The sequence below is a fragment of the Rhinolophus hipposideros genome (genome assembly GCF_964194185.1).
Source record: "Rhinolophus hipposideros genome assembly, chromosome: 5".
Taxonomy (NCBI): Eukaryota; Metazoa; Chordata; class Mammalia; order Chiroptera; family Rhinolophidae; genus Rhinolophus; species Rhinolophus hipposideros.
Window position 1 is genome coordinate 30,377,522 of NC_138051.1, and position 70,199 is coordinate 30,447,720.

Sequence of the window (70,199 nt, forward strand, 5' to 3'; positions counted from 1 at the left end):
CTAGACATTCTTTCTCCCCCCGTTTCAGGAGGGCTGGTGAAATCTGTCTCCTCTCCTTTATGTATTAGATCTAATTCCAGCAGATTTTCCTTGTCCAGGAGAGAGTGTTAAACTGGCATCCAGAGGGGAGAAGGGACTAGGCGAGGAGCCAGAGTGTTCAGCTTCTGTGCCAGTTTCTGGGGGAATTGTTATGAAAGGAGTGGGGGAAAGAAGTAGAGGAAACCCTGGGTGCATCAAATTAGGGAATGTAGGGGGGTCCTTTAGATTTGGGTTATTGAAAGCTGGGTTTTATCCTGACCAGTTCTCTTACTCTGGGTTACCTCCTCTCTCTTAGCCCCTCCTTCTTTCCAATAGACCCTGCCAAGTGGGGATGAAAGGGGCATTGATGTTCCTTGGATGGGAGGGGGATTGTGGGCGGGGAGGGAGGTTGTGGGGGGTAGTTCCCAGGCAGGAGGGTAATTTGGGGGTCTTGGGGGGGCAGTCTGTACTGGTGTTGCAGTTGGCAGCTTCAGTTCCATTGGCCATTGTTTCCAACTGGCCTGGCGCCCAGCCCCCAAATGGCAACTCAGGAACCAGGCTGAAGGAGAATGGGGTGGGGACCATGGGGGGGAGGGGAGCTGGAACGGGCGCAGGTGGGGAGAAATTCAATCTGGTTTCCTTTTGCCTAAGACAACTTCGAATTCCCTTAGCCACATAACTATCCCATTCAAGGTGGCCCTCCACTTAGGAGCACAGGGAGGGTGCATCTAGGTAGGAGGATGGCAGAGCAAGCGAGTCCAGGGCAGCAAACCCACCCATACCCTCAGAGAGACGGAGCAGTCCCTGAGAAACCGTCGCCTGGGCACTGCGATTCAGCTGGGCCGAGCTGGTCTCACCCTCCTTCTTTGGGCCAGACTAGGAGGGGTTAGCGCTGAAGCCACAGGGTCTCTTGAGTCCCAGCCCGGGACACTGCGTCCTCCCCAAGCCCCCACTCCACCCCCGCAGAGTTAACTCCGCCTCCGGGCCTGTTTACCCCAGAGTCAGAGCCCCTGGGGGGGGTCCCCTGGCCCCTCCCCCACCCCCCTTGGGGCCTTGACCTGGGAGTCCCCGTTGGCCATCCTCTTCCCCCCTCTTGCGATCTCCCTCTATTTATAGCGGCCCCCCGCATTCCCCGCCCCCCCTTCCCCGCCTTGTTTTCCAACTTCTCTAGGAGCAGCCGGACAGCAGGCATCGGGACGCAGCACACAGAGGAGGTACCAGGACCCTGGGCGCCCCGGAATTGGAACTCCTGCTCCCTCGACGCCCCCCCCTCCCCACTCCGTGCTGGCACACCTGCCCCTCCCAGCTGGCGAGACCCCTTCCTCCTCAGCGACGATCCCCGCCCACCTTCTCCTTCCTGAACCAGGCTCTCTTTTTCCGGGCGGGTGGAGTCGAAATCGTGGGTGTCAGCACCCTGGGTTCGTCTCCCGCTACCCGTCCCCACAAATGAGTCTGGGGGCGAAGGAAGAAGCCACAGTGCGATAGGCAGACCTAGGTCACGGGTGGGGGTGGTGTTGAGGGCGGCCGTGGGGATTCCCCGTAGGACTAAGGGATCCCTGCACACCCCACAACCCGCTGGTTGCGAGGGGATGTGTGGGGAGCGCGAGCGGAGACCGGAAGCACCCACAGTTTGCTTTTCTTAGAGTTTCCCTCCACTGCCCCCGCCCCGCACAGTCCCCCTCCCGAGCGGCAGACAGCCCAGAGCGGGGTAAGGGGGGGGGCGTGTTTACTGGGGGTCTGGGGCGGATCCGCGGGGAGCTGTCGGCCGGTGGGCGGGCTGGGGCGGGCCGGGGGCGGGTCTGTGGGGAGCCCGAGTTCGGGCGGGCCGGAGAGTCAAAGGCAAGTGAAGGTGGAAGCGCCGCGGAGGCAGCAGGTAGGGGGAGGGGCAGGCGAGGGGCTGCAGGGCCTGGCTGGCGCCAGCCCGGCCGGTGGGCGGTTTGATCCTAATCTCTGGTAGCCGACCGCTGGGGGAAGGGGCCCTCAAGGAGGGGGCGCTGGGCTGCTGCGCACAAAGACAGAGCTTCGGCGGGCGGCAGGGCGTGTTTGGGGCGTGCGCGAGGTGGTGTCCAGGGTCCAGGGCGCTGGGTGCCCGCCGCGCGAGGATGTCGGTCCCCACGCGGGCGGGCAGCGTAGGGACCAGTCCTGGGTGCTGGGCCCAGTCAGTCCCATCCCTCCTATCCATCTTTCCTGGCTGGCGCTAGGCCCTTGCGGGTCGTCAGTCAGGGGAGACTGGGAGGAGATTGTGGGACCGCCCTCCTCGCTTTTCTCCACTCGCGGGACAGGCACCGAGACTGGGTGGAGGAGAGAAGAGAAGGCACGAGGCCTTTTAAATTTTTTTTTTTAATGGCGGAGGGAAGCAGCTATGCTCTGCTAAACTCATCTCACGAGAGAGCTGTCAAAAGTTGGGGATCTCCTAGTCCCCACTTCTAGTTTGCAAATAGGAAATTGAAGCCAAGAGTAGTACTGACTGGGCCAAGGTCACACCAGTAGTTGAAGAGCCCGCGACTAGAATCCAGAGGTTTTGACACCAGCCACGCACCTTTCTCTACATCAGCATTTCCTAATTTCCTGGCTCCAGCCTGGGCTTGATACCTGCTCTCCATGTTGCCCCGCAGGCCCTTCCAGCCTGTATTGGTTCTAGCCGAAGCCTAGAGAAGACGTCTTCACTGGAATCAGGGGTACAGATGGGGGAGGGTTAGTGACCTGGGGAGGGTTGGTGATTCAGGTAGTCCAGGTCTTGGCTGAGGCTTTCTGTCCCTAAAAGACCCAGAGTCTGTCTCCCAGGTCATTCACCTCATTGCCTTGTTTTCTCAGACCCCAGAGCCAGAAGCAGTGAGAACCCTGACCCCTAACCCCACTGCATCCAGCCAATAGGAGCCCAGTAAGTGACCCCACCCCCAGACTGCAGGCTCTTGACTGTGTGTGTCTGCAGGCATACTCTGCTCCTCACCGGCCCCACTAATATTGAATGTATGCTAATTTATTCACAGGGGGGAGGGACAGCCTTGGGAAGAAGGGAGACTTTGGGTCAGTTGGGCACAGATGTCCCTTGTCCCTCTTTTCTTGTTTCCCCCTCCCCCTCTTGGTCATGTTACTCAGGTCATTTTTAGCCCCTTTCCTTTTGAGCTGCTGACCTTGGGGCTTTAGTTGAAGGTTACAGTCAGTTGTGAACTTGCAGTACCCTCCCTTAGTATTTTTGGAGTACTCAGTCACTGAGCCACGATTTCACCCCCTACCTAACTGGGAGTGTGGGGCGGCCCTTTAATATAACTGGACCTGCAGGTGCTGCCCCACCCTGATATTTACATCCAGAATAGGGGAGGAGGGTCTGGAGGTGTGGGTGTTGAGGGAAACAGTGGGGATGGCCAGTGGGAGGAGAAGTGCTGTCCTTGTTCTTGTTCCACAACTCCTCCTCCTAGTGGCCTGGACATGGAGCTGGAGCAGGAAAGGCTTTCTGAGTCCTGGAGTCATCTTCAGCTCCTGGGGCCCCCTGCACCCTGCATTGTCCTGTCCTGAGAAAGGAAGCAGGTATTCAGGGAGATGTGGAAGTGTAGAGACAACCGCCCCGATCTCAGTGTTTCCTTACCCTGCCAGGCCACCATGGCGGAGCTGCAGGAGGTGCAAATCACGGAGGAGAAGCCGCTGTTGCCAGGGCAGACACCTGAGGTGGCCAAGGTTATTAGCTACCCTCTGATTCCCAGGCCCAAATTCCAGACCTCCAAGCATCCCCTTCATTGCCTACCTTTCCAAATCCATAATCTCATTCTAACCCACACCCCTACTTTCTCCACCTGTGCCCAAGTTTCTCTCCCCATGTACCACAATTTGGAGTCCAGGCCTTTGTCATGCCACTGTACTAATCTTCATCCTTTCCATGTCTTTTGTTGTCATCTCTTCCTGTCTTTGATCTCTTGGTCTCTTTACCTACCTCTCTTTATCTGTGTCTATCTCTCCATCTGTGACATTACATGGCTGTGTGTTTCTGTGTGGATCTGTCTGTGTGTGTCTCTCTCCAGGAGGCTGAGTTAGCTGCCCGAATCCTCCTGGACCAGGGACAGGTAACAGCTTGGGGCAGTCCCAGGGTGGGAGGAGGGGCTCTCCTCTCCCTCAGGAAAGAGAGACCCTCCCATTACCTGACTCTTCTGTCTGCTTTCTTCTATTCCTGTCCTTTCCTAGCCCCATCTCTCCCCTTTCCTTCCCTTTTCGCTTTTTAGAGTTCCTTGATGCTCTCCAATCTTTCATTATTCTTTTCCACGCTCAAAAATCATCTTCCACTTTCATATTTACCTAAACTAAATTCTTGCTGAACCTGTTTCTAATACAGTGGTACCTTGGTTTTTGAACGTCTCCGTTGATGAACATTTCGGTTTACAAACACTGTACGTTTTATGGATCTGTGGTATTATTAGATAGTAAAATTGATGCTAAATTCGCAGTTTTAGGGGTCTGGATTTTAAAGGTTTGGAACGGATTAATCCATTTTGCATTACTTTCTACGGGGAAACTATGCCTTGGTTTTCGAACGTTTCAGAACTTGAACGGTCTTCCAGAACGGGTTACGTTCGAAAACCTAGGTGGCACTGTATTTTGTTCTCTTTTCCTCTCTTTGCCCCTCCCCCCACACCAACTCCCCAACTTTTATGGAGGTCCCCCTTCTGCCTCTTTTCCTCTCAGTAACTCCTACCTGATGGTGACCTATTTTCCTGCAGACTCACTCTGTGGAGACACCTTATGGCTCTGTCACTTTTACTGTCTATGGCACCCCCAAACCAAAACGTCCAGCGATACTCACCTACCATGATGTGGGACTCAACTGTAAGGATCTTCACTTCCCCTCCCACCCCTTTTGGGAAGAGGCTGGGGGAAGGGTCCGCATGGGCAGGAAGGGAGCCATGTGGCATGTCAAGGAGAAGTTCTCTCCTAGTCTGATTATGGCATGAAAGAAAGAGGGTGGTTTCTGACTTGGGGAGACTTTCCCCTGTCTGATTCTACTGTTGGGGTGATGGGAATTCTCTTTAGATAAATCTTGCTTCCAGCCGCTGTTTCAATTCGGGGATATGCAGGAAATCATTCAGAACTTCGTGCGGGTTCATGTGGATGCTCCTGGGATGGAAGAGGGGGCTCCTGTATTCCCTGTGGGGTGAGAATTAGCTCCCTTCCTCCTCATCAGACTGTGAGGTACAGGGCAGATGTGGGGAAGATTGGACCAGGGGAGGAGGAAAGGGAAGGCAGTGGTGATTCTGCGACAGGACGAGTAGGACACCCTAAAGAGGGGACAGTGGGGGCAGGTTGGTATTTTCCTTAAGATTGCTCTCTTCCCCAGATATCAGTACCCGTCTCTGGACCAGCTTGCGGACATGATCCCTTGCGTCCTGCAGTACTTAAAGTAAGAAGCCTGGGGATCCCTTCAAACCAGAGTTCTGTTTTCAGCACAACGTGGCCCTTCAAACTCCTATGTCCACCAGGGTTCCTGCGCGAGTTTTGGTCTGTGGCTTAGATGTATCCTTCCTTCTCTATGCTGCCAACCTGCTTGTTGAGAGGAAGGAGAGTGGGTTTGGAAAACTGACTTGCGTCAGCCGAGTAGCCCTAATAGAAGACAGAAAAAGGAAGGGGCTATGTGAGGCCCTGCCTCAGGCTGAGGAGGGATCAGAAAGCTAGAGAGGAAGAGGGGGTGACATAATCCCTGAGGAACCAGACAGACCTGTCTCTGTTCTTCTGTTCCTCCCACTCCCCCTCCATACGCACACCTGGGAGCTGGGAGCCCTGTGTGCAAACGAGAGTGGGAGAAGGAAGGGAAAGCCGGGCAAGGCCTCCTTGGTATGTACGTGGGGCACTGATGACTCCTGGGCTCTGTCTTTGGCTTGGCTTTTCCTGGACGCCAGAGCCCCAGGCAGCTCTGGTTCACCTCTTTGGCTCTCTGGAACCCCACTCTTCCTGTTGTTCACTGAAGTTGTGTTTTGTTTGTTCTTTACATCTTGCTTAGAATTCCCTCCTTCTCAGTTCCTTCCTCTAGAGGAACCAGGAATTAAAACAGAACAAGTTGAACTAGCTGCAGAAAACAGAATGGACAAAGAGTTAGCTAGGAAGACAGTATCTGGTGTGTTGGTGGATGGGTGTTTCTTTTTAAGACGCTAACTCTCCGAGAGAGCTGGAGAAAGACTTTAGGGCCCTACACTAACTACCAGTGTCAGTTTTTGAGCTCCTTGGCAGGTCCCTTTCTGTCTTTGTGCCTGTGGCCTTAGGAAAGAGGGTGAGTAGTTTGGAAAGTCAAAGTTTTGGACATCGGGGCCCATTAGACATACTTTCCCTTTTACAGTTTCTCCACAATAATTGGAATTGGTGTTGGAGCCGGAGCCTACATCCTGTCACGATATGCTGTAAGATCTAAAAACCACCCGATGAGGGAAAGTCAGGTCTAAGGCCGATGGCAGGCTGATTAAGAGAATACTGTTTGCTAGTGTGTGTTTGGCGGGAGGACGTAGGTGCCAGGGTGGAGAGGGAAGCCCCGTGGCAGCCTAAGAGTGGGTGGAACTCAGTGGGGAGGGGAGATGGCCATGCACCGCCTCTGATTTCCCTTCCTTCTGCTGCCCTTCAGCTTAACCACCAGGATTCAGTCGAGGGACTTGTCCTCATCAACATTGATCCCAATGCCAAGGGTTGGATGGACTGGGCAGCCCACAAGGTTTGGAGGGGCTTGTGTGCTGAGATCTAGGGTAGGGGTTCTCTTATATAGGTCCAGTTAGGCTCTACCAGTATAACTGGTAGATAGGCCTGTGAACTTCAAAGAGGGCGGCATAGAGCAGGAAAGAAGCTGTGTCACTTTGCCTGGGTCTCTTCTCCCCATAATGTCCTGAGCTTTCTCACCTGCCCTTTCCTTATAGCTTACAGGCCTTACCTCTTCCATTTCGGAGATGATCCTTGGACATCTTTTCAGCCAGGTAAGTGTTTGTGGAAGATGGAGGAAGAAGAGGGGACCAGCAGGGACTTGAATGTTTGGGGTGAATTCCTTAGCTGGGACAGGATATGCGGAGGGAAGAAGGCTTGTCTCTTCACATCCAGTAACTGTTGGCTTCTCTTCCCAACCCTGATTTTTCTTTCCTTTCTTTGTTTCAGGAAGAGCTGTCTGGAAATTCTGAGTTGATACAAAAGTATAGAAATATCATTACACATGCTCCCAATCTGGAGAACATTGAACTGTACTGGAACAGCTATAACAAGTGAGTGGGCAGTGTGTGTGTGCGTGTGCATGTGAAAGCAATGTAGAAGCAGTGGCTGGGGGTGATGGGGAGGCAGAGAGGAGGAGAGGAAAGTCCAGAAGGTACACGGTGTGCAAGGAGGGCGGGATTTGCTGTACACCTGGGGCAGCTGCAGGACAGGCCCAGAAAGAGGAATTGTGAGGAGCTGTCTGTCCCCCTTTCTCCTATTTCCTTCCCTTGCAGTTTTGGGTTCCCAGAAGTGAGATGATGGTCTGTCCTGTGCCCTTCCTACCATTCACCCCGCTCTGACCAGGGACCTGGGGCACAGTGTCTATAGGGATTATGGTTGAGGCCTGCCTGTTACCTTCCCCTTTGGTTCCCACTTTTAATCACCAATATTTGATTGTAGTTTCTGGCAGGAAGATAGCTTCCTCATGGGGGAGATACTTTATATCTGGATGGATAACATTGCTTGCCTAAAATTCCTACTCCTCTTTTAACCTTTCTCTAGCCGTCGAGACCTGAACTTTGAGCGTGGAGGTGATATCACTCTCAAGTAAGACTTTAAGAGCTAGAGCTTTGCCTCTCTCCCTGGATCTTCCCTAGGTGCTTATATCCTTTAGAAGGAGAGTCTTTTGCCAGGCAATTTTCTTGTCCCCTCCCGCTCCATCCCACTTAACAAATCACCACCCACTAGGTCTTCTGCCTTTGAATCCTCTTGGTGAGGTCAGAGGAGCCAGACATTTTTCCAGCTGCTCTTCGGGAAGGAGGTGGGTGAGAGAACGCCAGGGCTCACCACCTCCTCCTCGACCCTGTGCCTCTAGGTGCCCTGTGATGCTGGTGGTAGGAGACCAAGCACCCCATGAAGATGCAGTGGTCAGTAGGGAATTTGGGGGTGGGTGAGGGAGGTTTGGAGTCCTAGGGTGGTGGTAAGAGGGGTATCTTGCCAAGAGGCAAGCTCAGTTTGGGACAGGGAGAGTAACTTTGGTACGTGAGAGATTGATGCCTGGTAAAAAGGAAATGGGTAGGGGGTTGATAGGAAAGGAACTGGGGTCTGCGTTGGTAGGTCCTTTGGACGGGAGGGGCCACAGGGACTGTGACCTCATTCATTCAAATTCCTACTTACTCCAGGTGGAATGTAACTCCAAGCTGGACCCCATCCAGACCTCTTTCCTCAAGGTCAGTCACCCTACTCCATGCCCAGCCTGACTCCTGTCCAGAGCCATAGATCCTGAATCCTAGATTCAGCTTCCAGGCCTAGGCCTCTAGGGTCCTGCCTGGGAGCCAGTGCAATGCACGAAGTAAAAACAAAAACAAACAAACAAACAAAACCCAATAAAACGAAAATCCCCTCTGGGGAAGCAGGGAAGAGAGACCCTTTTCTGCCTCCCAGCCTGGCTCACTTTATTCATGTGTGTATCACTTTTTTGGGGCGGCTCTCTCCTGAACAGATGGCCGACTCTGGAGGTCAGCCCCAGCTGACTCAGGTGAGTACCCCTGCCATCCGTGGGATGGGATATTAGTGGCACTGGACTACACACCCTTTGCCATACACCCCGTCCCCAACCTGCCAGGGCCTGGGGCTCCAGCGCAGCTCCTAACCTCACCTGTCTCCCTCTTCTCTTCTTACTTCCACAGCCAGGCAAGCTGACCGAGGCCATCAAGTACTTCCTGCAAGGCATGGGCTACAGTGAGTATGGGGGTCAGAGGCTATCATGAGGACGAGGGATTGCTACATAGGAGGAAGGTTGGCCACTGAGGGGAGGAAGCATTTTAGGCTAATTCGTGGACTTAACCACCATCTGTCAAATCAAGCTCATTGACTCCTTGGTCCCGTTTGTAACGCTCGTCTCCACCCAAGCAGCCCACTCTGAGTTGCCTCCTCTCTGACTGCCTACTTATCCTTCTCTCTCCACAGTGGCCTCCTCCTGCATGACTCGCCTGTCCCGTTCTCGCACGGCCTCCCTGACCAGTGCGGCATCCTTTGATGGCAACCGGTCCCGCTCTCGCACCCTGTCCCAGAGCAGCGAGTCTGGGACGCTCCCTTCAGGGCCCCCAGGGCACACCATGGAGGTCTCCTGTTGAGTGGCCCTTGTTGCCCTCGTGTGGGACCCACCCTCACCTCCCCCAGCACTAACCTGGGAGGTGCATAGGGCACTGGGCCAGAGTGAGCAAGGGAAGATGGGCAGATCATGTGGGGACATGACCTTGATCTTTGATTGCTTCCCTAACCTTGACCTCTAACTTGTGATTCCTCTCAGCTGAGAGAGAGATCCTAATATCTCTTAGGGACCCAGACCCCTAAATGATCCCTTTCCCTCATTCTTGTGTTAAGGCGGAGAGGGCATGTGTCCTCTCTCCCTAATCTAGGTGTCTGTAGATGAGGGATAAGAGGTTGCTGTAGTTGCCCATGGTGACTCCCCCAGACTCTCCCTACTCATCCCATTGCAAGGATAGGGCTGGGTCTCCATTCACCAAAGCGGACATGGCTTCTCATTAACCCTCAGGTCTCTGAAGGGTATGGGCCTAAATGAATGTGTCAGGGGAGGCTTGCTGCTGGGTTAGTTGTCCTCAGGATGTGAGAGAAACATCCAGTGTGTGAATGGAAGTTGGACTGGGAGGTGGTGGGCCATGAACAAGTTTGAGGAAAGGACTGGAGCTGAGGCAATAGGAGGGGGCCTGGGGCCACTGGCTGCACTAACTTTGGTAGCTATTGAGACAGAGTGTGTCTAGAGTGGGAAGCGGGTAGGAACCAAGCTGGGGCAGGGCTGCTTAGGGCTTGGCATAGGAGTGGAAAGGGCTACCTTGGGGCTCTGACCACAGTGTGTTATGTGTGGAAGGTGCTCTCCTGTCTCCCACAACTTCTGCTGTAACAATAAACTGTAGAGGAATCTGATCACCATTATTTGTCTGAATATGCCTGCGTCGTGCCCCTTTCCCACCCTCTTCCTGACCAACTCTCACATTCTCTTCTCAAAGTGACATAAGCCATGGGAGGGGGCCCGGAGAGCATAGACACTTCACAAAATGTGACGACATAATACCTATTCAGTAGATTGGTGTTGTCCTTGATATTGGTAGTACCTTCACGTCTTGGGAGAGGAACTACTGAGATCTTAGAAGACTTCCATATCAGATACTGAGAAATGCATAGGATTTCAGAGACGTCACCAACATCATGATCTTAAAGCCGGAAGTACAGAAAGCTGAAGTGCCCAAGGACATCTCGTGACCCACCTTCCTGCAGGATCCTCCAGGGGGTCACCTGGATTCCATTTTAGGCGACCCCAGGGCGTTGGGAGTCAGTACAATCAGCAGACAAGGACTCATCCAGTTACTGGAAGGGGTGGGTTGTTCATAGTTCATCCCCATCTAAAGGCTCCTTCAGATGAGTCCCAGCAGCAAAGAGGGTTTCCTGTCAGGAATTCCTCCTCCCCAATGAATCCAAGATTTGGGGAGTTAGACTGTCGTTCTCTGAGAAGTTTTCAAGTATGAACAATAATCATCAAGAGGACTTGATATTTTGTGGCTGTTGCAGGCTGATTCTGGGGCTCTTGGCGCACAAGTAAAATGAAACGGTACTTTATAGCGTTATTGGCTGGAGGACTGTGGGTGGAGTATTACAAGGTCATTTGCCAGATTATAGAAATGCCACAGGCAATTATACATTTTCCTCAGTGAAACTGAGCTGACGACTAATGCAGCTCGATGTCCAGTGCTGACACACTGACATGGAAGTAGAGCCTGGAACGTGTTCGTGGTGCTTGAGCATTTCCTCACTCTCAGGGCCGAGTCTATTGTAAATGCAGTTGGCGAGGATCAGAGAGGGTGAGGCTGTCACTGCGTAATAGCTGCGCCTTCTGGAAGGGAAGGCGGGTCTTAGCACATCCACCTGCACAGATAACACTGTTAACAGGGGAATCTTCAGAAGAGGGAGAGAACCTCATTTTTGTGCACATACGTGAGTGCGTGATATGTACCTGTCATGGAGGTGGTGTGTGAAATGGGTGGTGATCATGTGTGTCTCTCCTGCAGACGTCCATAGGTAAGAAACCCAGAGTTAGGTGGAGGGAGAGATGCTCTCTACTGGCAGCGAGGGTGGGGTTTGCTGCCCTTGTCTGACCTCTACTTTGTTGGTCCTGGACAATTCAGAAGAGCCCATGGGGATGCAGTGCCCCCCTGTGGTAGCCCTGGTTCTTCCTAACTTTCCCCAGCTCCCAGTTCCCTCTCTAAATCTCCCATGTTCTTTGTGCTTCTACACAGTAGCTACATAGGGAGGGCCTGATTCCGTGGCCTGTGGCTCCTGCCCACCCTCAAGGTCAGAGCTCAGAGGCTCAGAGGAGAGGTGGGGTGACTTCACAGAAGCTGACCCACAAACCCCACTTTTTGTCTCTGCTTCAGGCTTAGGCCTCCTGGTTCTCTCTTCCTCTCGTTCTCAAGGAATGTGCTCCCCCGACTTTAGGGACAGAAGTCCAGGAGAGCTAAGAGAGGATTCCATGGGAAGGAGAATAAGAAGGAAGAATACAGTGACGCGAGCCTTGTGGTGTCAGCGTGAAAATTGTGGAACTCATGAAGAGATTTTCAAGGGTAGTTCTCTGAAGGTCCACAAACAGTGGAACTGTAGCAGGAGGGATGGATAAATACAAAGTAAAAGCAGAATGCATTGTATATTTGACATTCAATGAATGGAAAGATAGTAACTCAGAACAAAATTGAAATAAACAGGAAATAATCGAAACTGGAGTCTAAGCATTCTCACAGACTGGGGCCTGGGGCACCCCTGTGTGCACCCCTTTTGCTTCACCTTTGTGAGTGGCCAAGGGCTCCTCCCATAGTTCACTGGGGGAGTGTGAGGGTACCTGGTAGGTTGGCACACCCACACGTACCAACCCACTCCAATTCTGGCCACTTCCTTGTAATTTGTCAACCAGAGCCAGGAGCCAGGGACTAAGTCCTACGGTGAGGGAGGCAAGACCCTGGAAAACTGTCCTCCAGGGGAGGGGTAAAGCGGAACGAATTATCTCAGAAGAGTTCATTGGGAGCTCCTTGAGTTTTGTTCCTGGTTGTATCTTGTTCTCTGACTGCCCACCCTGCTCCGGAATAGTTGCTAATCTCTGGTTTCTCTCTGATGCTGTTCCCCATCTTCCTGTCTTCACAGATTGTCATCTTACAACTGCAGTACCCAAATCCAACCCTCGGGAGCAGAGGAAAGATGGGGAGTTCCAAAGGATTGCTTCAGAGAGCCATTTATTGGTGCAAAAATGGAAACCTGACTCTAGGCGGAAGGGCTCTTCTTCTGATGTCATTTTTTCCCCTATTTAAATATATTTAAAAAAATGTGTGGGGTGTAGAATGAGGGGTGAAGGGGCACAGGGTTTAAGGAGACTTGAAAACTGTTCCACATAAATTCACTTGTGACTATTCCAATGAGCTTCTCATCTCTTATGCTTTTTACCATCCTACATATCTTCTCTCCTATTTTTATTTTTCAACTCTCATGATTCTAATTGTTTTCAGTTACATCCTGTCTCTCAAGGCTAAATCAGGGTGTACTCCTGATTCTGGCTTCCAGTCACCACACCCCAGCTAACTCAGCTCTCCCTCCTGTCCTGTGGTTCTCGTGCCTGTGATTTCATCTTTCCTTGTTTCAATCTCATAGAAAACTACACTCATCTTCTGCTTTCTTATAGCCCTCTCTGCCTCTTTGCTGGGGAATCCTATTCTCTGAAAATGATTAAGATTGTTTCTTTTCCTGATACTGATTTCTCTCTATGGAGCCATTCTCTAGCTTTATTCCAGCTTTTGATATAATATGGTTCAAACTAAAGATGGTCCTGTCCTGGTTGGTAAGGATCTTGGGAAAGAGAAAGGAAATGGTCATGGGGAGGAAAGAAAGCATTGGTGGCTAAAAGCAGAGGTGGCTAAAGGAGAATCTAAGGGCTCCTGGTTTGGGAGGAGGCAAAAAGGATGACTCATCTGCGCTTGAAATCTCCTGACCTCTGCTCGTTTACCTCAACTGCTGATAGCATCAGTGACCCAGAAATAAATGAAGAGTCCCGATGTCTAATATACCTCTCAAGTCTCTTCTCCATAGTCATACATATCCTGTGTACCAGAAATAGCTCTCTAACCTCCATATAATTGTATCCCTTCCTATTTGCTCTTCCAAAGTCTGACCTGTACTTACTGAGGCAGGTCTACCTGCAGTGCACCAACACACATTTTTGTCCTTTGGCTTCTGTTTGGGTGTGGCCAACGAGAAACATGGCAGTAGATCCAAGAGTAGGAGGATGAAGGCATTCCTCTGGCTTCCTCCTTGTGGAGCCCCTGCAGGCTGGTTGTAGCCCACCACCAAATGGCACAGCTTTCAGTGCATGGCTCTCTCGAGTTTCCAGTAACTGCTCCTTCTCTTCAGCCCAGGTAATGTCACTGCTCTTACCCAGCTGCAGGGTGTTAGCTGCCTCGTCGTAACCCTGCCCACACCTTCTGTATGCTCCCTTTGTTAAACTTGTTCAATGATTCAATGTGCTCTCTGCCTTCTCCAGACACCCTAACAGCTGGGCTTCAAACCAATGGTCAGAAAATTAAGTTCGCGAACTCATCCTAGAAAAAGTGCTACATACCTCATTGCTGACTATCACTATGGTCACCTTCTAAGTACTCCCCTTGGGAAGCTATGCACCAATGCCAGTACCTAGTCCACCCTTCAAAGTAATTTTGGAACTCTTTTTCTGGAATGGCCACCTGAGCTGTCATCGTATTACCCTTGATGTCCTGAATGTCATCAAAATGTCTTCTTTTCAATATTTCCTTTATCTTCGGGTAAACAAAGACGTCATTGGGGACCAGATCAGGTGAGTAGGGAGGGTGTTCCAATACAGTTATTTGTTTATTGGCTATAAACTCCCTCATAGACAGTGCCGTGAGAGCTGGTGCATTGTCGTGATGCAAGAGCCATGAATCGTTGGCGAAAAGTTCAGGTTGTCTAACTTTTTTTTTTAACAGGACTTTATTGGGGAACAGTGTGTACTTCTAGGACTTTGTTGTCCTTTCAGTCTTAGTTGTGGAGGGCACAGCTCAGCTCCAGGTCCAGTTGCCATTGCTAGTTGCAGGGGGCGCTGCCCACCATCCCTTGCGGGAGTCGAACTGGCAACCTTGTGGTTGAGAAGACGGGCTCCAACCAACTGAGCCATCTAGGAGCTCAGCGGCAGCTCAGCTCAAGGTGCGTGTTCAATCTTAGTTGCAGGGGGTGCTGCCCACCATCCCTTGTGGGACTCAAGGAATTGAACTGGCAACCTTGTGGTTGAGAGCCCACTGGCCCATGTGGGAATCGAACTGGCAGCCTTCAGAGTTAGGAGCACGGAGCTCCAACCGCCTGAGCCACTAGGCTGGGCCCAGGTTGTCTAACTTTTTCATGCAGCCTTTTCAGCACTTCCAAATAGTAAACTTGATTAACTGTCCAGTTGGTACAAATTCATATTGAATAATCTCTCTGATATCAAAAAAGGTTAGCAACATCGTCACAACAAGTTTGTGAACTTATTTGTCAGACCACATATAAGATGGGATGTACAGGAAAGGGAAAGGTGGAGAAGGTAAAGGTCAGAAGAGAATCTGTATATTGAGCTTTCCTTAGTCACAGAAACATGGGTTTAAAGCCCAGCTAGCTATATGCTCAAGTTACTTGTTTCCTGCCTGCGTTTCCCTGGACCTACGATGGGGATGGTATCTTCCTGACGGGCTTGGGGAGGTGGGATAATGCACATGGAAGCAACAGCACAGTGCCCGACCCATAGCGGTGCTGTGTGGAAACTATTATTATTGTAACACAGGCCCTATTCTCAGGGTGCTGCGTGTGAGTGCGCTGAATACTGAAGGGAAGCAGGATAAGATGGTGCTTCAGGAAAATTATTTCCTGAGTCAGACATTTTTATTTAGTTTCGCCTTTAGCTTGGCTTCTTACTGATCCCTGGGTGTATAAGCTGGGCTTGTGAGAAGGTTTGCATATCTTAATTTGTGGGGAGGGGAATGGGATGGACAGAGACAGAAATGAAATGAGACGAGAATGAAACTCAGGAGACCTTGTCCATGTTAAGGCCAGTTGGGCTTCTACACTGACAATATCCAAAGGGGCAAAGTGGTGAGGGTGCCTGAGCTCACAGCGCACACCTTCTCTTTCCCTGTTTCTCCACCAAGTCTGAGATATTCCTCCACCTCTTGGGTCAGGGGGTGGGCAGCAGTCGTCCTGCTCCTCCTCAATTCCAGATAATCGGTTTCTCTATTGGTGCTGTTTTTAAGAGAAGCAACATTGTAGGGATTACTCAACTAAAAGACAAATGGTCCAGTGGGGTGGGGCACGGGGCATAGTGGCAGGTAGTATAGGCAGAAGGAAAGCCACCACATGGCTTTTTTTAATCACCCTCAGCATTCATCTGGCTGGCGCCTTTCTCCTGCTCCAAACACACTGCTTCTTAATCCCTCAGCACAAAGAAGCTGGAAGGAAACAGAGGCTCAAAGAGCAATCATGCCCTCGAGGCCACACAGGGCTCAGTGTGAAAAATAGGAACCAGTTGGAAATAGGCTCCATCTCGCCTGATCTCCAGAGTCTGTCATGCTGGGGACAGCTGACAACAGGTACTGAGAGTGGGGTGGGATTGGTTAGTGTAGGGAACAATCTAGATCCCCATGGTTTCTGTTCTTAAACCTCTTCTCTAAATGCTGGGAACTCTGGCTCAATATTTCAACACCTGTGAGTAAGGTTGGAATTTCAGCAATGCTCCCATATCTGGGGGGCATGGCTGCAATTGGCTAGGGCTAGGGGCTAGCATGGGGCAATCGGCTAGCATGGCTAGGGGCTCTGAATCCAAAAGAAAAGATTGTGTCTAACACTTACCCTTCCCACTCCCCACTCTACCTGGCAGCTCTTCTGCAACCCGGAGAGATGAAGCACAGCATGCTGAAGGGAAGGGTAAAATGGACATTTTATTATACAAGATAGCAAAAATGGGACAAGAGTCAAATCTAGAGTGATGGTCTTTAAATCAGTTCGCCAATGTATAGGCACTCAACCTAAAATAAACATCCTTTTCTCCGTCCTGGGTGAGCAATGGGATCTCACGTAGGAAAAGCTGGGGACCAGTTCACGGGGATGATGCCTAGTGAATTGCACTTAGTCTCCGGAGAGAAATGTCTGAGGGCCGAAGCCATTTGGGAGATCATTAGAGAGAGGTCCATCAGAAGTCAGAAATCTCAGGCCCACAATGCAATAAGGGCCATGAAGGCAAAACCAGCGGCCACACAGCCCCACTTGGCCAGAGGGGCCTCAGGGCCAACTAGCTCCCGGGGCAGAATTTCTAGGAAGGTGACATACAGGAAGGTACCAGCTGCCACACCCTCTAACACAGCCTGGGCTAAGCCTCGCCCCCCTTCGGAGTCTCCTGCAGCCACAGCCAGCCCTATGGCTACACCCAGGGGGGACATGAGAGCGAATGACAGAATGGAGAACGCGGCCCATCGTGTTCCAGTGCCTGCCTGCACCAGCCGCAGTCCTACACCAAACACCACGAGCCCCTTGTGAGCCAGGACAGCAACACAGAGCTGCACGGTAGCCACTACTGTCGTCTGCAGCCCCACAGCTAGACCTTCAAACACTGAGTGAAAGGAAAGTGAGAGCAGAAGGATGAGCGCGCGGAAGGGACTGCGTGAGGGTGAGGGGAGAGATCCATGGCTGTGGAGTCCAAGGACATGAGCCCCACCGCACTCCTCCTCCTGCACTTTTGATCCTCCAGCAGCTCCAGGACAGCACTGCAATGCCAGCGACTCCAAAAGGAAGACCAAGAAGAATCCCAGGGAGATGATGAGCTCTCCGTAGGGATAGTTCGTCTGGGAACAGAGAGAGGGGCTGTGAGATGGGAAAGGATGGAAGAAGAGCAGTGGATGGACATGGGATGGCAGACTGAAGAGAACGGGAAACATGGGACTAGAACGTAAAAAGCGTTGGGGAGCGAAGCCCAGAGGAGATATGGACATGCAACAAGATACCAGAGGACCCAGGCACACAGTATCAGTAGGGTTAGAAGTACGGAAAAATGATGTGAAGCAAGTCAGAGGGTGCAAAGAATGAGAGCAAAGCAGGAGCTCTGTCTGGGGTGTCATATACCCAGAAGGATCTGGTCAACTCCTTTCCCCAGGGTCTGAGCTGAGGAGCAGAGGGATTCCTGGAATTTCTCACATCCTCCCCTCAGAAGGGTCGGGGTATGACAGAAATCTCCAGTTTTCCTCGCCCTCCAGTAGGGGCTGGTGGGAGATACTCACCTGATCTGAACTAGCATCACCAGAAAAATTTCCCTCACTCTCTGTCCTGTTCTAGGGAGAAAAAACCAGAAATTAGATCAGGTATGGAGCAGCTCGCTTCCTGTCCTGTCCCTTCAGCTCCACTGATTTCCTTAAAGCCCAAGCTGAGCTGTTGTCATCATTCCACACGACACAAGCTGTCATCTTCCCTGTCATTGCACCCTGGTCCTTGGCTCCATCACTTCCCCCTTCTTCTCTTGCTTCTGTTCATCATTCTGGTCTCCCAAGCCTACGACTCACTGCTCACCTGCATCATGAACTTCTGGATCTCGAATTCAATTCCCTCCAGGGCTTCAGCGGTCATGTGCATGAACCCTGCTCCCAGGAAAACACCAGCAGAAACGCAGCCCAGGAGGCTGAGGACCCGGCGGTGACGACCTGATGAGAAGCAGGAGTTACAATCCAGTTGATGAGGAGATGGACAGAGGCGACTAAAGAGCAACAGGCAGCACCCAACATCCCAAGCCTGGGGATGGCGAGAATCAGAGCAAGGAGTCAGAATAGCAGAATAGGGAAGTCAGACTTAGGTTATGGGGCAAGGATGAGAGAGGGCTATACCTGTGGCTCCCTCAATCTGGAACCATTTGAAGCAGATGGGAATGAGGCCACAGACCAGGGTGAGAGCCAGCAGAGCAAACAGGCAGCCAATTTTTACTCCTAGTATTGGTTCCATCCTTGGGGTACAGGATAAGCAGAGGCCTCCGAGTGACAAATGGAGTTCCAAGCTTTGGAGCAGGAGTGGTGCCTTAGGTGGTCCGAGCTGCAGTGTCCACTCCCGAGATTCTGGAGACTGTTGTGATCCTCTCTGTTCTGGGCTGCCTCTGCTTATGCAGCCTTGCATAGCTGACTGGGGCCCTGCCCAGCTTCCCGCCCTCTCCCTACAGGGAGGCCCCTCCCCTGGCTCACGCCTCCTGAACTTGGAAACCAGAAAGTCCAGACTCCCTGTCAGGCACAGCCCTGTGCTGTGTCTTCTCTCCTTCAGTTCCATGACTAATCCAAGGGCTGTGGATTTAGTTCATGCCTGGGGCTGGTCTAATCCAGTCTATGGTAGCTACTTCCCAGCTGTTTTGCGTTGGGGACAACCTGGTCCTGCATCACTCAGGACATTTGATCTAAGCCTTCCACTCCAACCCAAGTCTTAGATTGCTATGCTGACACCTGAACCGTACCCTTTCAGAGGGGATTTGGGGCCACCTGGGGGTAAGTAGGAGGTGGGGCTGAGAGGTGGCACTGCCACCACTCTGAGAACTACATGAGGGGACTCCTCTTTCCTGTAACCCCGGAAAAATAGCTCCAGGTATGGAAATGTCTAGTGGGGCGTTGAAGTTTCCAGTATTACAACATTGATATTGTTACAACTTCTGACTGTGCCTGTTTCCTGAATGTATTGTGTTAGGACTGAGTTTTAATACAAAGAAAGTTGCTCTAGCTGTGAAACAGCAAGGCTTGGGGAAAACTGAGAAATGAACCAAGTACATGGAAGGCCTCTGCCTGGGCAAACACGTGGAGATGAAGATGCAGTCCTGATCGGGTCCCCTCTGGAGGGAAATGTATGAAACAAACTCTGGCGGAGCTGATGAACCCTGAGAAAGACGAAAGGGAAGGACAGAGGGAGAAAAAACCCGAGGCTCGGCAGCTGCTGGTCCCCTATTCAGGTGGCTTACCAGCCCTGAGACCTGCTGAGCCAGTTCTCAGAATGCTGGGCCGGCTTTCCTCACTCCTGCAGTTACTTCCCTGGGAAGTCCTGGTCTCTGGGAGAAGCTGTAGTATTCTTATTCTTACAGGAGTGGGTGAGCTTGAGAGCTGGGTGGGAAGACAGGCACTGGAAATCTGAGGATTCACTTCGTTGCAGGGCAGACCCCCATACCTTTTAAGAATCACAAGATCCATTTCCATTCTTAGAAAACTTTTAATTGTTATTATTAACACGTCAAACAAACAGATATGTAGGGTACCAGCACTCCCATCCTGGATACCAGGTAGCGCTAGCTTTGGCAGGCATGATAGAAGAAAACTCGGGGTACACATCCTTGTCAGCTCTCAGGGGGATCTTCAGCAGCGGCCGGGGGAAGCGCAGACGGTGTGCTCACAGGTAAAAGATCTCCCCAGGAGCTGACACGGGCACAGCGATACAAATCCCTACGGAAGGAAAGGTCAGTGTGGGCTGCAGGTTCCTGCTACCTCCCACTAACTCTGGTCACAGTCTCTATACCTGCCGTATCGGCGGGCTGTGATCACAACATGCTGCCTGTGCCCATCTGGACAGCACAGGTGACAATGCACATGGCGTGGCCGTTTAAGGACAGGCTGAGTGATCCGGGGCCAGCGATTAGCCTCCTCTGGAGACCCTCGGGCAAGGATCACCATCGAGAACTTTTCCTCCTTTGGCTGCTTGTTCTAAAATAAGGACAGAGAGACTGCTTGGAGGAAAAAGATACGGGGAAAAAATTTTTTTGACCCTCATTCCTGCAGCACTTTCATATTTTATGTCACGCACATTCAGGCCCTAAAATCTCCAGGCTATTCTCTGAATTTTCCAACTCCTCCCACCTCCGATTCTTTCTCATCCTTCGTTCCCAGTCTATTTTCTCCTTGCTACAATGCTCCCAGGGTACATACCCAGCTGAAGGGGATGGGATGGTAAGCCTGGGAAAAGCTACACGCGAGGGGCTCGGAGGCTGTCAACTGGGGACATGGAAGTTCATGAGGACACTGTAAACACACATAAAAGACATGCGGTGAGACAAAAGAACCATATAGCATAAAACTGAAAAACTAGGAGTTAAATCGTCAGGAAGGGATAAGAGAGCATAGGAACGGGGGTAGGGAGAGCAGTGGAACCACTAAGAAACCCGATAGGGACACAAATCAGTGGAGGGTGGCTTAGCTTTGCCCTCTCACTTGTCCTGCCACAGCTGAGCTCAAATCTTTGCGTGCTGGGAAAGGTGGAACTAATACTCACTGGGGCAAAGACAAAACCTGGTCGAGGGTCCAGAGGTGACTTCTCCTTTCCCTGAAATAAAAAAAAAAATTAAGCTGAGCTGGAGGGGTCTACTCTTATAAGTCAATCTGCGCACTCAGTCAGTTGAGGACTCCTTTAAATTCAATTCTGGTAATTATTAACTATGTTCTTTGAGTTAAGCTGGCTGCTTCTCTAATACTCCAAACAAAGAACTTTCTCTTTGCAGCAGGAGAAAGGCAGGAACTTGGCACATAGGATGGTGCTCTCCTTGTCAGCAACCGCCACTCTCAAACAAATCCCACTCCAGGACAATTAAATTTATGACCATACACTGGCTCATATAGTCCCAAAGAGATAAGGTTCTTGGCTCAGCAATGTCCTAGATCAGGGGTTGGCAAACTTTGTTTTAAAGGTCCAGAGAATAGGCAAAATCTGTTTCTGCCCCAACTATTCATCTCTACCGTTTGTAGTGTGAAAGCACCCATACACAAGAGACACTCAAATAAGCCTGGCTCATACGGAAACAGGTGACAGGCTGGATTTGATCCACAGGCCCTCATTTGCCAACCATTACCCTATAGCATAATGACTTCATAGGCCTACTAACCTGAGTCACCCTTACCATTGTATGACAGAGTCTCTTCAGTTTTCAAAAGAGTACCAGTAATTGGTGACAGATGATAGGTGCAAAGGAGGGGGGAGAAGGGAAAGAACCTCACCTTAAGGACGAGGTCCCTGGCTTCCATGAGCAGGCAGTGCCCAGCTTTTGTTCCATTCTCCACCAGTATCTGTTCACAAAAGGGGAAACTGAGCAAATGCCCTGAACTACATGAAAACATAAATGTAGCTCTGTAAGAACATTCACAGATGGAATAGTGGTCCTAAACGAAATGGTATTGCATACAAGATGGGGATGGAGACCGTAAAAGAGGGACAAAGGATTCTGGGCAGGAGAAAAGAACGAAGACAAGCTCCAATGGATGGAAGGAAAGGCATGGAAACCATGAAACTGCCTTAAAACTTGAAGGGAAAAGGGATTTCAGCTCACCAGAAAATTACTTGTCTTGCGCCACAGGGTTTGAACGACCTCAGCTCGCTCAGCCTTGCTGGGCAGTTCACTCAGGGAAAAGGCGGAGACCACCACATTGAACTGTCCCTGAGGAGCAAGACAGGGACACCACAGACTCGACATCTCCCCTGCCAAGAGCACGACAGTCTAGCTCCCTAGATTTCTTCTGCGGCCTTTTCTCTTCTGACACTCACTGCTGGGTTGCAAAGCCGAGGCCACACTTTTCCATCTGCCAAATTCCACACTTAGCTGGCACACTCTACACATTGCCACTTGCCTTGGGTGATACAGGTAGAAACTGTCTGAAAAAGACACTTGGAACATAAGGTTCTCCAGATTCTGAACCACCTGTGGAGGAAAGGAGAAGTGTGACAACTATGAGTGTATAGGTATAAACTGAGGGGATATCCTGAAGAGAAACATGGCGCCGACAATAAAGGAAAATGCTAGGCGAGAGTGAGATGCAATGGGGTAAACAAACATTAAAAAGGACAGGAAGAATATTAGGTCACCTGTCCTGTTAATCTTACCCAACCCATCCATAGTCCAGCAAAGGCCTCCACCACCCTCTGCTTGACCATAATATTGGAAGGAGACTACACTCATCTTTATCTTTTAGCCCACTCCTTTACTCCTGAATATAACATTCTTTCTAGTATTACTTTGCTTTCTTAAGTCCTTCAACTTTGGAAAGTCCTTCCTTGTATCTTGTCCTCACCTTTCAGTAGCTTTTCTGCCAGATCCAACATGGCAGCCGAACTGTCCACACACATATATTCACGAATGCTCTGGCCCCAAATACTATGAGCAGCCCTAAGATGGCAAAATATAAATCAGCCGTTCTCATGACAAAAAGTCATTCTTACAAGAAATCCCTCTATCACCAACCCCACCCTGGGGAAACAAAGCGTTATGTTAAAATAGTTGGAAAAACTAACAATGTTATTTTTTTATTTCATTTACAACTCCTTAAAGAAAAAAAAAAAAGGCAGACTCAAAAACTACTTGTAGACAAAAATTTTGATGATATACAAAACTTATGCCCTAAATTCCTTTCCTTTTTTATCTTTCTAAACATGGTCCTTTTTCACCTGACATTTAAGTTTTGGCCTTAATCCATAAACTTTCTCATGCCTTGCCTAACCTGAGGGAAGAAACATTTTAGTTCCCAACTTTCCTATTCTTGATTCCCCAGTCTCTTGATGTTGGAGTGGTGTAAGCAGGGCTCTCTAGAACTAGAATACATAAAGAGAGAGAAAGATACTCACCAGGTGACAGACCCAGTACCCGATCCAAAGTCCATCAAGGTTTGTGGTTGGAACTCTGGAATTTGAGTCTGGATCTGAAGAAATATACAACACCCCACAGTAGGGTAAACAGACACTTATTTAGGGCCGTGGTAAATATGATTAGGAGACCAGGACAGAAGGGACGTGAATGTCTTTTGAAATTCAATTTAAATACTTTATAGAATAGGAAGCTCCTAAAACAGTGACTCTAAACTTTTCTTGGGTTACAAAATCCACAAAATCTAGAGGATAAAGAGAGCCCCTTAAAAAAATGCACATGCAATGTCCCAAGAATCCTTCCCCAGAAGACTACTTTATACAGGAACTGATGGTAAAAGGGTTCAGGTTGGAAGCTGAGGGGCTTTCACCTCATGGAATGCCCTGGAGACTGCTGCAAAGCCACCATCCAGTCTTGCTGCCATATACACCAGGCTCAGTCCCTCATTGTAGCTGCCAGAAAAATCAGAGTCATGTCCACTGGGAATAATCTCTATTCCATGCTGCTTCTAGATTTTTAGGAAATGAAATCTCTGGAAAAGGTTCTTCCACGTTATCACTTTCACACTACAACACAGGAAAATCCTGGGGAGCCTTACAAACCAGGTAGCCTTTTCAAATAGAAAATTGTGTAATTGTACTTCTCCAATTCTCTTTGAAAAGTCAAACTTTTCTTTCCTCTGCAACCCTTCTAGTCCTTCTTACCTCAGTTTTTGCCAATGGTAGGTAGTTTTACGCAGCGCACGCAGCACTGCTCCACGAAATTTCTCCTCTGTCTGAGATGAGTCTGGGGTGAGAACAAGCACTGGAAGTGAGGACCTAGGATGAATAGGGCTCAGATCCAATATGTGAATTTATTGCCTGCCCATTCCACCCCAGGGAAAAGCCTCAAAGCTTAAGGAAGCCAAACCTGATGAGAATACCAATGACCTCCACCACTACCACTGGAGTGTATCAGACAGCAATTTGCCTCTAACAGCAGATTATTCAGCTCAACTCACCCCATCCTACGGGTTTTGTTCTATACTAAAGGGAAGTGTGGTTAAGATTTAGAAAATAGGATAAGGACAGCATTTTGTGCATTTCCTCACTTGCCCAAAACTTAAGATTGTGCATCTCTAATGTTCCTATAGGGAGGAAAGGGACTTTAAGTCTCATGATAGTGTTCAGTTCAGTACTATTCTATCTACTGAGTGCCTACTACGAGCCAGGTACGGTGGGTAATACAGGGACTACAAGATGAATAACAGGCCAGGTCTGTAATACGAAGGAGCTCACAATCATGAAAATAATAACTTGACAAATTATACTTATTCTCCTGTCCCTCAAGAGGGGTTTGGTAGTGGACAGGGAGCCATACAGGGGCTTTATTTCAGTTGAATAAAAACTGAGTCCTAATCCAGTGGATTCGTTAGAAAAAAACCCAAAGATCTAGATTTCAACAGGATATTAAAGCACTCACTGACCTTCACTAAAGCCGGGAGGGCAATATTTGAAATAATCTATCTCCTCTTAGTCAGGCATCATTGTAATAACTACTCTGCCCAGAAAGTCAAATAAGAAACTGCAGTATCTATTTGAGAGACTAAAATTATTTCTGGCTCTTCATTTCCCATTGTTATTTCAATGTGACCTACTTTTTAGTTATTCTTAAACCCTACCTAGGTTTTCCAGGATTTTTTTCTCAAGATGTACAGCCCGCCTTTGCAATTCCTCTGGCTCTACGGGTACATGCCGGCTCCAGAGATAATTGGTCAGTGCTTGCACCTGCTTCTCCACATTGGGTATTGAATTCTCTATGGGCCAAAGATGAAAAGCGGCGTCAGTTGCATGAAGGCCCAGGCTCCGCCTGCTCTCGAGCCTCCTTTTCCTACCGTTACTCACCGAGCAACAGTAACTGCGCGGTGTCAGCCAGTGCTTGAGGTAGCCGCACCCGCGGCAGCTGCCGGATGCCGGGGTGCCGGCGATGGGGCTTCTTCCCCAGAAAATCGGACTTGTTATCCACCTGGGATATGCCGGGCACAAGGGCAGCGAGAGCCTGCAAGCCGGGAAAGAAAAGCCGATTGCCGGGCAGGAAGAGAAGGTTGCGGGCGCTCGCTAAGGGAGGGGCTGCCGGGAGCGCTCCTCGGAGCGGACCTGGTTCAGAGATCCAGTCTCTCCCAAAGCAGGGACAGTAGGCACTCACCCGGGTCTGGGGAGCTACACCAAGACCACGACGCCATGTGCCTAATGTGAAAAGACACCTCGGGCCGCTCCTGGTCGCCATGGCGCCGGAGGCGAACCGGAAACGGAAATGTAGATGTCTGTGACCCTCAGTCTCACTCGCCCAGGCGGACATCCTCCCCGGAATGACGGCATGGGCAGTATCAGCCAATGAGGAGAGCGAATGCATGCTAGTGGCCAATAAACAATCGATATGTAAATCACCTTGAAGCGTAAGAGTGCGTAGGTGGGAGTTGGACGTCGGTGCTAAAGGAACCCGCCGGAAGCGAGGTGGCCTCAAGGCTTCTTTGGGACTGGTCTCCGCATCCGAAATTCAGGGGCGCGAGGTGGCCGGGGGTGGCGGCGTGCCCTACCCTGGGTCTTCAGGAACGCACTATAGACTGGCAGGCTATTTTCTGGATGTGTTAACTGCCTGCGTTCCCTTGATTTTCTTTCTTTCTGGAGAACTCTGAAGTCGTGGGTTCTTTTCCCCGTGTGAAAAGGGGGAAAATGCAGTAACGGAAAGATGAGATAAAATCCAGATTTAGGCGACGGAAAAGAACGGAAATTAATAGATTTAATGCTTTTTATATTTTAGTTTCTCTTCATATTAAACCGATCTTCTTAGATAAATAGCTAACACACTTTCAAGTAATATCAGTCCCCTCATTTAGTTCCGTCGTTTCGCCTCATTTAGTCCCCACAGTCTTCTGAGATAGATTGTTCTTAACTCCATTTTGCAGCTGAAGAAAGCTGAGTCTTCAAATGGTTAAATACCACGCCCAAGATCACAAAGCTTCTATGAAAACTAGACTCAAACCTAGGCAGTCTAAGTCAGCTTCACTTTTAAACATATGCCCTACCACATATTGTTGGCATTTTGAATGCAAGTTAGCAAATTAATATGCTAAATGTTATGAAGTGTTAAATTAACGTAGCATTAGAATGAACTCACTTGATTCCTATAGCAAACACGTTAGTCAGCTATGGTGTATTTTAATCTGGTGACTGGATGGGTAAACAAACCTATGGCCTTTGCTGTAACTGCAGGAGTCCAAGTATGTTAAGTATGGGATAAAATATGGGTAACTAGAGCGCGGGGCGGGCCGACCGGAGTGGGGCGGGGCTCGGAGAGCAGCCTACGCGGACAGAAGAGGAGGTGGAGGAGGACGCTAAAAGGGGCAAGAGTCCTGGCGGTACATTTCAGTCTCAAAGCCAGGAAAAATAAGGAGGAATGGCTGTGGAGGAACTTCAATCCGTAATAAAGAGATGTCAAATCCTAGAAGAGCAAGACTTCAAAGAAGAAGATTTTGGTCTATTTCAGTTAGCAGGACACATAGATGAAGGGCACATAGACCAGCTATTAGAAATTATTCAGAATGAAAAGAATAAGGTCATCATCAAGAATATGGGCTGGAATCTTGTTGGTCCTGTTGTTCGATGCCTTTTATGGAATAATATGGGAGATGATGAAAGAAAATATTTCCTGATGCTTGATTTATTGACAACGTTATGTAATCCAAAGGAATTATTGTTGGGTTTGCTTGAACTGATCGAAGAGCCCTCTGGAAAACAGATATCCCAAATTATTCTTTTACTTCAGCCATTACAAACAGTGATACAGAAACTTCATAGCAACAAGGCATATTCAGTTGGATTAGCATTGTCTACCATTTGGAGTCAGCTATCTCTCCTTCCTGTTCCATATTCAAAAGAACAGATACAAACATAACTACGGCCTTTGTCAGTGTTGCAAGGCCTTAATAGAGTTCATTAAGCCTTTTGTGGAAGAACTCATTGGTGACAAAGAGAACTCACTGGAAAATGAAAAGTTAAAGGATGAATTACTTAAATTTTGTTCCAAAAACTTGAAATGCCCTTTGCTGACAGCACAATTCCTTGAGCAGTCTGAAGAAGCTGGAAATGATCCTTTAAGGTGTTTTGCATTTGAAATAATAGGTATTTTATCAGCAATTGTACGCCCTTTCCCCAAAATGATTTTTAATCATGGAAGGAAAAAGAGGACTTGGGATTATCTTGAATTTGAGGAAGAAGAAGACAAACAATTAGCAGACTCTATGGCTTCTCTGGCATATCTAGTATTTGTACAGGGCATCAGTATTGATCAGCTTCCAATGGTCTTAAGCCCATCGTACCTTTTGCAATTTAATGTGGGGCATATTGAAGTCTTTTTGCAAAGAACATAAGAGTCTGTTTTCTCCAAAGGATTGGATCTGTTGGAAAATGGTTTATTGAGAATAGAAGATAACAGTCTACTTCACCACTACTTAGAAATCAAGAGTTTTCTTACCGTACCTCGGGACTTAGTCAAAATAATGACACTTTGCCCGGTTGAGACATTGAGGAAACAGAGTTTAGCTATGCTTCAGCTGTATATTAACAAGTTGCATTGTCAAGGCAAATATACGTTATTTAGGTGCTTATTGAATACAAGTAACTACTCAGGTGTGGAGGCCTTTATTATTCATAATATCAAACATCAAATTGACATATCATTAAAGAGAACATATAACAAGTGGTTTACAGGACCACAACTGATTTCCCTTCTAGATTTGGTACTCTTTCTCCCAGAGGGTGCTGAAACAGATCTACTGCAAAATTCAGATAGGATAGTGGCTTCATTAAATTTATTGAGGTATTTGGTTATCAAAGATAATGAAAATGACAATCAAATTGGATTATGGACAGAACTTGGAAAGATTGAGAATAATTTCTTAAAGCCACTCCATACAGGACTTAATATGTCAAAAGCATATTATGAAGCAGAAATTAAAAATAGCCAAGAAAATGGCCAAGAAGTCCAGAAGTCTAAAGATCTTTGTTCTATAACTGTAGGTGAAGAAGACCTTCCTAATATGCCTCCTGAAATGCAGCTTAAGGTCCTGCATTCAGCTCTTTTCACATTTGATTTGATTGAAAGTGTTCTGGCTCTGGTAGAAGAACTCATTGAAATGAAAAGATCTACCTCTGAAGAAAATACTGGGATAAAGTGAAAGCTCCGTCTTAAATAAAAAAAACTAGTAAAATACTGTAAAAAAAAAAAATGGGTAACTATATCACTTGCAGAGTTAAATGTCTGGTTTGTGTTTAGGTTATTAAGCTTGATTCTAAAAAAGGAGGCCTTTGCTGTATAATCCAAATGCTCTGGAAGGAGACTTGAGGGTTGCTTAGGACAGCTGTTGTAAATTCCCCATTCATTGCTCTCCCTTTCAAGTTCACCCTCTTCTTTCTCCCCCCACCCTGCCCCACTTTGATTCACACTGCCACACAGCCTCATCTCTGTGACACATTGCTTTTACTTTAAGTTACTGCCTCAAGTACAGTCATCCCACAGTATCTACCGGGAATTGATTCCAGGACTCTGTGTATCATGCAGGAGACCCTGCTTGCTGCGCCATGTGTCCTGCAGGGCGGTCTGCGGGGGTCTCTGCTCCCGCTCCCCACATAAGAACTCAGGATGTGGCTAGGCCAAAAAGGAACACCCACGGAGCCATAGGTAGGGGAGTCATACCACTATATTCTCTCTGGAGTCTGGGCGAGACACACTCAGTAGCAGCCACCAGATCCACAGTCTACCATTCACTACCCTGCCTGCCAACCAACCAGCCAATCAACGCAGCCTCGCAGTTACATCAGTAGCCAATTGGCTAACCAGTTACAGCTGATGGCCAACCAATCACAGTTGATGGTCATTCACTACCCGAGCCATCACCTCCCCACACGAGGCCGAGAGCCTGGAAACTGCTCTCTGGGACTCTGTCCCCACACCGTGGATAGCAAAATCCATGCTCAAATCCCTTATATAAAAATGGTATAGTATTTGCACATAACCTAGGCACATTCTCCCTTATACTTTAAATTATCTCTAGATTACTCATAATAGCTCATACAATGTAAATATTTACTATACCGTATTGTTTAGGGATTAAATTTCTGTGTTTTTTTTTTGTTGTTTTTTAAAATATTTTTGATTCCTGGTTTGTTGAATCCACAGATATGGAACCCAGGGATATGGAGGACTGCTAGTATTAGCAAAATAAAATATTCCTGTCATTGCAGGTTAGCTGGAACATAAGATTGGCTATGTTGTTTTTTTGTCATAGGGAGGTAGCAGAACATAGGGTTGAGATACTTGGCATCTGGAATCCAGCAGTCTGGATTTGAGTTCTAGAGCAGCAAGATAATAGTTGCTACCTCACAGGGTTGTTGGAGTGAGGACTTAATGAGACAGTGTTTGGCCCAAAGTAAACATTCAATGTTTATGATATTATCATACGTATTATCACATGTATTTTGGGAACTTGAAGGAACATAATCATATTTTAATTTTTATTATGAATTCATGTCTTATTTCCAAGACAGACTTGAAACTGGGGCTACTTGAGGCCAAGTAAGACTGAGCACTGGTGACTAAGAAGTAAGGAGCAGGAGGACTTGGTGGTGCCTCTAAATATCCCTCCTGGTGTTTTTTTTTGTTGTTGTTGTTATTTTTAATCTAATTGCCAACATAGATGAAAAATATGGCTTCCTTCATTCTGACACTGGTCTAATTGAAATTGTTCCCTTCCTTCAGTGATACATCTCAAAAGCTGACTTAGACCTAAATTTATGTCTTTGTTCTTAATCCAAACTATTGTTCATAAAAACAAAACAAAGCAAAACTTCCATAACTCTCTCCTCATGAATCGAGGATGTCCATAAGACATCTAAAACAGTGAACATGATTCTTTGTACATTGAAAGCACTTAATAAATATTTGTTGATGATGTTGATTAAGTGACCACTCTTTGTTTCCATGCTGGGAAAAGCCTAGGATGGACTAGGTTGAGGATCCAAGTCTAGTTATTTGACCAGATCACAATCCCCTACAGCACAGATGAACGCATTTCATACCTCATCCATGAATTCTGCATATCAACACTGGTCATACTTTGACCTGGGTAATATTTCCAATTATTGGCTTTGCATTAAAACAAAACAAAACAAACAAACAAACAAAAAAACAGCACAGATGTCAATGGGGAGAAACTTGACAGTATTAAAGAGAAATACCCAATCTCCAAGTTAAGCAAAGGAAAATAAAAAAGATTCTCTAAGGAAGGTTTGGATAATTTGGTTAGAGATGGATAATGATCAACTGGTCTTCTCCACTGGGTTTATGAAAAAGGGAAGTAGCTAATAATTAGATATAGAGAAACCCTTAACAATGAAGGTGTGAGGCAACTGGAATAAGTTTATTGGGAAATTAAGGAAATTCTGCCATAAAGGTCCTAAATAGTACCTTTTTCAAAAAATCTCTTTCTTTTTGCTGTTTTTAAAAATCTTCAATTCTCTTAAGCCATCATTTGTTGTGTTCAATTGCTTCTAGATTAGTCTTTATCTTTTAAATGATTTTTATTTGTAACTTTTTCTATGTCACATTTTTTTTCTGAATTTTTTCTAATTTTGGTGCATATTGTTCTTTCATGTCTTGGATTATTTTCTTAGCTTATTTTGAAATCGTGGCTTACAATTTTAATCTGTTTTGTGGACATGTCTGTGTTAGTGTAGGTTCTCAGTGAAGCAGACATTAAAGGTGGGATAAGATTTGTAAGAGATTTATTGGGAGAAATACCTGTGAGGGGATAAGGGAGAAGAAGCCAAAAGAGGCAGGAAGAGTCAGACTGTAATGAGGGAGGAAAAGCAAATGGATTGGTAGGAACAGTTCTAAAAAAGTTTCAGCCAGGCTTATGGAGAATCTTGGAGCCTAAGGTAGCCATCAGAAGAGTCTTGCATCTTGTAGAAATTGGCCTGACTTAGTAGTATCACTGCTGCACTAAGTCTTGTTTGAGAGTGGCCCATGGGAAGCATAGCAGATTCAGAGTGTGGCAGTTGGGGCCATTGGTCAATTATGATTCCCATGAGGTCTGAGTAGTGCATTTTCATAGCTTCTCTAGAACCACACAGATCCACTTCTCCAGCTCTACTTCTTCAGATAGGTTCAAAGGACAGTTCCTTCAAGTTTTGCACAGGCTTTCACAGATTCAGCATGCCAAGAACTACAAGAAGAAAGGATATGTGTTTTATTTTGAGTAAAAACACAAGGTTAAGTGTAAAACCCTTAGGTTCAGGATTTCAAACTGTAGGCAATATGGAGAGAAAATATAACACACACACACTTGATTAATGCAACATTTATTTCTGTTACTTAGCTGAGCAGGGAGCAAGTGAATGTGTGGAGTAGAGAAATAGGGACACACACACACACCAATTTGACAGGAACAGTCAGTGTGTCTGTGCCAGGCTGCTGCTGATGCCCAGAAGCTGATGCCCATCAGTGACCTCCACCTGCAGGATTTTCTTCCCCATTTCTGCACAAAGAAGTTGGAGTGCCCTCAAAGATTTAGGGTCATGGTCTGCAGAAAACTTGATTCAGCTTTCCCAGTAGAAGTGCAGGGAGACTGGTGCTCAATGCTCCAGGTTCGGTGATGGTGTGGATGTTCAGGCTTTTTATGCTAAAAGTCTTAGGGGGGTTGAGGATGACTGCAGCGAGGAGCCTGAGACTAGATCCTCATCAGTTCTTCCAGACTTCCTCCCCGAAACAAACAACATGTTCACATTACTCATTTTTCAGCTATAAACACAAATCTACTTTTAAAATGGTTTCTCAAAAACATGTTTAAAAACAAGGGTTAAATAAACATGTTTACGAGATTTTTTTTAAAGGAACAATATATTCATAATTTGACAAGGTGACGTGAAAACACTATGCCAAAACAAACTTACTTCAGGATGAGACATCCTTTAAAAATACTTAAATCACACAAATCACAGTATGTATCCAATGTTAGCTGCCTGGCATCTCTCTGATTTGTCTCCATGTGCCTTAGAGGTATAAGCAGTGTCCTATTATGTCTCAATCTTTTTTTATGAATAATTTTTAAAAATTTTATTGGGGAATATTGGGGAACAGTGAGTTTCTCCAGGGCCCATCATCAACAAGTCGTTGTCCTTCAATCTAGTTGTGGAGGGCGCAGCTCAGCTCCAAGTCCAGTTGCCGTTTTCAATCGTTAGTTGCAGGGGCACCGGTGCAGCCGGCAACCTTGTTGTTGAGAGCTCGCGCTTTAACCAACTGAGCCATCCAGCCACCCTTTGTGGAATCTCAGCAGCAGCTCGTCTTCAATCTAATTGTGGAGGGCACAGCTCACTGGCCCATGTGGGAATCGAACTGGCAACCCTGTTCAGAGCTCGCGCTCTGACTGACTGAGCCATCCAGCCGCCCCTCATGACTCAATCTTTGCATCAGCTGGGGACTACAACCTGGGCTAGTCAGATTCCTTTGAGGAAACTGAGTTTCCATTCCTGGTTCCCTATCACCAACCTAAAGGAAACTTGGGTGATGGAATGTGAGTGGCTTACAGCAGAGCTTCACCAATAGGAGAAAAAGAAGGCAATTTGTAGTCCCTTCTGATGGCACCTGCAACCTCATCTCTGCACCGGAGACCACTACTTACTGAGTCAACTGGGTTGTCATCTCTGAAATCTGGCAGAGAGTGAAAATGATGACTATTTTTATAAAATAGGTCAAGGAAACTCCTGGAACAGTACATCCATTTTGTTTTATGCTCACCATGAGAAGAGTTTTAGAAGAATGACACTGTTGGTAGGGGAAGTCAAGCAAACACATCATAAGTCTCATAAGTCTGGGGTTGTTCTTGCTCCATGCTGTCCTTTCAGTTTTGCATCTGTAAAGTCCCAGCAGCCATTTAGGCTGGCCCAGATACCCTTCAGTGGGTTGATAAATAAGGGTCTTTGGTTAGAAGAGCATGCATTTTTGTTTCACTAAGAGTGACATATGTTGTTAACATTCTAAATTAAAACAAAGAACAAGAATTTTTTTTTATTTTAATGGCCCACTGGAGGTAGACACAGGCTGCTCCTGGCTGGAGGCAACCAGCCTGGGAGCTTGGCCACCTTGGGCCCTGACCATCCTAGGAGGGCAGAGGGCATCAGAAACAAGGAACAAGAATTTTAGTGACAACAAATCACCACTGTGGCAATCACATGCACTTGAAACAGCTCGTTAGGAAAGGCTGCCTCCATTTAGGACAAAATTTCAAATACAGTTATCAGCTGTCAGTCTGTTAAGGGAAAATAATTGAAATACTTGGCAATAAGAGAAAGGTTAAATAATAGGTGATGGCATGTCTCTAAAATGGGAAACTGTGCTGCCACATATTACACACTGGAAAAAGTTTATGGGATTGGGAAAACATTCCTTTTATATTGTCAAGCAAAAAAAGCAGACCATAAGATGATGTTCATATCACATATTTTAGGTTTAAATATAACCAGAAAAAGTACCGGTAGGAAATTTGTAAATATGAAGAGACTTTATCTTTGGTTACTGAAATTACAAATATATTTTATTTGTGAGTTTTCTGGTTTTCTAAACTTTTTGTATTGAATATGTGTTACTTCTCTAATAAGAAAAAAATGAAAATATGATGTAAAATATTGACCCTTTAAATTAGACATTCTGAGGTCCTTTCCAGATGCACAAAACCCCTCTTCTTGGTACAGCAGGGACTGCACACTTGCTTAGAATTTTAGATTCCTTCTCTGGCTAGGTGATACTGATAGAGGAATGTTTGGAACCCTAGGGTTTGATCAGAGAATTCTTGACTGATATTTATGGGGTCAATCTACTTCTTTTCTCCAGGCACCCCTCAAGAAAAATGCTTCACCCTCTACATAATGGAAATTTTTTCTTTGTTGTCTTTCAGAAGGCAGATTAATAACACACGCCATCCAAGGAAGCTCTACTTTTGTACAAGAATATTTTTCTCAAGAGGAATCATCATTGACTTCTCCCTTGGTCTCCTGCCATCCTTTCTTATAAAGACAAACTTGGTGTCAGGAATAACAAATGAGCTTAGAGTAAGGACAGGTAGAGTATCAGTAAAAGCCCTGATGTTTTTAAGCTGTGACAAGCCATGAGGAAAAGGCAAAGAACTCCAACCAGCAGCGGCCTTGACTGTCAATCAGTCAAGGCGGGTCTTAGCACATCCACCTGCACAGATAACACTGTTAACAGGGGAATCTTCAGAAGAGGGAGAGAACCTCATTTTTGTGCACATACGTGAGTGCGTGATATGTACCTGTCATGGAGGTGGTGTGTGAAATGGGTGGTGACCATGTGTGTCTCTCCTGTAGATGTCCCTACATAAGAAACCCAGAGTTAGGTGGAGGGAGAGATGCTCTCTACCGGCAGCGAGGGTGGGGTTTGCTGCCCTTTTCTGACCTCTACTTTGTTGATCCTGGACAATTCAGGAGAGCCCATGGGGATGCAGTGCCCCCCTGTGGTAGCCCTGGTTCTTCCTAACTTTCCCCAGCTCCCGGTTCCCATGTTCTTTGTGCTTCTACACAGTAGCTACATAGGGAGGGCCTGATTCCGTGGCCTGTGGCTCCTGCCCACCCTCAAGGTCAGAGCTCAGAGGCTCAGAGGAGAGGTGGGGTGACTTCACGGAAGCTGACCCACAAACCCCACTTTTTGTCTCTGCTTCAGGCTTAGGCCTCCTGGTTCTCTCTTCCTCTAATTCTCAAGGAATGTGCTCCCCCGACTTTAGGGACAGAAGTCCAGGAGAGCTAAGAGAGGATTCAATGGGAAGGAGAATAAGAAGGAAGAATACAGTGACGCGAGCCTTGTGGTGTCAGCGTGAAAATTGTGGAACTCATGAAGAGATTTTCAAGGGTAGTTCTCTGAAGGTCCACAAACAGTGGAACTGTAGCAGGAGGGATGGATAAATACAAAGTAAAAGCAGAATGCATTCAATGAATGGAAAGATAGTAACTCAGAACAAAATTGAAATAAACAGGAAATAATCGAAACTGGAGTCTAAGCATACTCACAGACTGGGGCCTGGGGCACCCCTGTGTGCACCCCTTTTGCTTCACCTTTGTGAGTGGCCAAGGGCTCCTCCCATAGTTCACTGGGAGAGTGTGAGGGTACCTGGTAGGTTGGCACACCCACGCGTACCAACCCACTCCAATTCTGGCCACTTCCTTGTAATTTGTCAACCAGAGCCAGGAGCCAGGGACTGAGTCCTACGGTGAGGGAGGCAAGACCCTGGAAAAGTGTCCTCCAGGGGAGGGGTGAAGCGGAACGAATTATCTCAGAAGAGTTCATTGGGAGCTCCTTGAGTTTTGTTCCTGGTTGTATCTTGTTCTCTGACTGCCCACCCTGCTCCGGAATAGTTGCTAATCTCTGGTTTCTCTCTGATGCTGTTCCCCATCTTCCTGTCTTCACAGATTGTCATCTTACAACTGCAGTACCCAAATCCAACCCTCGGGAGCAGAGGAAAGATGGGGAGTTCCAAAGGATTGCTTCAGAGAGCCATTTATTGGTGCAAAAATGGAAACCTGACTCTAGGCCGAAGGGCTCTTCTTCTGATGTCATTTTTTTCCCTATTTAAATATATTTAAAAAAATGTGTGGGGTGTAGAATGAGGGGTGAAGGGGCACAGGGGTTAAGGAGACTTGAAAACTGTTCCACATAAATTCACTTGTGACTATTCCAATGAGCTTCTCATCTCTTATGCTTTTTACCATCCTACATATGTTCTCTCCTATTTTTATTTTTCAACTCGCACAATTCTAATTGTTTTCAGTTACATCCTGTCTTTCAAGGCTAAATCAGGGTGTACTCCTGATTCTGGCTTCTAGTCACCACACCCCAGCTAACTCAGCTCTCCCTCCTGTCCTGTGGTTCTTGTGCTTGTGATTCATCCTTCCTTGTTTCAATCTCACAGAAAACTACACTCATCTTCTGCTTTCTTATAGCCCTCTCTGGCTCTTTGCTGGGGAATCTATCTTCTGAAAATGATTAAAATTGTTCCTTTTCCTGATACTGATTTCTCTCTATGGAGCCATTTTCTACCTTTATTCCAGCTTTTGATATAATATGGTTCGAACTAAAGATGGTTCCTGTCCTGGTTGGTAAGGATCTTGGGAAAGAGAAAGGAAATGGTCATGGCGAGGAAAGAAAGCATTGGTGGCTGAAAGCAGAAGTGGCTAAAGGAGAATCTAAGGGCTCCTGGGTTGGGAGGAGGCAAAAAGCATGACTCATCTGCGCTTGAAATCTCCTGACAAATGTTCATTTACCTCAACTGCTGATAGCATCAGTGACCCAGAAATATATGAAGAGTCCCAGAGTCTAATGTACTTCTCCTCAAGTCTCTTCTCCATAGTCATACATATCCTCTGTACCAGAAATAGCTCTCTAACCTCCATATAATTGTGTCCCTTCCAATTTGCCCTTCCAAAATCCTGGCAAGATCACTGAAGTGAAAGTAGAAGAGAATTGATGGCATGCTGGACGTTTTCTGTTTGAAGGAAAGAAGGCAGATAAATTAGCCTTCTAAAGGCTTAAAATTTGTTTTTTTGCATTCATTTCAGCAAAATCACTGTGTTGTTACAATCTGTATTTTCACATAGTTCATGGTTTTCTGAAGTAATGAATGTCAAATTAGCCCATCTTTCTGGAATCATTGTAGTTATTAGATAGATTTTCTAAAAAATTAATATCAATTTGTAGATATTTTGCTCTGTTAAGGCCATAACAACTGGTATCGTCCATACAATTCTCAAAGAAATATTTAGACTTGGATATTAATTGTGAGAGTTATAATACCATGTTCTAACATTGTAATCAGGTTGCATATGTTAAATTAATATGATCACAAAACATTATTGATAATTTTAATTTTATCATATAAAATGTTATAAATTATGTCGTGATTTTTACCACTTCTTAAAGCAACATTGAGATACGTAGAGTATTGTAAGGAATTAGTATCAAATTTCATACATGCTGTCCAAACTTACATTTATACAAAATTAAGAGTAAATAAATTGTTGAATATTCAAAATGTGCCTCAGCTGCCACAAATCACTTTGGGAATATTGTGTTAATTTGTGAGTATTCATAATGGCATTGGAACATAAAGGGAAAGAAGAAAATAGATGCTTTTCACCATGATACATCCTATATAAAAATGCACTGCAGTCATGCTATCTGAGAGGAAGTCTTTGACAAGTTTGTCTTTTTTTAAAATCTATGTGCTTCTGCTGCCCAGATCCTTCCAATACATGGCAGTAGTGTCTGTCTCCTATCCTGGCAGAGCCACAGTCTTGTCACTCAAATGTAGTCACCTTTTAAGGATCTGGGCAAGAGAGATGGAGACATGTTTCCCTTGGATTAGAGCCATGTCAGTCATGAAAGCACACTAATATGGGTTGGAACCCAAGTGACGGGGCACCTGGGTATACATTTATTATTTTACATGTGTGTGTTAGTTGTGGGGCTTTCTTAAATGTGAGGCCCAGGGGAGGGTCCCTCTTTCCAGAGTCTGAGGGCAATTCTGGCTGTATCTTCAGCACTTAGGCAAAGTCAGGTAGTCATAATAGGTTACTGAGAGGTATAGGATCAAATGTAGTTTGCATGAATAGAATGAGTGCTCAAAAGAGATGTTTTTCTAGCTCTCTGGATGCCATGCAGTTGGTGAATTTTAAGAAGAGGTTCTCTAGAGTACAGATTGGGTGTGGGGAAGATTTCAGGGCAGGAGAAGTTTAGAATTGTTACTCATGAAGAGACCAATATTTAGAAATGTTCTCCAAGCAAAATACAGATAAAATCTTAAGTTGCCTTTGGGACATAAGGAGAATGTTTCTATTTGAGCCATGAAGGTGAGGCCCAGAGTTCAGATTAATAGCTCTGGCCTAAAATGGGGCTTGGCAGTACATGTGAGCTTTGAAATGAACTGGAGCAGGCTTCAAAGCCTGGCTAAGAGGTTCTCAGTGTGGACACGTCCTTGAACTCTGCTTTCTCAATACCACTGGCCTCCTATTCCTGCTTTCCCTCTTCATCTAGAATTTTAAGGGGAGAAATTCTAGAGAACAGACTTGATAAATTTCAAGAGATAGGAGCAAAGGATCATTTCTACAGACTTGTACTTTTCCAGAAATTTTAGGTATCTGCTGAAAACTGTCGAGATATTTCCTATCTGTAGCTCCTATCAAGAAAATAGCATCTGTAATATGGAACATCTTAACTGCCTTAGGCCTCGTAGCCAACTTAGATAGTAAACTGCCTTCTGGATCTACAAAACTTAGGGAAAACATCCTCCATTCAACCACTGGCTTCGGGGGAGAAAGAAATTTGGATGCAACCCTTGGCAAACTGTCAGAAAATGATTACTGGGATATAAAGAGACAATTCACAATAGTGGAATTTTATTAGTGACATGAACTTTAGGGAAACTATTGAACCTCACTAGTAAAGAAATACATGTTAAAATGGAGTCACAGGTGCAGGACAGGCAGTTCCTGCATGATCCCTCCCCTTTTCTGTGGCATCTTTATCTGGCAAGGGGCCCCTGGTGCCTTGGCAGAGGGGATAGTTAGGTCATAATATAGGAGAAAATGATGGTGACATAACCTAATTATCTCCAGAGAGGAATGGACTTGTTCCTGCTCATCAGCATTGCCAAGAGGGAGGTGGGAGGAACTCTTAGAAGAGCCAGAGAAGGTCAGCAGACATGACTGATAGCTTAGGAATTACAACCTAAAGGAAAAGTTAAAAGAAAGGCCTTGGGGAAGGAAAAGTTTTGCAACACTAAGAAGAGTCAACATATAGCTGGTTTTTATATTGCATCTCTTCCCAAAACAGAACAAGCTGAATGGGGTCCCAGTTGCAGTGACCCCATTAGTCCCAAAGGCATTCAGGTAAGCATTGCATGTGAGAAAGCATGCTCTAGTGGCGAACCGTGTAGACAGTAGAGCAGGGATCTGGGAGACTCCAGAGAGCTCTACAATTAGGAGAAGGCCTGTCATCACCCTGCCTTGTTTTGAAGGGCTAGATGGATGAGATGCCTGGTTTAGGGACTTTCCTTTCACCAGAGAGGCCCTATTTCATTCCGTAAGATTTACTTAGCATGTGCTATGGACCATGCATCATATATAAATATGTATCTTTTGACTTCAATTTTCCAGATGAGGGATAATGGGCTCATGGCAGATCAAAATAGGGTCAGAATCACAGGGGAAGCCCTGAACGGAGGAGGAAGGAGGACTTTATAGGCAGGGCTGAGTGGTCAGGCTGAAAGAACAAACCAACAGAAAAACAAAGACTGTGGCCTGCCCCAAGTGTGACTCAGGCTGCAGGAGGCTAATGAAGCATTTGGAGAGCTGTTCCAGAGTGTGGACTGTGGCAAAAAATCTTGAAACCAAAGCTCTGATTCTGGTGGTAGAAGAGTACTGGAGGTCAGGGTTTTTCTTCATGGAAGTTGGGAGGGCATGAGAAATGGGGGTGTCCATATAGGCAGCACCAATTCTTTTCCTCAGATCTCAGTTCCTGCTCTTCTGCCCCATCCCCTTCCCAAGGGCCCCTCAGACCCTCTTCCCTTTCTTCTAGCCAACTTTCAGCAACCCCTTCCTCACTGGGAAAACTATGAATAGTATTTCCCCCAGGTCCTTTGATTTCCTGGTTTCAATTTAGAGAGCCCGAGGGAGGGCTACGTAGGGAGAGCAGTCAGGGTGGAGGCTGGTGTAGGATTTATGCTTTCTACTTAGACTCTGTTCCTCCTTAGTCACTGCTCTCTTCGGATAGAGGGGAACAATAGGACACTTTCCCTATATGACCCATAGCAAGAGCACAAAGAATAGAGGTAACTATTTGGGGATTCCAGGAACTGGGGCTGCCTGCCATTTGCTTTTCTTCACCCTCCAGGCCATGCAGGAGTCTGATTTCCCCAAGGACCACTGGGCTCCTGCTGTGCAGTCTCCACACACATTACTTGAAGTCCTATTTGAGTGTCAAGAGTGAAAGTCTCAGCTTTCGTCCCTGAAAGATAATGGGGCAGTACCCATTACTCAGCGCCACCACACGCAGTCCCTCCCTACTGGGCACTATAACAAAGCACGTTGGGAGGAGGGACACTCAATACCTCACCACCAGCAAAATCCCTATCTTTAACTCTGGGAAAATCCTCAGCCCAGGACCTAGTAATGGGGGCCTCACCCTCGGGATCAAGACTGTGAATGTGAGAATGCTCAGTGGAATGGTCGAGGGAGCTGTGGTGAGCCCTTCTGTGGTCCTGGGGAGAAGAGTGGGAAGGCAAGAGTGGGTAAGATGAAAAAAAAAAAAAAGGGAATCAGATGAAAACAAAGTTTTGTAATTCCTGAAGCACTTTCCAAATGTAAGTTATGGCTATTAGGTGAGGATCAAAGGGCCTTCGGGATAAGATGGGATCTCCGTACTAGTTGTAGAAAGGGTGAAAGACGGGAGAAGAGCCACTCTGTCTCCTCCACGCGTGAGTGCCCATTCTGCCAGATGACTGCAGGGCCTCCTGCAACATCCTAGGCTGACTTGCCTTTTTTCCGGCTTTTCCTTTTACCTGGGGAAATCTTCGTTAGGTGCGCAGGCGTAGGATGGGAGTCGGGGGTGCATCTACTTCGGGAAGCCTTGATCCCACCCTACAGTAATGCTCCCTGAGTTATGCAGCCAATTTGTTCACAGCTGCTCTAATACAACTCCGGAATGCGTTGATCCTGGTCCTGGCAGGCAGCGACTTAGCGGCTCCTCCCTCTTCTCCTCAGAGGCGCCGCCGCCGCATTAGACAGCAGGGGGCGCTATGCTGCTTACTTCCTTGAGCCGAGAGGGCACCAGATCTTTCCCTCTTGCTTCTACTTAGCAAGGCTGAGACCAGCTTTATCTTTTAAAAGCCTTTTTGAGCCCGAGAACACACGAGAAATAGACACATAGGATTTATATTATATGTCTCAAAACATATAAGCTTCCAAAGCACAGGATTTTTACCTTTCAGCGTGAACTGGTCCCCAAACTCTGTCTCAAGCTCCCAGTTGCCTTAGGATAGTCACAGGTTTTTCCAAAGAGAGAAGGGCAGCAACAGACACTTGTCATGAGCACCCATTGTGTGCCCTGAGCTTCCAACAGTAGAGGATGAAGGAGGGTGAGGGGACAGATGAGTGAGAGAGTATCAGCAGAGCTCTTCAGCTTTTCTACTCCAAGGGCAAGTGTTCTCTGTGGCTGCATAGTACTATTGTATGGCTATTTCATCATTTCTTTACCCAGTCCCTCATTCAGGGGCATGTAGTTTGTTCCAATCTTTTACTACTATAAACAAGCTGGAATGTATATCCTGGACCAAAACAGCAACAATAAACCCTGTGCATTTAGTTGATGACAAGCTCACTCCCATGCACAATCAGTGTTCTTAGGACAGCTCCTGTAAATGTCGGGTGGGGGGAGCTGTGGGTTGGCAACACCAAATCTTCCAGATGCACATGTGTGTCACTGGCCCCCAGGTAGCCTGGGAGAGTATTTTTCAGAATATAATAACAAAACCAGTGGAATGTTTTCCTTGTAGTGAGAGCCCAGTAACATCTCTGCACATAGAAGTAAACATTATTGTTTCAAAGTTCTGGTCTTTTAATACTGGAGAGAATGAAAGAATCCATGTTTATATGTTAGATAAATTTAGATACATGCAAGGACAACTAATTTAGTTTAAAAAGTATAGAAAATTTTAGAGCAAATTGCAAGCTCTCATTTTCAAGCAACTTCTATGGGGTAGGCACTTTGCTTAAATTGACTCATTTAACCCTCACAACAACCCACAAGTCAGATACTATTATATTATCTTCATTTCAAAGACGAGCAAATGCAGGCCCATGTAGTTAACAGACAGTAGTAGCAGAACCAGGAATGTCTCCCTCAAAAGCTGGTGTTCCCATTTATTCCAGGCTGCCTCTTAGAAGGAGCTGGGGTGTACAGTATGTTTAGGGTAAATCCTTTTCTTTTTTTAAATTCTTTTTATTTTTTAAAAAATTTTATTGAGGAATATTGGGGAATAGTGTGTTTCTACAGGACCCATCAGCTCCATGTCAAGTCGTTGTCTTCAGTCTAGTTGTGGAGGGCACAGCTCACTGGCCCATGTGGGAATCAAACCGGTGACCTTGGTGTTATGAGCACTGCGCTCTAACCACTGAGTCAATTGGCTGCCCCCTTTTCTTCTTCTTGCCTCTGTTTCTTCGTTTCTAAAATAGGAATAATCATCCAGGATAGCATATTTATATTATCAGGTTTGTTTTCTAGGTAATAATTTTATTTCCATAATAAAATATGTATTCTAGAATGTGAGATGGAAGGGGGTCTCCAGTCTGGTAGTTCTTATCTGTTACATCTGCAAGGACCCCTAGTCATTATCACTGCCTGTGAAACACATGTTTTTAGAACATACTGAGTAAACTAGTATGTTTACTTTTGGCCATTTTAAGTGATCACTTTGCTTTGTCATCTTGTTTTGCGGACTTTCTTAATTTCTTTGGTTATTAAGCAAGTTTTTTCATATCTATCCTGTTGAAGCGTTTTTATAGGTATGAGGATGTAAAAATGAATTAAGTATAGTGTAGCCCCTCTGTGATGCCTATAGTCTCAATAAAGAGAGCTGTATTTAAGTGTTTATGAGGCAGAAACCACATACTGCAGTCATAGTGTGTATATCTGACCCGAGACCTGCTCTGATTGGATGATTCAGTGGGTTTTCAAATTTGTTTTAAAAATAATTTGTGGAGTTTGTGGTAACCTTTCCCAATAGGGATTTTCATATAGAAAAGTTGGATTCTGGGCTTGCTTTAAATAGCCAAAAATGCGGCCACATTAAGCCACAATTATTTCAATGTGACTATCAGCTAGAACTGAGCAGCAGCTGCTTCTACTCAAGGGGACATTAGCTCAGGGTGTCTTCACTGACTCCCTCCTTTCTTCTGACTCCCAGCCTGTCTGTCTGTTTACTCAGTGATGATACCTGCCTGGCTCCTGCAGACATTTCTGTTATGACCCATCAGACTTTTTAAGTGTCCTGAGAGAGGTCTAGACAATACTCTGCCCAATCCTTGACCATTCTCCTCCTGTAAATTGTGTTCAGAGCACATCCGCAAACACAATTTTTGATAGTATTTACTATAGGTTCCCTCTGCAAATTTTGAACTGCCCTCTAAATTAAATCCCAATCATCCAACTGACAGGAAAGATTTTGGGTTGAGGACCTGTTTATTTGAAACAGGAATCAGTACAAATCCATGTTACTGAATTCTCAGTACGATTTTATCTTTAGTATCAAAAAATTGCTAAATAGGAGTTTGTTCTGTTATTTCATTAGTTTAATCACCACATCAGTGTCCCAGCAGTCACTGAATTATGGGCTAATTTCATGATGCCATTATTTGTAATCAAGGGACATTGTAAGATATAGCCTGCAATGGAGAAGGTCTGCATTGTGGTAAAAACAACTGTTGAGGATGTTGGCCACAGGGTTGCTCAAAGCCATCTTGATGTCCAACACTTACAATGTCTTCAGTCCCAGGACACTCTTGAAATGTCTGCCTGTAACCTACTGATAAGGTGATACTTTAAAATAATTTTTTACAGTACTTTATTGGGGAACAGTGTGTATTTCCAGGACTTTTTATTGGGGAACAGTAGTGTGTTTTTCCCAGGACTCACCAGCTCCATTCAAATCAAGCATCCAAGTCCAGTTGTCCTTTCAGTCTTAGTTGTGGAGGGCGCAGCTCAGCTGCAGGTCCAGTTGCCATTGTTAGTTGCAGGGGGTACAGCCCACCATCCCTTGAAGGAGTCAAACTATCCACCTTGTGGTTGAGAGCTTACTCTCCAACCAACTGAGCCATCTGGCCATCCGGGAGCTGAGCGGCAGCTCGTTGACTTCATTCTAGTTGCGGAGGGCGCAGCTCGCTGGCCCATGTGGGAATCGAACCACCAGGCCCGATGCCCAGAGCTCGCGTTCTAACCAACTGAGCCACCCGTCCAGCTAAAGCAACGTTAACCGTCAATACATTTCCTTCACATGGCTTTCCTAATGCAGTGGCTATCTATGGGAACACACACTGCTTGTTGCTACCACTTAAAGGACTGTAGTAATAACATGGTGCAGGTTAATTTAGTTGTGTGAATGGAGGGAGCTAAGGAAGCTGAGCTCAAATGACAATTGGTGTACTGGTCTCTCCCTGGTCTCTTGGGCTCAACAGGATGGCCTTAGGCCTGCCTTCTTCTTATATGGGACCTCCTACATGTCTCCTCTGAAGGCCATTGGAAAAAAGCTGATCTTGATCCCTTTGATCAAGTATCTGGAATGAAATGGGAAAGTACAGGAAAGACTTTAGTGATGCATCTGAGGTTATCACTTCCTGAGGGATGCTCTGAATATATTGGCACAGACACGGAAGGTGGAGTGGGTCAGTGGCTGGGCCTCACTGAGGAGGCGAGGCTTTGTAGAGACTTCCTGGGGATTTCTCTTGCCAGGTTTTCATCATTCAAGAGGGAATGGAAAGGAACTCACTTAACTGTGTTACGGGGCTTTAGTGTTTGTGTTAGTCATTTTGGTCTCAAAAAATGCTATGATCCTGACTTATTGTGTATCATAATTGCCTGTGAACTTCCAGTCTTGTGACTGGAACTCTGGAGGACACAAATTCCTTATTCACATTTGCATCTTCAGTGCCTAGAGGAGGGGCAGGAACATCATAAAACTTGGAAGTGTATGTGGAATGAATGGTGATTTGAATATTGTGAGAGTCCCTTAGAAATAAAGACTTATGAAATCAATTACACACAGCTAGGATGTGAGTATGTGGCTAAAATGCATTCTGAGTTTTTCTTATTTAACCACACTAACGGCACAGGAAAAGTAATTTGACACAAATTTGCATCATACTTCTAGACCAGTAGTTTTCAGTGACTTTGTGGCTTCAAAATTTCTAGAGGTATTTTTGGTAACTGTAATGATTGAGGAGGGGGCCATTACTGGCATTTAATGGGTAGGGACCAGATGTGCTCAGTGTACAGCAATAACGTGTAGAAAAGTCCTGCAAAATGAAGAATTAATGCATGTCCTACAACTTATGACTCTCCTTTTGGATGAGGGTGAGAAAATAGTTTATAATTATCTTAGCCTTTAACCAACTCCTTTGTATTTTTCATAATTTTGAAACAAAAAAATTTGCTGGCAATATAATATAATATATAATATTGAGGGAAATTTTATTTCTTTCTAGATCTTTGCAAGCTCTTTGATAGACTGGAGATGGACAGTGAGCTGAAGTCGCCAAACAGGATTTTATCTCCTTTCTTTTCACCAAGTTGGGCTTTGGGGGATTTGAGATGGGTCAGTCATTAGCCACTATTTTTCAGGGACTCTTGCTAAAACTGAGACAGAAAGAATGAGATTTTTAACATACTACTTTACTCATGGAATCAGAACAAACAGGAACAAGTGGTCACAAGAATTACTTCTTTCATTAACTCCGTGAAAATACAAGGAACTCTCCTAGCAAGCAATTAGAAAGTTTCAGGATGATGAGAATATAGAGCCTGCTTGTTTAGCTTCTCTTTTTAACAGAATTGGATAAATATGACCAAATATTTGGTCTTGGACTTCATTTTTTCTACTGTTTTTGAGTCTTTTGTCTTTTATTTTTCTGTGAAAGTATTTTTCCAGGTAGAATTTTTCAAGTTAAAGCCTGAGATAAAACTATTTACAAAAGTATGAAATATGTACAACCAGTGAAAAGTGAGATGACTGATGTTAGGGAATACACAGATAAATATTGAAAGTGTTGTTATGTGTTAATTTTATTGTGACTAAATAGTCAATATCACATATCTGTGGTTTCAGTCTGAAGGCTAGTAGTCTTATGACCCATTAAGAGCTGACATTTCAGCTTGAGTCAAAAGCCAGGAAAAAGCTGATGTCCTAGTTTGAAGGCCATCAGGTGGGAGAATTCTCTCTTATTTGGGAATGGGCCAGACTTTTTGTGCTATTTAGGCTTTCAACTGATTGGATGAGGCCCACCCACTTTGGGAGAGCAACCTGCTTTACTCAGTCAACTGATTGAAATATTAATCTCATCCAAAAACATCCTCACAGAAACACCCAGCATAATGTTTGACCAAATATCTGGGCACCTCGTGGCCCAATCAAATTGACACACAAAATTAACTATCATACATACATATATATATATATATATATATATATATATATATATATATATACACACACACACACACACACACACACACACATATATGAATATATAATATAATAATTTTATTTCAGGTAATCAGGATTTAGGTGTAATCTTTTAAGAAAATCAGATTTATATAGTAGAAAAATTCAGAAATGTGGATTGCATTTTCTGTAGATATTCTTTTACACACACACACACACACACACACACACACACACCTACTCCTTAATTAGAGATTCAGAGAACTACAGACAGTCTGAGCTAGAAGGAGTATGTGAGGTCTTTTGTTCCAAGTCTCTCTTTTAACAGCTGAGGACCAGAGTGGTGGGGTGATTTGTCTAGCTGACACAGAGAATTAGTGATAGACCTGGGAATTAAATACATGGCTCGTTGATACAAGGATTTTATTAGTACTATGCGGCAACTTGAAAAATGAGGTGGGTCTTTGTGTAACTTGTAGAGATCTCCAGGAGAATGTATGGGATGTCAAGGTAGTGGGATGGAAGGAAGGAAGAAGGGAGGAGCTGGAATTGGATGTGTAAGTGGAAGGAAGAGCTCCTCAGGTGAGCACTTTGAGGAGTGAGGAGAGATGGAGAAAGGGAGAGAATGTGACTTACTGAGAGTTTGGGGTTTGAGGAAGGAAGGTAAATCAGGGGAAGTAACACACAAGATGCCTCTTTCTTTGTCTCTTCATTTCTTCTTCCAAGACAGAAAACATGACTCAGATATGAATCCTATTCACTCCTGGACAAGACTGTTATTTTCTAGGCCAAGAACTTCATAAATCTCCCAAATGACTCCCCAGCTCATCAGCGACATCAGTAGGGATTATGGGCGCCTCTTACATTTGAAATAAGATTACCCCACCCCAACAGGTTTGATTCTCCGTGCTCAGCAGCATTTGGCACAGTTGATCACTCCCCTGTCCAGGAGGAGGCTGACCTGGGAATGAGGCTTCTTCTGACCGAACAAGGATGAAAAGCTTCTCCCCGACTCCCTTAAAATTGCTTAGCATTCCCCACCACAGGTGACGGTAACATTATCCCTTCTGTTCTGAGGCCAACAACGTTGGTGTTCTTCTGGATTCCTTCCTTTTTCTTACGTCCCACTTTCAATTTCAGTAACGTCAGTTGTTTTCACTTTCAAAACACATCTAGCATCCAGCCATCTCTCACTGCCTCCATTGCTATCACCGAGTCTGAGAGAGCATTTCTTCCCACAAGGATTACTATATACAAGTCTTGGCACTCTGCTTCTACCCTTGCCCTCACACACAGCAGCCCAAGTCATCCTGTCAAAATGTATTCCAGATCAGGTAACTCTGCTCAGAATGTTCTAGTGCTTCTTCATTTCACTCTGAGTAAAAGCTAAAATTCTTACAAAAATCCTTATACTCTTAGGTGATTTGTCTTCCTACACCCTTACATTTTGGAACAAATCCCCTGCTTTTTACTCTCCCTTTCACTCATTCTTCTCTGGTATCTGGCCTCTTTGCTGTTCCTGAAAGACACAGAAGCAGCCTTGCTTTAACACATTTCTCCCTAGATATACGCAAAGCCAAGCACCATACCACTTTTAAGTCTTTGCTTACCACGTCTTTGTTTACCAAGGAGGCTTACTTTACCCTATTTAAAAATTCTACCTATAGCTTCCCCCCATTCTCCTTCCCGCTATATTTTCCCCATAGAGCTTATCACCTTATGGCCTATATAATTTGCATTTTTATCATGTCTATTGTCTGTGTGTGTGTGTGTTTTTTTTTTTTTTTGGTCTGTTGTAATCTCTGATGACACTCACATACCTCTAATAGTGCTTGGCACATAGGTACTCAAGGAATGTTTGTTGAGTAAGGCTCCCCAAATCAAGGGCCCAATTCCCACTACACAAGATTCCTGAGACATCAAGGTCACTGACAGATTTGGGATCTAGGTCATTTCTTACCAGCTGCTTTGCTGCTGAATCTACCGGAAGTGTAAATCTCCAGGCCTCATCCAAGAGGCCTAATGGGAGGTTGATGTAGACACCCTCCTTTTCCTGTGATCTAACCCCTCTTTATCTGTGAGGAACTTCAGTTCATTCTTCTAATACCACCTCTCCGGAATCCGCACCCCTCGCTGACTCCAAGTCCACTTCCTCTCTCACAGCCTCTCTAGTGGCTGAGGGTCCTTGATGGCAAAGCCCAGCAGGAGCTGGCCGCCCTTGGCGAACCTGTCACCACTATGTGTAAATGCTCTTTTCCGCCAGCAGAGGGCAGGAGCTGCCGCGAAATCCTGGGCTGGGCTCGCGCCGGGCATCTGCAAGCCCAGTTTTCTCTACGGGTTCCCGGCTCTCCCCTAAACTCCTGATTTCTTTCTGGGCGGGAATGAGGGAGGAGGAAAACACAGAAAGTCGGTGTGTGATTGCGCTGCTGATGGGCTGATGGGCACCTATTCCGTACTCTCCAGGCTCTGGGTTCGATGTGCTTACGGGACGCTCTCATAAAACTTGGACGGCACGCCGACCCTGATCCGGGCAAGTGACCGGACCCACAGTGGTATTCTTCAGTTCCCGTCACCCCTAGAGGCTCCGCAACCACGGGGACGGGTCACGGGCTCCTGGGGAGGGGTCTGGAAGGTCTCCCACTTTCTTCACAGCAACATCCCCTAGACTTCCGGTTACACCCCTGAACGAGGCGCTGTGGGGAGAGGAGGGGCGCGGAGCTGGGGCGATCACCTTCTTGCTCAGTCTTGGTCCTCTCAGGCCACATCCGGCCGCCCCTCCGGGAAACTCAGCTGCAGCTCCTTGTCTTCAATCTAGTTGTGGAAGGCTCAGCTCACTGGCCCCTGTGGGAATTGAACTGGCAACCCTGTTGTTCAGGGCTCCGGCACTAACCAACTGAGCCATCCGGCAGCCCATTGTGCTAGTTTTTAATCTCACCCAGATGCAAAGTTAGTTCTGAGGGTCAGACCAAAATAGCCTCCCTACTGTAAATACATTTAAATTTTATTGTGAGTAAACTATTCACATGCAGTTATTTAGTTTTAGTCATGCTATTTCTTTCAAATTCATGAATCTTATAGGAAAAAGCCAATTTAAATCATCAAACAATTTACAAATATGTACCCAAAATACCACATATACACCTCTGTAATAACATAGACAGCTACACACAAAAATTATCCCTCACAGAATCAAAGAATTCCAAAGTATCTGGGCTGGAAGGTCATTTAATACAAGCCCTTCATTTGTAGATGAACAGAATGTTGATCTTCCCAATTCCATAGCCAGATAGTGGAAAATCTGGATGAAATCTCACAGCTCCGTGACCTGAGAATTCCATTCCTTTAGTTGAGATCATGCCCAATACCGCAATTATAAATATAGACATACACTGTGTTTTCTGAAATAATGTCATGTTCTTTTATCATGGCTCATGGATCCAGCTACTTGTGTAGGGTCTTTCCATGATGTATGTGACCCAGCATAAGAGAGGGAAAGATGCTCAGATTCTACTTCTGCTGTGAATATCCATACCTAAGGGAACTCAAACGTGACCTGTCTGGGATTCTCTTTTTTTTAAAAGATTTTATTGGGAAAGGGGAACAGGACTTTATTGGGGAACAGTGTGTACTTCCAGGCCTTTTTTCCAAGTCAAGTTGTTGTCCTTTCAATCTTAGTTGTGGAGGGTGCCGTTCAGCTTCAAGTTGTTGTCCTTTCAGTCTTAGTTGTGGGGGGCACAGCTCAGCTCCAGGTCCAGTTGCCGTAGCTAGTTGCAGAGGGTGCAGCCCACCATCCCTTGTGGGACTCGAGGAATTGAACTGGCAACCTTGTGGTTGAGAGCCCACTGGCCCATGTGGGAATTGAACCGGTATCCTTTGGAGTTAGGAGCATGGAGCTTTAACCGCCTGAGCCACCGGGCGGGCCCAGGCATGTTCTTTAATCTCAAGTTTACATCATTACTTAAAGCTCGACAGTTAAAACTATGATTAGAGTTTAAATGAGTAAAATCTTAAATCTTACCTTTTATAACTCTGACCCAGAAAAATATTTCAAATTCCTCCATAAGAAGAGTCTGTCATTATACATATTATCTGGTGCACATGGTCCTAAATTGGATGGTTGGCCAACAAGTTTCTCATCTCTGCTTTGATCTGGTTTCTCATTAATCTCACTGGTGACCCAAATGAAGAAAGGGAGTGTATACTGAGACTCACAGACATCTATAGCTCAGACATGGTCATTTCAGTAAACATCAAGTTCCTATTACAACCTCAGAGCAGAGTGAGACTTTGGGAATGAGTCTCAGAGCAGCCAGATTATTGGGAACAGGTTTTCCTTCCCCAATAAAATCTTTGAGAAAAAAAAGAAGAACATGCCTACACAGAATAAGATATATGTATTAGTCAATTCACCTCTTCCTTCCAGCTAGGAAAAGGGAGAAAGTTCTATGTCAAGAAATGAAAGGAAATTTATGATAGAGTGGAGAAGCACTTACAGAGAACAAGGGGATCAGACAGGAGAATAGTCACTAAAGGAAGGTGAATAACTTTTTTTTTTTTAGGGAAATTTGACTGGCTCTTTTTTACCCCCTTTGATTTCCACTATTCTTTAGAAGATGTTGGGACTATTGATCGGTTAGGACTTTTCATGGCCATGTTTCAATTTCTCTTAGTCAAATACAATCTGATCAAAATGGAATGCAATAGGTATAGATAGAAAATTCATATTTTCAGGAATGTATATTTGTTATAAGGATCAAGTGAGGGTCAGGATCCTTTAGAGAAATCAGAAAGAGATAGTCTGGATCTGAACTCCATCACAAGCTACAGTAGTACCTCGGTTTTCGAATGTCTCCATTGACCAACATTTCAGTTTACGAATGCTGTAAACCCGGAAGTAAATGCTTGCGGTTTTCAAACATGCCTCAGGAAGCATGTCACGTGGCTTCCACTGAGTGTAAGATCCTGAGGCCTAGCTGTTGGCTGTTTTTGATCGTTTCAGAACTTGAACCGTCTTCAGGAATGGATTATGTTTGAAAACCGAGGTACCACTGTATATCCCAGGGAAGAGGTGAAGAAATATTTGTTTTTAGCACAGCAGCCAAATTAATCTGGTCACTTCAATCCACTATTTAGTACTCCATTTGATCCTCAGTTAGAAACCTCTCTTTATCCAGGTCTCCTCAGCCCTGAAGGGTCTGAATCTCATCACCTCCATCATTAATGCTCATGGATATTAATGTTCTAGTCCTACTAGACTAGACTTTGGTTTTTCCAACATGCCAAACCTGTGTCTATCTTAGGACTTTTTTTTTTCTTTTTTTTTTTTTTAATTAATTTTATTGGGGTGACAATTGTTAGTAAATTTACATAGATTTCAGGTGTACAATTCTGTATTACATCGTCTATAAATCCCATTGTGTGTTCACCACCCAGAGTCAGTTCTTCCATCACCATATATTTGATACCCTTTACCCTCATCACCCACCCCCCACCCCCTTACCCTCTGGTAACCACTAAATTATTGTCTGTGTCTATGAGTTTTTGTTTCTCATTTCTTTGTCTTGTTCTTTTTGGTTTATATACCACATATCAGTGAAATCATAGGGTTCTCTGCTTTTTCTGTCTGACTTGTTTCACTTAGCATTATTCTCTCGAGTTCCATCCATGTTGTCACAAATGTTCCTATATCATCTTTCCTTAACGCCGAATAGTATTCCATTGTGTATATGTACCACAACTTCTTTATCCATTCATCTATCGAAGGACATTTTGGTTGTTTCCATGTCTTGGCCACCGTAAACAAAGCTGCAATGAACATTGGAGTACACGTGTCTCTATAGAGAGATGCTTTTATATTTTTGGGGTAGATACCCAGGAGAGCGATTGCTGGGTCATATGGTAATTCTATTCGTAATTTCTTGAGGAACCTCCACACTGCCTTCCATAGCGGCTGCACCAGTCTGCATTCCCACCAACAGTGTATGAGAGTTCCTTTTTCTCCACAGCCTCTCCAACACTTGTTACTATTTGTTTTGTTGATGAAAGCCATTCTGACTGGGGTGAGGTGATATCTCATTGTGGTTTTCATTTGCATTTCTCTGATGATTAGCGATGTTGAGCATTTTTTCATATGTCTATTTGCCATTTGTATATCCTCTTTGGAGAAATGTCTCTTCAGGTCCTCTGTCCATTTTTCAATTGGGTTGTTTGTTTTTTTGTTGTTGAGTTTCATGAGTTCCTTGTATATTTTGGATATTAGCCCCTTATCAGAGGAACTGTTTGCAAAAATCTTCTCCCATTCAGTTGGTTGCCTCATTATTTTGTCAATAGTTTCTTTTGCTGTGCAGAAGCTTTTCAGTTTCATATAATCCCATTTGTTTATTTTAGTTTTTACTTCCATTGCCTTTGGAGTCAAATTCATAAAATGCTCTTTGAACCCAAGGTCCATAAGTTTAGTACCTATGTTTTCTTCAATGCAGTTTATTGTGTCAGGTCTTATGCTTAAGTCTTTGATCCATTTTGAATTAATTTTGGTACATGGTGACAGATAGCAGTCCAGTTTCATTCTTTTGCACGTAGCTATCCAATTCTGCCAGCACCATTTATTGAAGAGGCTGTCTTTCCTCCATTGTATGTTTTTAGCTTCTTTGTCAAAAATTATCTGTCCATATTTATGTGGTTTTATTTCTGGGTTCTCAATTCTATTCCATTGGTCTATGTGTCTGTTTTTCCGCCAATACCAAGCTGTTTTGATTATTGTAGCCCTGTAGTACAAGGAAAAATCAGGGAGTGTGATACCTCCAGTATTGTTCTTTTTTTTAAATATTGCTTTGGCTATTCGGGGTCTTTTTTGGTTCCAAACAAATCTGATGATTTTTTGTTCTATTTCTTTAAAAAATGCCATTGGGATTTTAATGGGGATTGCATTAAATCTGTATATGGCTTTGGGTAATATGGCCATTTTAACTATGTTGATTCTTCCAATCCATGAGCACGGAATGTCTTTCCATTTCTTTGTGTCTTCTTCAATTTCTTTCAAAAATGTCTTATAGTTTTCAGCATATAAATCCTTCACATCCTTGGTTAAGTTTATTCCTAGGTATTTTATTCTTTTTGCTGCAATTGCAAAAGGAATTGTTTTTTCTATCTCTTTTTCTGAGATTTCATTGTTGGTATATAGGAAAGCAATGGACTTTTGCACGTTGATTTTGTAGCCAGCAACTTTACTATATTCATTGATTGTTTCTAATAGCTTTTTGGTGGAGTCTTTAGGGTTTTCTATGTATAGCATCATGTCATCTGCAAAGAGTGACAATTTAACTTCTTCATTCCCAATTTGGATGCCTTTTATTTCTTTCTCTTGCCTGATAGCTCTGGCGAGGACTTCCAACACTATGTTGAAAAGCAGAGGTGATAGGGGACAACCTTGTCGTGTTCCTGAATGTAGAGCAAAGGGCTTCAGCTTTTCACCATTAATTATGAGGTTAGCTGAGGGCTTGTCGTATATGGCCTTTATTATGTTGAGGTATTTTCCTTCTATACCAATTTTAGTAAGTGTTTTAATCATAAATGGATGTTGTATCTTATCAAATGCTTTTTCTGCATCAATTGATAGAATCATATGATTTTTGTCCTTTATTTTGTTTATGTGATGTATCACATTGATGGATTTGCGAATGTTGAACCATCCTTGTGCCCCGGGGATGAACCCCACTTGGTCGTGATGAATAATCTTTTTAATGCATTGTTGTATTCGATTTGCTAGAATTTTGTTTAGGATTTTAGCATCTGTATTCATCAGAGATATAGGTCTGTAGTTTTCTTTTTTTGTGTTGTCCTTACCAGGTTTTGGTATCAGGGTAATGTTGGCCTCATAAAATGAGTTAGGGAGTACTGACTCTTCTTCAATTTTTTGGAAGAGTTTGAGCAGGATTGGTATTAGATCCTCTTTGAAGGTTCGGTAGAATTCACTGGTGAAGCCATCTGGTCCGGGACTTTTGATTTTGGGAAGGTTTTTGATGACTGATTCAATTTCCTTACTGGTGATCGGCCTGTTAAGATTTTCCAGTTCTTCATGATTCAGCCTTGGAAGGCTACATGTTTCTAAGAACTTGTCCATTTCTTCTAAGTTATTAAATTTGGTGGCATATAGTCCTTCATAGTATTCTTGGATAATCCTTTGTATTTCTGTGGTGTCCGTGATAACTTCCCCTTTTTCATTTCTGATTTTGTTAATTAGTGTCTTCTCTCTTTTTATCTTAGTGAGTCTAGCCAAGGGTTTGTCGATTTTGTTAATCTTTTCAAAGAACCAGCTTTTTGTCACATTAATTTTTTCTATTGTCTTTTTGTTCTCTATTTCATTTAGTTCTGCTCTGATTTTTGTTATTTCCTTTCTTCTGCTGACCTTGGGTTTCGCTTGTTCTTCTTTTTCTAGTTTTTTAAGGTGTAACATGAGGTTATTTATTTGGGATTTTTCTTGTTTCTTGAGATAGGCCTGTAATGATATAAATTTCCCTCTTAAAACTGCTTTTGCGGCATCCCAAAAATTTTGGTAGGATGTATTTTCATTGTCATTTGTTTCTATGTATCTTTTGAGCTCTCCTCTAATTTCTTCTTTGACCCAGTCGTTCTTTAAAAGTATGTTGTTTAATCTCCATGTATTTGTGTTTTTTCCTGCTTTCTTTTTGCAGTTGATATCCAATTTCAAAGCTTTGTGATCAGAGAATATGCTTGGTATGATTTCAATCTTCTTAAATTTGCTGAGGCTGATTTTGTGTCCCAGTATATGGTCTATCCTTGAGAATGTTCCATGTACACTAGAAAAGAATGTATAGTCTGATGTTTTAGGATGAAGTGCTCTATATATGTCAATTATGTCCAATTCATCTAATGTGTCATTTAGGGCTGCGATTTCGTTATTTATCTTCTGTTTGGATGATCTATCCATAGCTGTCAATGATGTATTTAAGTCCCCTAGTATAATTGTGTTTTGGTCAATTTCTCCCTTTAGTTCTGTTAGTAGTTGCTTGGTATATTTCGGTGCTCCCTGATTGGGGGCATAAATATTGATGACTGTTATGTCTTCTTGTTGTATAGTCCCCTTTACCATTATGAAATGTCCATCTTTGTCTCTTGTTATCTTTTTCACCCTGAAGTCTGTTTCATCGGAAATCATTATGGCTACACCTGATTTTTTCTGGGTACCATTTGCTTGAAGTGTCAATTTCCACCCTTTCACTTTGAGTCTATGCTTGTCCTTGTAGCTGAGATGTGTCTCTTGTAGGCAGCATATGGTTGGGTTTAGTTTTTTGATCCAATCTGCTACTCTGTGTCTCTTTATTGGTGAGTTCAGTCCATTTACATTCAGGGTGATTATTGATATGTGAGGATTTCCTGTCATTCTGTCTTTAGTTTTCTGGTAAGGCTGTGTCTCCATTGTTTCTTTGCCTTTTTGTTGTCTGTTATTTCTGTGTGGTAGTATTCTATGATGTTTCCCTCTGTTTCTTCTTTTATTACAGTATATATTTCAGATTTGGATGTTTTTTGAGTGGTTACCCTTGAGTTTATGTAAAAGAAAGTTTGATATTTAGAGTATTCCAGTTTCTTCAGTACGCTTACTTTCTCTATTCCCATATTCCAGTTCAGGCCTTTACACTCCCCCTTTTTATGTTTCAGTTGCCACAAGTTGTCCCTGTTGATGGTGGTCTAATAGCCTCCTTTAGTATTTCTTGTAGTGCAGGTCGTGTATTAGAAAATTCCCTCAGCTTCTGGATGTCTGGAAAGGTCTTTATTCCTCCTTCATATCTAAAGGAGATCTTTGCTGGATATATTATTCTTGGCTCATGATTTCTCTCTTTCAATAGTTTGAATATTTGGTTCCATTCCCTCCTAGCTTGTAGAGTTTCTGCTGAAAAATCTGATGATAATCTAATGGGCTTTCCTTTGTAAGTTACCGTCTTCTTTTCCCTGGCTGCCTTGAGGATTCTTTCTTTATCATTGATTTTAGACAGCTTCAATACAATGTGCCTTGGTGAAGGCCTGTTGGGATTGAGGTAATTAGGTGTTCTATTTGCTTCTTGGATTCGAGGATCCAGTTCTGTCCACAAGTTTGGGAAGTTCTCATCGACAATTTGTTTGAATATATTCTCTGTTCCCTTCCCTCTTTCTTCTCCTTCTGGTATACCCATTATCCTTATATTGCTCTTTCTGATGGAGTCAGAAAGTTCTTGTAGAGTTCTTTCATTTCTTTTAAGTCTCAAGTCTCTTTCTTCTTCCCTCTGTGTAAATTCCAGGTTCCTATCTTCGATGTCACTGATTCTTTCCTCCATCTGGTCAACTCTACTACCTAAGCTGGATATTTTATTGTTAATTTCTTCTATTGAGTTCTTAATCTCCAGAAATTCTATTTGGTTCTTTTTCAAGATTTCAATCTCTTTTGTAAAATGCTCATGGTGTTCTTTGATTGTGTTTCTGAGTTCATTAAACTGCCTTTCTGTGTTTTCTTGCATCTCGTTCAGTTTTTTCAGAATTGCGATCTTGAATTCTCTGTCATTTAAATCACAAAGGTCCATATCTCTAAGTTCCTTTTCTGGAGACTTTTCACTTTCTTTCTGAGCTATCTTGTTGCCTTGGTTATTCATGGCAATCACTGATTTACTATTTCTCTTCCTAGACATCTACAGGAGTGTCTTCTGCAACAGGTTGATAGGTATGCGAAGAGCTTTTGGAGTTCCAAAGCTCTTTCTGCACCAGATTCAGAGCCCGTTTGTTTCAGCAGTTCTGTTTACTCCTGCAGGGATCCGCCCAGATAGGTGGGGCCAGGGGCGGGGTGAGTTGTGAGAGGTGGCCCAGAGCAATGGCGGCGACCACCACCACAGCCAGTCCTGCTTCCACAGCTCCCTCCCCCCTGCCGGAACTAGTTGAGCTGCGAATCTGTGTCTGCGGTCCACAGTTCTCAGAGCAGCAAATATTCTGTCCTTTGATCCGACACTGCTACTTTATCGCTTCTAGCACGGGGCAGGTGGGGGCGGGGCGAGCTCTGGGAGGGTAGGGAGGGGGCGGCTAGTCTCCGTGCCTAAGGCTTCCGTTCTCCGCTCCGCAGTGAGGGCTTAAACCACGGATTTCAGCCCTCTTCCCTCAGTCTTTGCTCCGAGGTCTGCCGTGAGCGAGCGTTGGGTTCAGCAGTTTTATATGCTGCCCCCTCAGCCCTGTGGGCCGTAAGCGGAGCCCTAGCAGTCCAAGTCCTTCCCTCTCCCGCAGTTGCGGAAGATACGGGCGCAGCGGGCTCCAAGCACTGAGCTGGGTCTGTGTCCTGCGCCCGCGCGGCTCCGTCTCGCACTTCTCCTCTCCCTCCTCCCCTGCTCGCGCGATTCACCCACCTGGAGGTGAATTCAGTAGTCGGCCTCTTCGTCTTGCCTGTCTGCTGTGCAAGGAGTTTTTTGTGGAGTTATTGTTGTCCGATTCGTTGCAAATTCCAGGGGAGCGTTACAGAGCCTCACCTCATGCCGCCATTTTTTTTCTCACTGTCCATCTTAGGACTTTTGAACGTGCTCTTCTGTCTGCCAGGGTGATTCTCCTCCTGGTCATAGAGTGACCAGCTACATCTCATCTTGTTCAGATTTGTTCTCTTCTAGGAGTCTTGCCTCCCCACTCTCTGCTGTCACTTCCAGGACACATCCAAATTGTTTCCATCATATTACTCTCTTATTTTTTTCCTGACATTTATCACTAGAAAAAATAACCTTATATGTTTAGTACTTAGCCTCAGGAGTATGTGGCACGTGGGAGCAGAAACCTGTCTTTGTTCACTTTGCAACATTAAGTACCTAGAATAGTGTCTGGAACATGACACTTCCTCAATAGATACCTAACTGGATGAATGAAGAAATGACTGGGAGCAGGGATGAAAATACAAGCTGGAGGGAGATTGTACCGTGGGTAATTGATTACCCCTCTTGTGAGGTGTGCGAGATGCTGGTCCTAGACTAGGAGGAGTCATATGAACTGGTGACTGAAGTGACCATATTCTTCACAGGATGGTGATTCCATCTTTGCTGTGTCCAATCTCCTCCTTCTGCTGTACTGTGTCTATATGAAGAATGAACATACTTATGCCATGACTTATTTTACCTAAAATCAATGGCTTCTGTTGAGCATGGCAATTTTTGAAACCCAGAGTCCCTGTGCAATACCTTAAATCAACAGCACACCTGCAGGTGCAAAACCACCAATGGCTTCTCTAGAGTAGATGCTCAAATGCAGCTGCTATCTATAGCACTAATAAGAGCAAGACGTCAGTCATTGTGGAGCAGTGCTCGGAATGGATACACAATCTCTGAGGGCCTTGGAAAGAAAGGTCAGCACTCCCAGGGTCAAAGACAGAAGTGCTGATTCGATGACCTGCCACCTCTGCTCTAACCTGAGTCAGGCACTCCTGTCACCCAATCAATCACTTGAATGCTGGTCCTGACAACGTTAGCAAGGGGCTTTCACTCATGTCCGTCACTGATTCCTGGGTGCAGCCTTGTGGTGGAGGTGGGGTAGGGGATCTCATTAACCAGCCCTTCTTTCTGTGGCTCCACTATTCTCTAATATTGGAGCTCGTGCCCTTCCCTGACCTGAGTGTCAATGAGCCACTGACTCCCCCTTGGGGACAGCTGTGGAGGTCAGAATGGGCAAGAGTTGCCTCACCCTGATGAGATCCCAGTTTCATGCCTCCTCCCTGTCCTTCCAGCACCCCATGACCAGCTGCCCCCTTCTCCAGGACATAGAAACGGTCAGGAAAGATCACACGTTCTCCAGGCACTATTAGAACCTGCCCATACAAACCTGAACAACTGATCTCCGTTCACATTTGACAAAACCCTAGATCTAACCTTAGTGTAACCACTTATACCTGCAGACTTGATATACTCATTTACGGGAAAACATCTCTGAGGCCTCAATTTTCTTTGTCTGTTTTGGGCTCATCACATATGGCATATTTTTATTTTCCTTTCTTTTCTTTTTTTACAACAGAAATTCACATCTATAATAAAATTTGTAATTCATTAATTAGACAGAATCAAAGACATTTATTTCCCACTTATTCAACAGGGGCCATTGATGACTTGGGATGGAAAAACACAGGTAACTGTTGAAGCTGCAGGTTTATGACCTGAGGTAGAGAGAAAAGTCTGTGTCGCTTCATTTCACCAAGAGCCCCTTATCCTGTTGTCTATTTCCCTCAAATCTCATATTAGAGGAAGGAAAAATTCTCCAGACCAGACTGTGTGTACGTGACAGCACAGGGGCCCAAACAGACACACCGAGACTTGTAGGTGATTTTGCAAAGAAGTTTATTGCAGGAGCACAAGAGCTGCAGCTCAGCAAAGCTTAGAGGGGGTTGGGGGCTGGTGATGAGGACTGATGGTGACATCCAAGGTACACGGTAGTATGTGACCTTGGCTGTGACTGTGGGGCTTGGCACAAGAGCTTGGCACAAAGTGCTGACTCAGAGCTTAGATGAGCCGATCCAAGTGAACTGGAACCACCTGGTATATAGTATTGTCTCTTCGAGTTCTGTTGTTGCAGGCAACAATGTAGATCTTCGGTTTTACTGTCGTTCTGTATCCGCAACTCGTGTAAGTTTGTGAGGGATTTGTGAGATTGCAGTACGTTATAGTCACTGGAATTGAGCTATTATGACAATTTGTATGTTGACTACTAGGGCAGGTTACATTTGGGGTCATACAAACATTAGCTACAGTAGCGTACGTTGTATGGAGGAAAGTATTTATGGGTTTGCATGTGTTATGAACACCAAAATACAGAGAGTTAATTGGCTGCATTGCGACAGTACATTGAGCATTGGTCATATTTATGTGCTGAGCATAAAACCACTGAGTTGGAGTTAGATTACCCGGTGCTCCATAGAAGGAGACTGCCATCCCCAACAGCCCCAGCAGGAGAAGGAGGCAAAGCTGGGAATCACGCTGTGTTGGAACCATGTTTCCTGTAAAAAGAGAAGAATCTCCTGCATCCAGGCCCAGTAGTGACACACCACCTCATCTCTCACCCTGCAGACACTGAGGTTCTATTTCCTTTTCCCTCAGCTTCCCCAAGTCTGTCAAGTACTGGGCATTAACTTCAGCTCAGCCCTCCCTCAGTAGTTGTCCCATCACCAGCCCTCCTGTGTCAGTTCCGGAGGCTCATTGTCTTACCCAGTCTCTGTGCTGTGGCTTCTGTGAGAACAGATCCAGCTGGTCGTCCTGGGATTCAGGGGCAGTTGGTCTCCCCAGTCCTGGGGACTGGATATATAGAGCATGCCTTGTGGGTGGGTCCAGCAGAGCCAAGAGGGGTCTGAGTTTCGGATGAGAAGAAACCCACAGATTGGCATGTGACCCTCTTGTGCAAGGAACCTCTTGTTTTGTCATTTGCTGATCACCGCATACCGAACAACGGAACTCTGCTGCTTCTGTGGCACGACTCTAATCGCAGGCATCCCGTGAGGGCAGAGTTTTGCCAATGTGTTGGGTGTCCATTGATGAAACTGTATACTGGCTGCAGAATGGCCATAGAGTTTATAACTGAACTTGTGGCAGGCACTGAGGGACGAAGTATAGAAAGTCAGGCCCAGTCCTTGGAACACACAGAGACTGGAGGGCTGACTGCACAGGAAAAACCTGGGTCCACTTCACTTGTTTGAGATCCCTGGTTTTCTCTCACCCAAATGTTCTCTAGCTCATCAACTTGAGCTCTGAAGTTCTTGTTGCTCAAAATTTTGAAGGTACATAGTGGTTTCTTATATATCTTTGAGGTTTTACTTCTGCTCCCCTTGTATTGGTTTCACTTTCTCTTTGTTAAGACTTGTTCTGACCAATGCCTTCATTTCATGTCAAGTAACAATAGTGTAACCATTCCACCCAGAGGAAAGTCTTTCTGTAAAATCTTCCCTTGGATGAATATTTGGTGTCATGTACAGATCCCAACCATGGGCTCATTTTCCTGTCTTCTCTTCAACCTTCTATTTCTATCAAATAGTTCCTCCTTGGGAGTCACTGACTATCAGGGTACATTTCATTTCCTGATGTGGCCCGACAACTATTTTTTTTCTGAAGGGAATATTTAAAAGGGCACTGTATGCTTTATTATTTTTTTTTTAGATTTTATTGGGGAAGGGGAACAGGACTTTATCTTAGTTATGGAGCTTCAAGTAGTTGTTCAGCTTCAAGTTGTTGTCCTTTCAGTCTTAGTTGTGGAGAGCACAGCTCAGCTCCAGGTCCAGTTGCTGTACCTAGTTGCAGGGAGCACAGCCCACCATCCCTTGCGGGAGTCGAACCGGCAACCTTGTGGTTTAGAGGACACGCTCCAACCAACTGAGCCATCCGGGAGGCAGCTCAGCTCAAGCCGCCTTGTTCAATCTTAATTTCAGGGGGCGGAGCCCACCATCCTTTGCAAGAGTCGAGGAGTTGAACCGGCAACCTTGTGGTTGAGAGCCCACTGGCCCATGTAGGAACTGAACCGTCAGCCTTCGGAGTTAGGAGCATGGAGCTCCAACCACGTGAGCCAACCTGCCAGCCCCAGCACTGTATTCTTGAGAGTATAGAATTTTAATACATGGTCTGGAGACATGAAGTATACTCTTGGTTTTCAGAAGCAGACAAAAATAATTATAGAGACTTGATTTGTTACAGTGTGACAGAGGTAATCACACTGTGTGAACACGCTTTTATAGGGTCACTGAGAATGAAGAGTCCTACTTGGCCCCCTGGGGCAAAGAAGGCTTCCAGAAAAAAAGGTCCATTTGATCATGGCCAAAAGGATAAGCAGAGGTTGACAGGGACCTGAGGGAAGAGATGAGCATTCTAAGTTGCAGAGATGGTGTGGGACATTGTACAGACGGGGACCTGTATGATGGTGAGGCAGTCCTCACGCTAAGAGATGTTAAATCTCTGGTTCAGCTTCTAGGTGGAAAAGTCGATTAGATGCTTAAATAGTATACAACCTCTGAACAAAATTAATCCACATCATTTCTTACTACCTTTCTATATTCTTGTTGTCTGAAAATACAATGATTTCACCATTGATGTCCTTATGTAAACACAATGGTGATGTGGTCAGGACCCAGTGCTACCAGCTAGTGGGAGACGCCATCACCTCCCATTGGCATTACTGCAGAAGACAGACAGGCATTACTTCTTCCCCTTCACCACCTATGGAGCCAGAATGCTCCATTGAAAGCATCATTGATACCACGTAACTCTGCTCAGAACCCTCTAGAACGTCTTCATTTCTCTTTGAACCAAAGCTAAAATCATGCAAAGCTGACATGCCCTTACATGATCTATCCTCCCATAACCTTTCCTTTTAAATTTACCCCTCTACCATTCTTCATCTCCTCCTGCTTCTCTAGTTCCCCGGCCTCTACTGTTCCCTGACACTCCTGGTACACTCCATAGCCACCTCAGCCCCACCTCACTCCATATATGCATGGCGAATTTCCTTATCTTTTAAAATCTTTGCTGAAAAGTCATTTTCACATGGAAACCTACGCTGACTACCCTACTTTACAATGTTAGTAATGTGAAAACGAGTAAATGAAACACATAGTTTTCTAATGTTAAATACACTCTAATGTTCTTTTTGCTTTTCAGTACCTCATAAGCTCCCCTCTTTTGGTCTTTCTGATGGCTTAAGGACCTTAAGGGACAGTTAAACTGTCCTAAGCAATACAAAATTGTTATGGCTTTAGGGCAGCTTATCAGAACTCAGATGATGAAAACTGTGGCCAGCTTATATCTCTTTCTCCATTTCCCTTTTTCCTCTGTCTATCTTGGTTTACTCTTCAGGCAGACATCTCTCTCACATTGGTAAGGCAGCAACTCCAAAACTTGTATTTTCTCAGGAATAAATGTAGTAGAAAAAGGCTCTGCCTTTATCCTTCACCTTGCGTAGCAAGTACCTCTGATTGTGTCAAGGGCCGATGTCAGAAGGGGCCAAGTGACCTGAGAAATAGACTGCATGCACCCAACTCCTTTAGTGTGCTCTCCTCTGGCTGTTCCACAGGGAATAAGAGCTTCATTCTCACCATACTTTCTTGCTCCTTTGAAACCCCATTTCCTCTGTGGAGTCTTGGTTACATCTACAGTTCATCTACTATCACCGTTTGACAGCTTCTGGTTTTGATTGTTCACACCTCTTCCCCTGGCTCTTTGTCTATCTGAGGAGTTCAATGTCTCTTCATTCATTCGCCCAGTGCAGTTTATTAGCATGTGCTCAGTGCCAGGCACTGTTCTAGGCCCAAAAGTTAGAGCAATGTGCCTGAGCCATTTTGTTCCATATAGGGGGCCTCAGCCCAGCCCTTCACATTTTCTTCCTACTTTTAAGTGGACAGTGTTACAATGGCGTGATTGATCTGTTATTTACACTTGGGTGTCAATTAAGGGAACAGAAGCCTAATATGAAGGTATAGATGTTGGGTCAGAGGTGTGGGTAGTTGGCATTTTCTTTGATGCCCAAGCAAATAGAATCCCTCTTCCTCTTCCTTGGCATAGCCCAATACCAAGACATTTCTTGTGTTCATCAAGGCTTCTGCAGTTGGGCTCAGATGAAAATGGATCCCCAATTCCAGACTGATGACAGACTGTATCAGAAACACCTGGGGATGGTGTGAAAGTGCTGATTGTCGAGCTCCACTCTGGACCTTCTATGGCAATATATCTGGGTGGAGCCCAAGAATCCAGTGTGAAAGCTGTCCGGGTAACTTAATGGAAATTATTAAATCACCAAGGATTTTGACAGTGGCCTTCACTACTAAGATGTTGCAGGAAGAGTGACTTTGTGTCTAACATATGATCATAGAGAAGACCGGCTATTGGTTTAGGGATTAATTTGAGAGATTCCAATGAGACTGAACTGAATCACCTATGAGCTGGGCTCTGTATATGAAAGACACACATGGTTTCCTTTCTAAGATTTAAAGAATTTTGCCCTCTTGCTTTTCTACGACACTCAAAGCAGCTGAAAGTAGGGAGAACACACACATGCACACACACAGACGGACAGCCCATCCTTATCACAGACTCATAGACTTGCAAAGAGCCTCAGCTGGAAGAACATTTAATCCAAAACCACCATTTTGGAGATGAGGAATAGAAAGTTAACACGAATCTCTAAGTTTCCACAGCCAACTGGTGAGAGATGTGGACTTTATCCCATATAGTTTTGCCCTGACACTTTTATTTACATAGATAAAATCATATAATGGCCCATAAACCACAATCCTAAATACGAGCTGCACTGTATTTGGTGAAGTGTGTGTGGTAGAAAATTAGTGCAGCCATGAGCTTCATCATGGCTTGCCATCCAAAGGGGCTGGCACAACGTCTGTGCTCCAGAGAGGATAATGGGAGAAGAGGGTCAAGTTTCACCTCAGGTGAAAGTGAATATAACTTGGGGAACAACACCTTCAAACATGACCCGTCTGCGATTCTGTCATGCTCGGTTCCTCTTCCGCTAAGGAGCCATCTTGACTTTATCTCTGTATTTCCAGTGCCTCCCTCTTCCCTTGGGTTGTAGTACGTGCTCACTGTTTCCTCGAGCTAATCGTGTGTGATCTGTCTGTGAGACTCAGAGCACACTCCCCCTGGGCCTCCCGTGAGACCAGTAAGAAATCGGAGGAAGGCCATGGACATAAGAAAAGAGTTGGCCAGACATCCAAGTCAGCACTGTGCCCACCAGGAAGTGTGTTAGGATATGATAAAGATAGACCATTGGCGTAGAATTTGGATATATCTTGAGGTCAGAAACAAACAGGAAGCTGTAAGGCATTGCTTCTTTAAATTCTCAGGGCTCATACTTTCAACAGTAATGCTTTTTGTTTTGACATAAATAGTAGGTTAAGGAATGCAATCACTCAGAATGAGTTACGTGTGTCAGTCCATCCAAGTCCTCTTACAATGAGGAAAATGGGGACAACTTCACATCAAGGAACCCTGAGAGCCGGCCTGCACGATTAAGCCTGCCTTAAGCAATAAGTGATGGTTATGGCTTCATGAACGACTTATGTCTCAGAAGATGAAAACAAAACCTGAGTTTCTGGGTATTCTGTCCCCCTCTCCTTTGTTTTGGCTCTATTTCAGGCAAACTCTTTGTAAGATGGGTCCAGTAATTTCAGCCCTTCAATTGTCTCTTGAGGAAATCTAGCACAAACTTGCAATTGTAACATCCCTCTACATTCTTACTAATATCTCTGATTGGGCCAGTGCTTGAGAATCTAACCCCTGTGGTCCTAGAAATGAGACGCAAGCATTGATTACCTTATGCCTAGAGCTGGGCTGGAGCCAGTTCAGTCAAACCACAGCTTATGGTGCAGGGTAGGTTTCAAAGAAAAACAACTTGATACCATTTCAGAAAGAGTGAATGAAATCTGACTCATCCCTAGAAAACGCGTACTGCCTACCCTGTACAGCCTCACACAGCCCCAGTCTCCGGCACTTTCCTTACCTCCACATCTGCCAGCCTTCACCTGGCCTATAAGGACCCCTGCACAGAACTGCCTGAGGGCCAGAGCATACCCCTAATAATCTGTGTCCCATCTCACATGCAGCCCCTCCACAGTACTTTCTAGGCTTTCATAAGTATTGTCCCATCAAGGGTGTGGTGATCTGTGTCTAAGGGAGTCGATATACCCCTGAGGTGATCCCATACAACTCGCCATTGCCATGACCCTGAACACCCACTGTGTGGTCATCAAGGTCATTCTAAGCCGCATCCAAGCTCTCTCTCCTCCATAAGAGCTTCCATAGAGGGCACTGAAAACAAGCTCCTGAGAAGGTGTCTGGAGGGGACAACGGCCTGGATACATACAGCCTTCTTTGCCAAATCAATCACGTTAATTTGGATTAATTGTATCACGTGCGGCAAGCCTTGCAAGGATCCTTGTCTGCTAGAGACTGCTTGTGGAGTAGGGCCCACTTGGAGCCCCTCAGAGCCTTTGCCCTCCCAGCCTGGCTCCCGCGGCCACCGCAGCCCTGCGCTGTGCTAAAGGAGACCCGGGAAAGGAGGGAGCAGAACTTCCCCTCCTGGAACTGAGTTGACATGACCTGGAACTGTTCAAAAAGCCGTTTCGGAGCTACCAAGGAAAAGTTCAGGGGATCAAGCACGGAGGATTTCAGTATCACAAAGCAGCTCAGCTCCAAAGCACAAGGTTCTTCCACTTCCTCAGCTAACTGTCCCAAGCTCCGTGTCACTCTTCGTGCTCCCCTGGGATAGTCACATTCTTCTCCAGAGTGAGAGGGCAGAGGCGGACAACATGCCGAGGGCCGGCTGTTCACCAGAAACTCTCCACCGCCATGCAGCTGAGGTGGAGGAGGAAGAGAGGAGGGTGTGGAGTGAGGGGATATCTGCAGCCCTCTTTTATTCTGTGTCGAGGGATGACGGATGAGGTTTACTCCAATCCTCAGCCTACAGGTTATCAACTGTTGCATTAATGTGATAGTTTTAGTTTACGCTGGATGAGTTTCTCACTGTTTCAAGTTTCTCCTATCAGAGATTCTGTTTTTGACATACACCCACGAAAGATCGGACGATTAAGTTGCGAACTTTCCAGTGTGCACTTTCACGGTGGAAAGTTCATGAACTTGATTGTCCGACTCGTATAACATGTGTGTACATATGTATATATATTAATGAATATGCATGCATGGTATGTGTGTACATTCACGTAGTTATAACAAATTCAATCACAAGGAAAAGTTATCTAGTATAGAGGGTATCTTCTCTGAATTTTTGTCTATTTGGCCTTTTTTCTTTTTCCAGAAACAATAATTACTCTGGTTTTTTTTTGTTTGTTTGTTTTGTTTTTTGGTACCAATTCACAACATGTACATACAATGAGACATTCAAACAAAATATAACATATTCACTTGTTTGTAAATTTGTGTCTCAGTTTTCTTTTATTTCATCTCAGATACTGACATTCTATGTTCAGGATTCTTCACCATACTTCTTTCTCACTAACAACATATTTTGGTCATGTTCTATGGTAGTAATGTTCAAGGTTCCATGAATCTCATTCCCCTTAATGGGACCACAGAATTCTATTGTTGTTTACCATCAGACTTTACCCATTCTATATGGAGGAACAATCTGTTTTCAAACTTTACTCCCTTGCAATGCCTAAATGTGTACCCTGAATAAAAGAGCAACAAAACCCTCATGAATTTATCCAGAGTGCATGTGTGGTGACAAACTCACTGCCATGTACTATCAATCTTCCTAGGACCTGCTGTTTTGAAACTCCTATACGGGTGTGGAGTGGTAGGAGTTGTGATTTCACAACACCAATTACTTGCAGATACACACATGTGTCAGTGGACCCAAAGAATCCTGGGAAAGTAAAAATTGCCTCCACAAAATATCACCCATAGTGGAAGAATGTCTCCATTTTGTTTTTTCTTTTCATATAATGATAATTTGGGAACATTGCTTCATGTAGAAATCAGCAATATTGAATAAGCTCCAATTTTTTATAACAAAGGTGAACTTAATACCTATTTTTAAATGTGGACACTGAGAGAAACAAGAAACTGTTTCCTTTACCTAGTAAATATTGTAGAGCAAGTTGAAAGCCAAAACAACTTCTAGGCAACCTCAACAGGGAAATTACTTAATTTAAAAGGGCTTGTGGGGCCAGCCCGGTGGCTCAGGCGGTTAGAGCTCCATGCTCCTAACTCCGAGGGCTGCTGGTTCTATTCTTACATGGGCCAGTGGGCTCTGAACCACAAGGTTGCCAGTTCAATTCCTCGAGTCCCGCAAGGGATGGTGGGCAGCGCCCCCTGCAAGTAAAATTGAACACGGCACCTTGAGCTGAGCTGCTGCTGAGCTCCCGAATGGCTCAGTTGGTTGGAGGGCATCCTCTCAACCACAAGGTTGCCGGTTCGACTCCCGGCAACCCCTGTTAGTTCCAGGGGGCAAGTAACAACGGCAACTGGACCTGGAGCTGAGCTGCATCCTCCACAACTAAGACTGAAAGGACAACAACTTGAAGCTGAATGGCACCCTCCAAACTAAGATTGAAAGGACAATAACTTAACTTGGAAAATAGTCCTGGAAGTACACACTGTTCCCCAATAAAGTCCTATTCCCCTTCCCTGATAAAATAAAAAAATAAAATAAAATAAAAAGACTTGTGTAATCCTCACAATTGTCTACAAGGCATTACTATCCCCATTTCTAAGATGAGTACACCAAGGCACATACAGTGATTTAATAGCAAGTAACGGCAGAAATACGAGTGTATCCCTTCGGAGTCTGTGTGCGCTCCTCACTTTGGGCTGTGTCTTATAAGGCACCAGAATACACAGTAGGTTGAAGGTAAATCCTGTCCATCCTGGTTGCCTGGGATTCCTCATCTTTAAAATGAGGACCACTATCCAGGTTGACTGATGTGCACTAACATGGTTATGGTTTTTAGTGCATAACGTTCTTTTATGAATTAAATATACTCATAAAAGATGTGAGATGGAAGGGGTCTCAATTCTGGTGGCTCTTGCCCGTTACATTCATCCCCATGAAACCTATGTTTTAAAACACACCATAGAAACTACATTCAGGAAGTATTAAAATATTTTGCCATTTTTATTGATAACATTGCATATATTGCCAAGTCATGGTTCCAAGTGCCCGAGTTAAGTATTATAACCATAGGACAGATGTTGTTGAGCTGTTTCATTGGCCTTTCCTTTTCACTCTTCACAGGGTAAATGTGTGTTTCTATGTAAGTTTTTGGAATCTTATGTAATATTGGGGCCATACTCCACAGAAGCGATTGTCAAATTGCAGTTGCAGGATACTGGTGATCCTGATGACCACTGATGTGTCTGTGAAAACCTCAGTTGTTTGAGGCAAGGTATTCTTTCTATAATTCAGCAAAACAACATAGTGCGACTGATGATTGAGTGCAAAAGCAGATGTGAGAATCCAGCTGTCTACTGTGAGCCAGTCATGAAAGAATTTTCAAAATGAAACAAATGCTATTTTGTTGCTAAATTTTCTTTAGAAACAAGGATTGTTTTTCATAAAAAGATGATATTTATGTTAATCTATAATAGGTTCTTTATTGTTATGACAGAAACTAATGATAATCTATTTAAGACTTTGCTGTTTTATTTCTTATACACCTAATACAGCCAATGTCAAAAGATAACACACAGAGAGAGGAAAGTTCTTTGGGGTTCTCAATAGTTTATATTAGAAAGTGATATGAGGGCTAATGTGATTCCTGTTGCTACAGAATATTTGGCAGAAGTAGGGGGTGTAGATGAGGTGGAGTTTGTCCCCCAATGACACATGAGTTCCCACCCACTCAGCAGCTGTCCTTGCATGGACATGTTGTGAGGCTAGATTTACAAAACAGCCTGCTGGTTCAGGCTGTTATCTCAGGAAGTGGGAGGGAATGTTGGTTGGGGGATGATCTATTAATCAAAACATCCATCTTTAGTTACCCCATGCATGACTCTGCCGGAACAGTTGAATGGGAACCGTTGTACTGAGACATCAAATAAAGTTGAATTCAGTGAACACTTTCCGTGGTCTCTATTGAGATGCCTTAGAAGAAACTAAGCCCACGTGGGCATCACTGTTATGCCATTCTCGTGTTCCACTGAGTCACAGCTAAATCATGCCTGAGCCTTCGTTGCTTGTAGAAAACTTCAGTTTGAGGATAAGGAAGCATGTTCAGTTGTGGCCCTGCCCTCACTGAGAAGGCACAGCAACTGCCTTTGTGAAGCACTGTTGTTCTGAGAGTCTACATTTCAACAGCGACAACAGCACCAACCACGACTTCTAAATTTGGAGGGGTCATTTAGGCCACTGCAGAATACATCTGTAGTCATGACAAAAATGTAATTTGTGGGACCCAGTGAAAAAGGAAACTGTCCAAATTGTTTAAAAACCACTGAAATCTATTAATTAATGACTTACTTTAGTTCTCTACTTGGTTTAGATTACTTTTGATTTGAGATT

General features: G+C 45.1%; 5 protein-coding genes across 23 annotated transcripts; 2 read left to right on the forward strand and 3 right to left on the reverse strand.

The window, feature by feature from the left end:
• Nucleotides 1-703: 703 nt before the first annotated feature.
• NDRG2 (NDRG family member 2) lies at nt 704-10,116 on the forward strand (the record flags this gene model as incomplete). 19 transcript variants are annotated; one of them, XM_081048410.1, is made up of 20 exons in its annotated part: nt 764-903; nt 1,190-1,232; nt 1,662-1,726; nt 2,634-2,696; nt 2,833-2,899; nt 3,613-3,693; nt 4,035-4,076; nt 4,728-4,833; nt 5,038-5,158; nt 5,342-5,404; nt 6,335-6,395; nt 6,614-6,700; nt 6,900-6,956; nt 7,132-7,235; nt 7,726-7,770; nt 8,039-8,090; nt 8,346-8,393; nt 8,666-8,701; nt 8,853-8,904; nt 9,133-10,116. In XM_081048410.1, 15 exons carry the CDS (start codon nt 3,619-3,621, stop codon nt 9,297-9,299), a joined length of 1,116 nt encoding a protein of 371 aa, XP_080904536.1. In that variant the 3' UTR covers nt 9,300-10,116. The 19 variants fall into 19 exon arrangements, with proteins under 19 accessions (XP_080904521.1, XP_080904523.1, XP_080904538.1 ...); XM_081048395.1 differs by lacking the exons at nt 764-903; nt 2,634-2,696 and adding an exon at nt 704-750; XM_081048412.1 differs by lacking the exon at nt 1,662-1,726 and having other exon boundaries at nt 749-903.
• A 6,061-nt stretch (nt 10,117-16,177) lies between these two features.
• Nucleotides 16,178-18,680, reverse strand: SLC39A2 (solute carrier family 39 member 2). Its single transcript, XM_081049839.1, has 4 exons — nt 18,126-18,680; nt 17,815-17,945; nt 17,529-17,579; nt 16,178-17,096 (listed from the first exon to the last, which is right to left on the reverse strand). Exons 1-4 carry the CDS (start codon nt 18,553-18,555, stop codon nt 16,464-16,466), a joined length of 1,245 nt encoding a protein of 414 aa, XP_080905965.1. The 5' UTR covers nt 18,556-18,680; the 3' UTR covers nt 16,178-16,463.
• A 779-nt stretch (nt 18,681-19,459) lies between these two features.
• Nucleotides 19,460-25,228, reverse strand: METTL17 (methyltransferase like 17). Its single transcript, XM_081049838.1, has 14 exons — nt 25,070-25,228; nt 24,769-24,922; nt 24,546-24,680; nt 23,590-23,671; nt 23,256-23,337; nt 22,867-22,940; nt 22,317-22,411; nt 21,876-21,946; nt 21,578-21,685; nt 21,249-21,317; nt 20,530-20,580; nt 20,187-20,279; nt 19,780-19,964; nt 19,460-19,706 (listed from the first exon to the last, which is right to left on the reverse strand). Exons 1-14 carry the CDS (start codon nt 25,220-25,222, stop codon nt 19,601-19,603), a joined length of 1,458 nt encoding a protein of 485 aa, XP_080905964.1. The 5' UTR covers nt 25,223-25,228; the 3' UTR covers nt 19,460-19,600.
• A 1,092-nt stretch (nt 25,229-26,320) lies between these two features.
• LOC308497549 (glomulin-like) lies at nt 26,321-28,100 on the forward strand (the record flags this gene model as incomplete). The annotated part of the gene is given in 4 exon segments (XM_081048319.1): nt 26,321-26,814; nt 26,816-27,290; nt 27,294-27,523; nt 27,716-28,100. Coding segments are annotated over 4 exon segments (1,584 nt in total).
• Nucleotides 28,101-59,692: 31,592 nt separating this feature from the next.
• On the reverse strand, nt 59,693-60,181 carry LOC308498189 (non-secretory ribonuclease-like; the record flags this gene model as incomplete). The annotated part of the gene is made up of 1 exon (XM_081049701.1): nt 59,693-60,181. The coding sequence occupies one exon, from the start codon at nt 60,179-60,181 to the stop codon at nt 59,693-59,695; it is 489 nt and encodes a 162-aa protein (XP_080905827.1).
• Between the last annotated feature and the right edge of the window lie 10,018 nt (nt 60,182-70,199).

Bases quoted from the DNA above. Each gene is read 5' to 3' on its own strand.
- SLC39A2 (XM_081049839.1), bottom strand. From the start codon at position 18,555: ATGGAACTGAAGGAGAGAAGACACAGCACAGGGCTGTGCCTGACAGGG. The intron at 17,946-18,125 runs GTATAGCCCTCT...GCTTCTCATCAG, and splicing joins CCAGATTGAGGGAGCCACAG to GTCGTCACCGCCGGGTCCTC. The intron at 17,097-17,528 runs GTGAGTATCTCC...CTCTGTTCCCAG, and splicing joins GTGATGCTAGTTCAGATCAG to ACGAACTATCCCTACGGAGA.
- METTL17 (XM_081049838.1), bottom strand. From the start codon at position 25,222: ATGTCCGCCTGGGCGAGTGAGACTGAGGGTCACAGACATCTACATTTC. The intron at 23,672-24,545 runs GTAGGGTTTAAG...TTCTCACCCCAG, and splicing joins AAAAATCCTGGAAAACCTAG to ACTCATCTCAGACAGAGGAG. The intron at 21,318-21,577 runs GTGAGCTGAAAT...TTTTGTGAACAG, and splicing joins GCAAGACAAGTAATTTTCTG to ATACTGGTGGAGAATGGAAC.